The 72089-nt window shown below is 47.8% G+C and overlaps 1 protein-coding gene across 1 annotated transcript; it reads right to left on the reverse strand.

Annotated features, from left to right (window-relative positions):
* Nucleotides 1-17641: 17641 nt before the first annotated feature.
* Nucleotides 17642-52517, reverse strand: LOC142765636 (sodium-dependent dicarboxylate transporter SdcS-like). Its single transcript, XM_075866952.1, has 10 exons — nt 52460-52517; nt 51118-51184; nt 42446-42565; nt 40439-40555; nt 39694-39774; nt 38594-38701; nt 23075-23243; nt 19982-20143; nt 19182-19319; nt 17642-17809 (listed from the first exon to the last, which is right to left on the reverse strand). Exons 1-10 carry the CDS (start codon nt 52500-52502, stop codon nt 17645-17647), a joined length of 1170 nt encoding a protein of 389 aa, XP_075723067.1. The 5' UTR covers nt 52503-52517; the 3' UTR covers nt 17642-17644.
* Nucleotides 52518-72089: the final 19572 nt, after the last annotated feature.

Below are 72089 nucleotides of genomic sequence, written 5' to 3' on the forward strand. Positions count from 1 at the left end.
TAGCCTCCGCTGCTTGCTCGAGGCACACTGATTGATTTGATTTGTGGGGTTTAACGTCCCAAAACCACTATTTGATTATGAGAGACGCCGTAGTGGAGGGCTCCGGAAATTTTGACCCCCTGGGGTTCTTTAACGTGCACGCAAATCTGAGTACATGGGCCTACAACATTTCCGCCTCCATCGGAAATGCAGCCGCCACAGCCGGGATTTGATCCCGTGACCTGCGGGTCAGCAGCCGAGTACCTTAGCCACTGGACCACCGCGGCAAGACAGCTGGAGGCACTCTAACGCAGCACCTCCAGAAAACCATTCACAGATTTTCTCACGCAGAACATCAAATAAACGTTTTGTCCACTCTCTCCAGACGCAAGACTATCGTCTTTCGGCGACATTTACAGTGTAACACGCAGACATATGGGGCCAATTTGTTCTTGCATTTTCATATATATAAATACGTACACATATAGGGTGCATGATATCGACGCCGACCGCGAATTGCAGCTGAGAGTGTCCATATAATTGATATCGCAATAAAACGAAATCCATAAGGGAATTCGCCAGGCAACTCCGCCCTCGAAGATAAGATGTGGGCCGTCCAGCGGGCTGAGGATGCCGCCAGGATACAAAGACTTCTTGCCGTAACATGGACGAGGCCATTGGCCCGAACCACCAACTCGCCGGACTTTGAATAAGGTTATTCCCTCTTCCTAGTAGGGTTGAAAAAAAAAACATAATAAAGCCTATGCTTAACATTCTCTCCGTCTTGTTTTTTTTTTTTAAGGAAAGCGCATGCGGCTTCACAAACGTTTATGCAGTAAAACGCCTTTTCAGTTGCTCCAACTGAAAGTACCACCGGAAAAGATAAATCTATAGCTATCCTATGGAGAGGTTCTTCTAACAATAGTTTTCTTTGATTTGTATATATTACGCATAATAAAAGGAAATAAGGAAGAGAATAATTTTCGTTGTAGCGGATGCGTAAGGGTGACTGCAGCAAAAGAGACCTGTGCCGTTAAAAGTTCAGTGGGTGGAACTCGGCATCGTAGTTTGGTAACTGATATTTCTGCCGTTCTGGAAGGGCACCATCGATTTTTCTAAGGACAGTTGAGATAAAGAAAACAGATGTTGCCAACAAGACTCACCAAATTTATCAAATATGGCAATTTTTTTAAATCTTGCCGCAGAAAAAAATTCCAGCGTCGGCAATATAGAAAGTATGATACCATCAAGTTATGCCACTGCAAGCCTGCATAACTGAGAGTTAAAGTTCTGTCATCTGGTACCCACCCCTATCGAATGAGACATAAATACCTTGGGAGAGCACAAAACACTTAAGGCATTTGACATATTAGATGCAGTTAATGAACAGATAGACAGTCTGTCAGAATGACATATTCTGTTATTGCTAAGGGTATTTTGCGTAATATTAAAACAATTGCAAGCGATTCCGCTTGATAAATAGAGGCAAATGCAGGTAAACGAATTGAAAAATACCAATCCGAAACTGACGACGCAATTGCCACTACTGCCCTTTCTTCTGAAAAAGCAAGAGTTGGAACGAAAGGCAGTAGAATGACATCATCCTTTGTGGTCGCGCCTCGATCCTCCCCCATTGCAGCCCAGGATACGAAAGAACATGAAAGGGTGTACAGCAGCTCTGTCGAGCTTGGATCTGAAGACACCAAAAAGCCCTCGTGAAATGCGCTAAGACAGTGGCCCGCACCAATGAGATCCCTCACTCAGGACCCTACTCACCGATCTATTCTCGCAGAAAATCTAAAAAGCGTTTTATTCTCTCTCAACCCCTGGTCTGAACTCACGTCTAACGACGGCGTCGTCTGAATAAACTTTGTTAATTTTGAGGTCATTCATCTCCTCCAGGTAGATTGCTGGAGTGAAAACTATGCTCATGTGGCAATAAAATTCTTCACGACAACAGTCAAGCTGCTAAAAAAATTTCTTGGGGGTCAAGATGAAATGAAAGTGTCACAAAACAACACAGATTTAGACAAAAGTTTCACTATACCATAAACTGTAACAACTACAAAAAACAGGCAACACTGCTAATGTAGTTACTAGTTATTTGAGTTTATCATCTCCGAACGCTTCAGCAGTCAAGGCTTGCGGGTAAGATAAGTAGAATTTTTTTTCCTTACGATTCGGGTCGTTCAACTTTTGCGCATCGATAGGTTTAATATTTCAATCTTTCTCTCCAACGAGCACAGGTCTCACCCCATTTGGTAGGGTCTCGGACTAGGGAATTTGGTATAGTAGGCTCCAAACTCCGTGCCGCAAACAGTGACGACTAAATGTTGTTTTCGATTCAAATATTTATTCAACATAACAAACTTCATAAAATACGCAACCAAAACAAAGATACTAAAGCAAGATAATGTAACAAAAAAAGAATTAGCTGCGCGGAGAACTCTAGCTGCCTTTCCGGCCTTGAACAACTTGTGCTCCTTGGCACTGGATTTCCGCCGCCGGCCGCTTCGCACTCTGTACACGCCCCTGACCCGATGTGATGCATCGCTATCTTCACACTTTCAAGGGTGTCACCACCCACGCGAACAAGGCATACACGACGGCACATGGAAGCTTTTTGGAGGTGCGAGGCAAAGCAGTCCGCTGTTGATGGCAAGGCAAAGCAGACTCCAGAAGTTGATCGTCATCATCGTACCGTCGTAATCGCTGTAACTAAGCGAACCGCGGGTGTGCCACTTTCGCCTCCCGTGTTCGGACGACGACGGCGACGACACTCCCGTCTCGTGCGTCTAGTCAGAGCCGACGTCATCGCGCGCCGATGAACGCCCGTTACGCGACAACGCTATGACCGACACCGACGCGCGTCGGCGTCGACTTTGGGTGGGCGAGATGGACTCCTGTGAAGTGTGGCATCTGCGATCGGAGATCTTCGATGCCACACCAGAGGTCTCGGAGCCTCGTTGCATGTAGGGCTGCTAATGGGCGCGTTGGCAGCCGCGACGAGGGGATCGAACGACGCCTAGCGAGCACCCGCTTGCCAACTACGATTCCGAAGAGTCCACGTGGTCGCGAGACAAGTCCGTGGAAAGGAAAGCATCGTCCGATAGGACAACCATTTCCGAAGAGCGAAATCGAGTGCACTCGCAGAGCTCTGCGGCGTTCTTCTTCGGCGCCTTCTGTTACGAAAGCATCGAACCTCTGACGTGTCGTTTCTAGTGCATAGTTGATACTCCAGAAATCACTGGCGGCGCCGATGTAGTCGACGGAGTCGTACCAGGGAACGCTGTCGTGGTCGTAACTCGAGCAGCAGCGGATGGCGTTTGCTCGCTTGCTTGCTTTTTCCCCTGTTGTCGCTCTCAACGGCCGTTCCACGCCCGAGCAACGCTGCTCCTTTTCGTCGGTTTCGAAGCAGCGCTGAGCTGAAAAAGGAAACATGATGGCGCAGGTGTCTTCCGACTGCTTTCCCAGGGACTCGTCTTGCTCAACCTTCATCGCCAGATCCTCAAGATGGACCTAGACGGTATCTTTTTCGGTGCCCGCCGACTCGAATGGCGTACAGAACGACGTGGGCTTGCCTTAGGCCTCGTGAAGCCACGTTTTGCTCACGCTGCGTGCCTTCACGTGTAGAAGCGTCACGAGCGTTAACGTCTTCTTTGTATTCTCCACATTATGGTTGGGCCAAACACGATGCTGGAGATAAATGGTATTAAACATCTATTTACCACATTTCGTCGCACATTCGTAACAGCTTTGCTACGCTGCCTGCGATCGGAAGTGGCTGGCAGGCTGTCCATTGTGCTGTGTATTATGCTGCTATATACAAAGAGTTCTTAGTAGGTAAGCTCCGCTAATATACATACTCTGTTTCCTACTTCAGGTGCAAGTAAGGACGTTTTTAAAAAAATTCTGAATGAAAGCTTCCGCAATGCCCTACCAGCAAAAGTTAATTCCGCTTTTGCCCTCCAACGTTCTCGGAAACATGCTCTTTTCTGGTATAGTGCCCACTTATAAATCAAGTGGCTTTGATAAGTTAGTGTAAATGCTAAGGTAATTGACATGTCGCCTTAGAAGACGACATTAACGAAGTGCGCGCGGGGCACTGGCGCTGTGGCACGAGCGCGAGCCTGGCGTCGAACGCTGGCCAGGAGTGACTCCAACGCCTGGGCTACGCTTTTGAACTTGTTCACGTTTCCTGTCCTTTAATAAATCGTCTACAGTCACAAGCGGCTGTACAGACGTAACAGTTGGCGACGAGGAAGACTGGATCGACTCATCGGCACTCCACCGACGTCAAGGAAATAACATGGCGACGCCCGACTTCGGTCGGCTACCCGAATTCAGCGGCAGCCCCAGCTCCTGGAGATCCTGGTATGGGAGGCTACAGTTCTTCTTCGAGGCTAACGAGATTACGGACGCATCGAAGAAACGTGCTCATCTGCTAACGCTGTGCGGGGAACAGACTTATGACATCGTCTGCGCCCTCGTTCAACCCAAGCAGCCCAACCAAGTGAGCTACGAGGACATAGTCAAGATGCTCAAGGCTCACTTCGATCCACAACCGTCTGAGGTCTTCTGCAGGGCACGATTCCAGCGACGTGACCAAAAGCACGACGAAACGGTCAGTGATTACGTCACGGCGCTCAAGAAGCTAGCAGCAGATTGCAATTTCGGGACAAGCGCAGACACTGCAGCGAATCCGACAATGCTGCCTATGGACGTCATGCTGCGTGATCGTTTCGTTTGCGGTCTTCGGAACGAGCAGGTCCAGCAACGGCTCTTCGCAGAAAAGGACTTGACGTTCAAGAAAGCTTTCGACCTTGCACTGCGAGCTGAAAACGCCATCGAAGACCAGAAACGCGTGAAAACCGAATTTAAAGAGTTTCACGAATCCTGCATAAGCACATGCAAGATAGACAACCAAGGTCACTCTAGTGCCTCTGCCCAAAAGAAGAAACAACGCTGTTGGCGTTGTAACGCGCTACATAATCCGGACACTTGCAAGTTCCAGACAGTCTCCTGCAACTACTGCAAGAAACGCGGACACATTGAAAGAGCCTGTCTGAAAAAGCGGAAAGAAGCAAAAACGAGCAACAGCATCGAATATCCCCAACAAGGAACTTCGACAGCTGCCTCAGCACCAGTGTCGACTCAGCAGGACTCATCAGACGTGGCCCTTTACGAGCTCAACACCGTAACCAACGCGTTCAGCACACAGAAGGTCATGACTCGGCTACGCGTACATGGCAAGTTCTTGGATTTTGAAGTCGACTCGGGTGCAGCCTGCACACTCATCAGTGAGGTCACGTTCAAAGCTACGTGGACAGATGATCGACCACGGCTTCAGACCGACAACATGCTCCTACGCACATGGTCAGGACAGTCTCTTCGAGTTCTCGGATGTGCAACGGTGATTGTTACGCACGGAAACAAAACCATGACACTACCACTTGTTGTCATCAAGGGAGCAGGTTGTAACCTCCTTGGACGAAACTGGTTTCCTCACCTGGGTATACAGATCACGGGCATCAATGATGTATCCGGCGATGAACTTGTTTCGAAGCTTCTCGACAAGTACCAATCTGTATTCGACGAGGACATATCAGGACACATCGGTCCAGCGGTACAACTAGACCTCGTGGAAGGAGCGAAACCAAAGTTCCTAAAAGCACGGCCGGTTCCTTTCGCGCTCCGGTCAGCTGTAGAAGCAGAATTGGATCGACTGCAAAGTCAAGGCATAATCGAGCCAGCACAGCATTCGGATTGGGCAACGCCTCTCGTACTGGTTCGAAAGAAGAATGGCTCGTTGCGAATATGCGGCGACTACCGTTGCACAGTGAACCAGGCATCAAAGAAGGCAGACTACCCACTTCCCTCAACTGATGAAGTGCTCAGCCACTTGAGGGGAGGCAAGGTCTTCAGCACCCTGGATTTAGCACAAGCGTACCAGCAACTTCACGTGACGCCAGAGACAGCAGAGATATTGACCCTGAACACGCTGAAGGGACTATACAGGGTCAAGAGGTTGCCTTTCGGAATTTCTGCAGCCCCAGCCATTTTTCAACGTTTTATGGAGACAATGCTGTCAGGCATCACAGGCGTGTGCGCATACCTAGATGACGTGATCATCAGTGGGAAAGACGCCACGGAACACGCCGAGAGACTGGAAGAAGTGCTGAAGAGGCTACGAAACTACAATCTGCGCCTCGGAAAAAACAAGTGCTGCTTTGCGGTGCGACAAGTTTTCTTTCTGGGACACCGAATCGACGAGACAGGCGTCCACACAAACGAAGAGAAAGTTCGAGCCATAACGGACGCTCCAGCACCAAACTGCAAACAAGCGCTTCAATCATTTCTCGGAATGCTGGCTTTCTACGACAGATTCTTGAAGAACAGGGCAACAGTTGCCAGCTGCCTATACCAGCTTCTTCAGAAGGACGCCACGTGGAGATGGGAGACAAAGCATCAAGAAGCCTTTGACAAGCTTAAGGCATTGCTGCTCAGTCAGACCGTACTGGCACACTACGACGAACAGAAGGAGCTTCTTGTCTCTTGTGATGCTTCACCATATGGCATAGGAGCTGTTCTGTCTCAACGTGATGACCAGAATAGAGAGGCGCCAATCGCTTTTGCATCTCGGACGCTAGGGCCGGCAGAACGCAAATATGCTCAATTGGACAGAGAAGGCCTTGCTGTGGTGTTTGCAGCCCACAAGTTCCACAAGTATATTGCGGGAAGAAAGGTGACTTTCGTCACTGACCACCAACCACTGCTCGGCATACTGGGTCCACAAAAGCCAACGGCTCAAGTCCTTTCTCCACGGATGACCAGATGGTGCATCAAGTTATCGGCGTATGACTACAGCATAATCTACAGGCGTGGCAAGAACCATCAAAACGCGGATGCGTTGAGCCGTTTGCCATTACAAGAACGTCTCGATGAACCCTGGCCTCCAGGTGACGTACTATTGTTCGAAGCGTTATCGAGACCTCCGTTGACTGCTGCCGAGATAGCACGCCTGACACAACAAGACAGCATCATGCAGAGGTTGTACAAGGCAGTGCAGGATGGTACAGTGGAGAAACTCACTGGAGATGAGTTTGCTCCTTACCGACGACGAGCGACCGCACTAGCACTACAGCGCGAGTGCATCACATTTGGATCCCGAGTGATCATACCGAGCTCAGCACGATCCCGTGTTCTGGCACTTCTGCATGCGGGTCACAGAGGCATGGTAGCCATGAAGAAGTGCGCAAGGAGCTACGTATGGTGGCCCGGAATGGACAAGGTGATCGAGGAAACGGTGCGACAGTGCCGTGAATGCCAAGCAACGCAAAAGAGCCCACCCAAAGCTCCTATTCCTACGTGGGACCGTCCCCAGACAGCATGGAACACGGTGCACGTTGACTTCGCGGGGCCACTACTCGGACGCACCTACTTAGTTGTTGTGGACGCATACACAAAGTGGGTGGAAGTCCGGCACGTGACACAAGCAACATCCGCGGCTGTAATCGACGTGCTCCGAAGCCTCTTTGCAACGTTCGGCATTCCCCGAAAGGTCATCTCCGACAACGGAAAAGCATTCATCTCCAACGAGATCAAGCAGTTCTATGCGTCGAACGGCATACAGGCTGCAACCTCACCAGCATATCATCCGGCAACAAACGGCCAGGCAGAACGCTATGTGGCGGAGCTGAAAAGAGCGCTGTTGAAAGATGCAGACAAGTCCATACAGTGCCGACTTGCAAGATTTCTGTATCGGCAGCACACGACAATACACACTACCACAGGTATGACACCGGCGAGAGCGATGTTCGGACGAGAATTGCTCTGCCCTCTCGATCTTCTTAAGCGGGAGACGGATAAGCGAAGTCCTGAGAGCCAGGAGGCATTGCAAAAATCACGCCGCTTCGCTATAGGGGATAGAGTGCTTATCCGGCAGTTTTTGAAAAAGCCAGATTGGATTGAAGGCGAAATACTGCGCCGCGTCGGACCACGATCCTGGCTTGTAAAAAGCGACCAAGGAAAGGTTCGGCGTCACCTCAATCACATGAGGAAAACGAGTCAGACCAGACAAACAACCCAATCGCGGACAGATTGGAGCGCAGCTGACGATCTCTTGGACGCAACGCCAGAAGAGACGCCATCGAGCTCAGCTGCTCAACCGCCTGAATCGCCCGAGATGCAAGATCACACTCCCTCGCAACCGTCGACGTCACAGGCAGTGGCCACTCGGCAACTGCGACCACCAGAGGTTAGGCGACCTCCAGACCGCTATGGAGACTTCGTCTAAGGGAGGAAGAGTGACATGTCGCCTTAGAAGACGACATTAACGAAGTGCGCGCGGGGCACTGGCGCTGTGGCACGAGCGCGAGCCTGGCGTCGAACGCTGGCCAGGAGTGACTCCAACGCCTGGGCTACGCTTTTGAACTTGTTCACGTTTCCTGTCCTTTAATAAATCGTCTACAGTCACAAGCGGCTGTACAGACGTAACAGTAATATACATCAAAAGATAGCTCCCGACGAAATAAAAAGGAGAAACGAGTATAAGTGACTGAATCTCCAATGAACTTTGCCTCTAACCAGAGGCTTACCAAGAAAAACTAGTAACACTAAGACGCACTTGCAACACTTTGTGACCCAGAAAAGTTTTACATTCAACTCGTTAGGCGTTCGAAGATAGCGCTCTATTTTAAATCACAAAACATTGATAGTCCATCATGTCCTTAGTAAAACGGCAGCCACAGCCGCCATCTTAGCGTAGGCACCGCTTCATTCCTGGGCAAATATTTCCACTCGAGCAACATTGTTAAAAAAACTCTCCTTGGGCTGCAATGCTGTGAAAGAAGTTTGGTCAGCAATATGTGTGATTACGCGCGTCTCGTTCTTGGCTTTGATCGTTGTAAACAGTCATGCGAGACGAGCACAAACGCACAGCGTCGCGAAAGGCTTCACATAAAACATCAAGAAATCAGAAGAAAGATATGCTAAGTACGGTGCGAAGAGCTTCAATGATGCGAAGAATTGCCGGCGACACTGCAGGCCGCTATATGATTCATTTCTAATTATAGACAGCCGTAAAACGGGGCGTATTTATTTCCGAGACACCAAGCACCTTCATATATTACTTAGCTCCAAGAAGAAAAGAAGTCATGTCTCGGATGAAAAAAAAATTCGTGCTATCGCTTATTGCGAACGCATTCATTGCAAGAAGTCTGGCTGGCCTCCACAGCGTTTCACGTAACCTACGCAGACATCTTCGCTCGTTCTGCGCGAACAAAGACAGACAATGACGATGCAAGGCCCTGAATTGAGATTCTCGTATGTGTTCACGTCTAGAGTGCACTCTATCATGTCTCAGTTCTTAGTATCGATCGCATATCAATGATAGCGCTGTCTGAACGAACTGCGTAAATTTTCGAGTCTTTGACCTCTTTTGTTTTGTTTTTTTTGTGGAGGGGGGACGTCAAAAAGAATTACTGGAGAGGGAATTATTTTACGAATAACAGTTCAGACAACCCACTAGCCGCCACGAACGTTCTTCCCGGTGGGTGCATTTATCCCGCCTCATTTAGCGTGCACTAAGGGAATTGTACGAGGAGTCGACTCTACATTAACGGCCACTGGGACTCTGGAAAAGCTGTCTGATGCTGGGGTCATAGCTGTGTACCGATGCAGCCGATTATTTAACGGTGAGAAAGTCCCCACTGTGTCGGTTATTGCTACCTTTGCCGGCACTTCCTGTCCATCTGAGTTGAAAATATGGCCGCTCATTTTCAGAGTCGAACGTCTCGCTTCTGGTCCTCTCCAATGTCAAAAGTGTTGGCGTTTTGGTCAGTGAAGGGGGCTGTAAATCAAATTCACGTTGCCCCATCTATGGCGATACCCACCCATCGAAGGACTGCAACGCCGAAACCGAAAAGTGCTGCCTCTGTGCAGGAAATCACGCGGCCGATTATCTGAACTGCCCCGAAAAGTCTAATGAAACGCAACTTCTAGAAATCATGGACAGACGTAGCTGCTGGCGCAAGAAGCAATAACAGTTGTGAAGGATAGGGCCTTGGGATATGCCGGAGTCGCGTCGAGGCACGAACAACTAAGTGAGACAAAGATTCTTAATCTTATTGAGGCTGCAGTAGAAAAGGCGATGTTGAAAGTGCTGGAACACATAGTTACGAGCGTAAGTGAGTGCATCTCTCAAGCGTTTTGCTCACAGATGACACAGCTGGCTTCTGCAGTAGCAGTACCGATGGCCAAGTTGGCACCTTGTGCAGTGGAAGAGATACCGAATTTAGCCCCACAGCAGTAGTACCGAGAGGAGAAAACCCCAACTTTGTCCGTACCTTCTACGTCGACCCACGCGGAGGATAAGAATGAAATGGACGTATGCCAAGATTTCAGGCATCAGAAGGGCACTGGATCTCCTTTAAAATCTCTTTGGTCAAACACAAAACTCAAAAAGGGCAGCGAAAATGCCAGTGCACTTATTAAGGAGAGTATTTTAGAAGCTGCCGTTGCTGAAGTGTTTCGCTCGTCAACATAGATACCTTGAAAGTACTACAGTGGAATTGTAGGTATTTGATTTCTGCTTCTACTGACTTACTTTGCTTAATTACTCAGTTATATCCGGATATGATCTTATTACAAGAAACCTGGCTTAACCCTGTTAAGAATTATCATTAAAACAATTTTAGAGCATTTCGGTTAGACCGTCCGAAGGTGGTATAATTATACTAGTCACGAATAAATTTTGCCGCACAGCGAGCATAGCTTTTTAGCTTGTGTCCACAGGCTGTGAAATTTTGGAAATAGACCTGTGTCGGCCAGGGCACCACCCTTTTTCACTTATAAACGCATATATTCCAACGGGTTTGCATAATACTCAACAATTAGATACTGCCTTTGCAAGTTGCAAGAATGATTTCTTTCTGACTGGTGATTTCAACTGACATCATGTTTCATGGGGATTTCGAACAGACCCTTCTGGTACTCTTCTGTGGGATTGGATGATTAATAAAAACCTTACCTGCCTAAAGATAGAAAGCCTACATTTATTCGCGGACGGACACGATCGGTATTAGATCTCACGTTTTTCAGCCCAAGTGTTTCAATAAAGTCTTGGAAAACAATTGATTTCTCTTCGAACAGTGACCATTTTCCTGTATACTTTGAAATCTCATGTGCTGTGAAATCTATTGAAAGGACAAAGAAAACATTGATCAATTACAAAAAATTTAAAGACTGCTTCCGTTCCAACATTAGCGCAGCGTCCACTGGTCAAAATGAAGACCTCGGCAGAAATCTCTGTTCTGCTTTAAAAATCTCCAAGAACACTTCAGAATTTGTAATAGCTTCGTTGTCATCCAAAAGTGCCCAACCTAGTAGATGGTGGAATAATGAGTGCACACGAGATTATAGAAGAAGAAAAGCTGCATAAAAAACTTATATGTAATCAGAGTCCAAAAAATTGGAAGGATTATCAGTTCATTGCGGCAACATTTAAACGCACTGTATCGCGAGCGAAAGAGCAATATGACCAAGAACATTTCGAGTACCTGTCTAAATCAAATAACAAACGTGCTTTATTCAATTTCCTTCGTGGTACGAAGAAGACCCCTATACCAGGAAACGTTGACTCAGTAGTTCACACCTCACAGGAACTACAGGAATCATTGAATCAGTTGGCTAACGAATTAGAAAACAGGTTCTCAACGCATCTTCCGAATTCGGCTTACACAACAACCATCTATGACTACACAGAAATATCGACTTCCGAATTAAATCAACCTATGGAAAGATTGCCAAATGCAGCAACAGGCCCCGATGGAATAACAAATACAATGCTCAAAATACTTCACAGGGTATATCCGAACACGGACCCTATTTTTGACCAGTTAAATATCATACCATTAAAGGCAGTGTACAATACAATTTTGCAAAAACGGTTTTTAATAGAAAGAAAGAATAGCATGGGTTTTCTAGAGCAATTGTCAAGGCTCACATTAAATTCAAGCACGTTCAGTACACGTCACAAAGAAACCTGGCATGTTCCACATTGTAGAACAAATTATGGAAAACAAATGCTACGTCATGCCTTACCATCTTTGCTAAACTCTCTTCATTAACTGCCATATTTCCCCTCCCGAAGGATCTGGATGTGCCGATCATACATCTTATTCGCTATTGTGTTTTAAATGAACATGCATTTTATGTTAAAAGTACAAGGCGAAGCGTTTTTGAACTTTTGTATATTCATTAGTGCATACTTCTTATGCTCGTATGTTTACTATGCATTTTTGTGTATTTTTGTGTTGAAGGTGTATAGCGACGCGTTTAAAAATTTGTATATAAATTTGTTCATTGTTTTCGGATGCAAGTGCTTTAAATTATCTCTATTTCTTACTGTGCGTGTGTGTACATGAATCTGTTCTTGCATTGCATTTTTGATCTTGCCCGCCAACTGTTTGTTGCGAAAAAAAAAGGGGGGGCACAGACCTCGTCAAGCCGTAATGTGGCTTTTTGTCTGTGTTCCTGTTATCTGTACAATGTATAGATGCGAAAGAAAGTTCAAGTTCATGTTCATCTATTAGGTCTCGTCAATTATTCCCTTAGAAGAGCATGGATCCTTTCTGAATGGAAGATTGCGAAAATTATACCATTGCTTAAGAAACAAGGGGCAGGCTATAATTTAGACAACATATGACCGATAGCCTTAACATCTAATGTAGTAAAACTTATTTAAAGGGTACTTTATGGTCATATAATTAGGTTTATTAACGAGAAACAACTGTTGAGTTCTTCCCAAATTGGCTTTAGATCTGGATATTCCATGTCATGCACATGTAGATCTGGAAAGTCGTATTCATATTGCCCATCGCAAAAAGCACTTTGCGGCTTTAGTAACGTTAGACATATGTAAAGCATACGATAGCGTAGAGTATTCTATCTTGACTAATCAGTTATGGAGTCATGGACTTCCGGTTTATATAGTAGCATGGGTGACGGAATTTTTAAGTAGAAGAGAATTCTATTGTTATCAAGGCGGTTTCTTTTCCTGTAAGCACAAGCAAACCCGAAGTGTACCTCAGGGGTCAGTACTTTCCCCGGTTTTATTCAACATCTTGCTTAGTACCATCCCCGTTCATCCAGATGTGAAAACCTATGTTTATGCCGATGACATTGCTTTCTTTGCTATGGCACATAACTTCCACCGTCTCTACACTATCTTGCAAGCATATCTTAATGAAATAGAACATTGGCTGGATAGATTGACGTTGAACCTTAATACCGGTAAATGTGCTATTCTCGTTTTTCCTATCAAAGATCCCATGCACATATGAATTATTTACAAGCTTCAAGATATCCCACAAGTACAATCATTGAAATATCTTGGAGTTATGTATAATGAACATCTAAATTGGCGCCCTCACATTGAATACATCGCGACAAAAGCAGTACGCGCGATGGGCGTATTGCGGAGTTTGAGCAATTGTAGAGCAGGTATGAGAAGAAAGGCACTTTTGATTATATATAAAATGTATGTCCGACCTGTGTTGGAGTTTGGCTGCATTCTTTTTTTCTGGTGAGCCAGCCTACAAACTTCGGCCGCTCGTTCTGTTGGAAAGAGAGGCTTTACGGCTCTGCTTAGGACTTCCAAAGTATACTGCAAATGCAGCGTTATACCTTGAAGCACGAATACCAACCTTATTATGTCGCTTTAACATTCTTACTGTGCAGACCTTTTTACGACTATACAAAGCACCGTTTAATCCTGAACGAATTATTTTTATTTCCAATCCTGACCTATTCTTCTCCGTGCATTGGCCCAGATTTTACAAACCACAAATAGTATTTGTTCAATCGTTACTTGAGCCTCTAATTGTACAAGTTCGTGATCTGATTCCTTTAACTGAGCAACAAAATTCTCCAGAAATTGTTTACCATGATATCTTCCCAACTCACGCTAAGCTATTACCTACAGGCATTTTAAATGGTTTATTGCAGGACCATTTAAGCACTCTGCCAACAAATGTCATTTAGCAACGGACACATCTCAATCACATGAAAAATCAGGCGTTGGAATATATTGCCCCGTACATGACTGTTCATTTTCACTTCGCTTAACGAATTTTCTTCCTATCTTTCTGGCTGAATTCATGGCAATAATGTTAGCTTTGCAAAAGGTAAATATTTCCATTCCAGTCGTAGCAGTCATAACTGATTCATTATCAGTGTGCTCTTCCCTGTCCGCATCTGGTCGCTCACCCATACTGAAACTTTTTAAATCATTGGTTCCCTGTCATCTCCGAAGTATTCATTTAATCTGGACACCAGGGCACAAAGGTTTGTTGTTAAACGAAATAGCTGATTCTCTTGCAAAGGCATCGGTGTCGACACCAATTATTCCTATTTTCCCTCATACAATATACATTACTGTGGCGCGATTTCACACACTTAAAATCAGGCAAAATTTATCATACCCTGCACTGACGGCTTCTCCGGAGTACAAACACTTGTTATTTCCCTGGCGCAGTGAACTGTCTAATTCAAGAAAGATGGAAGTTGTCATCACGAAATTTCGTTGCCACGTTACCTCCCTCAATTTTTACTTGCATAATTCAGGTATATTGAATTCCCCTATGTGCATTTACTGTAATCAAGAGGAAACGATCAGTGATTTTTCATTGCATTGTCGCCGTTTCGATTTATTCAGGCAAACCATACTAGGACCACCTCTTCGAAGACTGGGCTTGCAATTATCACAACCTGATCTTCTTTCATTTGGAGCCTCTACACTTGGTTTCAGCCACAGTGATGTTTTAATCGCCGTTCAAGAATACATCACTGCGACAAAACGATTTTCTTCCTGAATTACGGTCTCACAATTTTTCTTCATTTTTTTTCCTGCAAACTTGATATCGGCATTTCAAATCAAAATTAAATTACAAAAGTTTTGTAGGAATGACGCAATGCTGAGAGTATAGGGCGAATTCTCCTTATAATCGGCCAATCCCCTTTTTTGGGTACGAGCCATTTGCACAGGGAAACAACAACAACAACAACAACGAAGGACAGGAGCGCTCGTGTCCTTGTCTCTGTGTCCTCGTTCCGTTCTCGCGATATCATCATGTCATACCAACAAGCCCAAGCTGTCACACTTCTCAATCTCAGCGTGACTTGAGGATGTACATGTGATAAGCAACACACACCACTTCTTGTTCTTTTAAATACATGTCACCGCTGGGTTGCACCTGCCGACACTGATGCCGGAATCTCTGCAAAGCGAGCTCTTAGTCGCGTTAATACGTGTGTACAAAACATTACCTGTGGCGCTAAAACTATATAAACAGCGTGTCGGTAGTTTTCCTTGGCGCCTAGTGCAAAAAACGCGGGCCATAACCCTTAACCTCGTACAGTTCAATGCTGCTGTCCGACGACGGCGGAAGAGCCCGCCGACCTGTGCTCGCGCACGAAATTAAACGACCTCTGCGCTCCTCCCTCTCTGCGGCGTCAAGGTGAAAATCCCGGTTGTCAGACAACGCTCGGACGCGATGCTGCGAGCTTATGCCAGTAATAGTGAAGGAACGTGATACTATTACCGGCACGTGATACCTCGTCGAATATGAAAAGACTTATAGATGACCCGCTTAAAAGTATATTGTTTTTATTTTTTCCGGTGTTTCTTTCCGTTAGGGCTACCGCGCTGGGTTTTAGCCACAAGATCGTTTGCGAGGCCGTATGCGATTTGCTACGTGAGACGAGATGAATCGAAGGCTAAGTTCATCGAAATCCAACATATTTTTCAAAAACATAGCCTATCATCTTCCTTTTATTCATTTCCAAGGTTATCAAAATCAACCATACTCATTGAAACATTTCCCTCTTTATTTTTTCCTAAACTTCTCGTGAATTTATCCAACAAGTGATTTCAAATATCTATTGCGTAACATTTTCACATTATGAACAAATTATTTTATATAGCAACGTACCGCTCGTTTCATGGTCTATAGATAAGAGGGGCAATAAATCAATCAATAAATGGTATCTCAAGCTTATATAAGCAAGCGCGTCGCAGTAAGCGTCAGGGACCACCAACATCAGCCCCTGAAACCTCTCTACATTAAATAAGGTTTGTTTTCTCTCTGACGAAAGTTAACCCAACAAACTCCGGGACAATGAAGAACGTAGGGTTGTCGGGGAGCTGTAGCGAAACGTCCTATAACGTCGCCATTGGAAAAAAAGTGCTTTTTCCATATATGGGTCATTTCTGAAGGCGATATAGACGTCGGGTTTTGAAAAAAAACACATCAATACTGATATCAACAACGTCTGAAATCTGGACGCCGATTCCGAGATACAGCTTTGGTTATACGGTGATCTTTGAACTCGGTGACCGCATGGCGCGCCTCGCAAAAGAAGAAAAGAAGTCTTATACCAGTTCAGTCTCTGTACCTTCCTGAAAGAAAATAACTGCGATAGACTAGAAAAATAATGACACCACTATTTAGCAAAGTCGCGGACCACGTGTTTCAGGCCCCTGTTGTTCCAATAAGCAAGGTACGCGCCAGCAAAAGTTTACGAATATCGCACCACCCGCCGCGGTGCACGGTCGGTGGTTGTGAGGTGCTCGAATGCTCACCTGCGGGTCGCAGGATTGCATCCAGATGAAGGCAAAAGTGCTCGTGGCCCGTGTACTAAAATTTAGATGCGCTGTTAAAGATCCCGATTCGATCGAACTTTCTGGAATCCTCCACTATACGGGGCTCTCTTATAAATATATCGTAGTTTTGGGGCGTTACAGCCAATCCCGTATTAGTTTTAATACCAACATCACCCGAGCGTTGAGCTCTCGACATTATCCACCTCAGTGGATCACCGGCTCGGGTATTCGGCTGCTCATCCGAAGGTAACGCGTTCGAACCCTACTGTGGTGGTAGCATTTTGACGAAGACGGAATCGTAGTGGTCCGTGTATATTGCGATGTTAGCACACGTCAAAAAACACCAGATGGTCAAAATTTCTGGAGCTCTTCACTGTACGTGGTCTATCTCGTAATTATATCGTGGGTTTGGGACGTAAAACCCCAAATATTGCTATCATTATGGGACATGCAACACGAACACAAGGAAGACATCAAGACACCATCGATGACTTCCTTCTCGTGTCCGTGTTTGCGTGACCTGTCCTTTAGGATGAATACACACCATGTAGTTCGCCTCACTGCTATTCTGAAACTTGACGTGCATGCGCAAGTTCGCAGGTGGTCGGCTAGGAAGGATAGAAAAAAAAAGGATATGAGACGGCACAAAAGCAGGAATAAGCGCTAAGTGGTGCCGCTAACAGAGGGCGCCCGTATCTGTGTTTTGCTTCGTTTGTGTGCCGTGTTTTTTTTTTTTGTGCCTTTCATAACGATTAGTGTGATAAAACATTATATTAGACGAAAAAACACAATCTCAGCTGAGAAAAAAAAAAGAAGAACGTCAAATACAAGGATCACAAAAGTAAAAACAGTCATTCTTGTGAAATATGTCCGCAAATTGTCGGAGGCTTTAGGGGTAGGCAAAAAGTTGCCGAGTCATGGTGACCGGCACTGTAGGCCCCGCCTGCCAGGTTCACTCCTATCGCTCTTGGGGCGACACGCAAAGGTTGCGGCGCGAGACCGCTAGGCAGCACTGCTGGCGTTGGCGAGTGCGCCCGTCATGATGCCGTTCTTGGCGACGGCCCAGGCGGGCAGGTCGCCGAGGGAGAACAGAGAGACGCCGACTGTGTTCACCGTGGCGAGCACGAGGAGAATGGAGCTCAGCTTCACGGCCAGGCCCGGGTACAGCTGCACGCGCGACAGACGGGCTGACTGAATTGAAACTGAACATGGCAGAGCTGAAGAACTGAAATAAACCGGGCCTCACTGAACGCACAAACTGAAATAAACTGAGCCTGATTGAACTGACGAAGCGAAGTGAACCTGACTGAACCCTATTTACTGGAGTGTGCTGACGAACAGAACAAATGAACGAACGAACTGAATTGAATCAGACTAGACTATACTAGACTTGACCGAACTGGACTGAACTGGAACGGCCTGTACTAGACTGGACTGATTGATTTGGAAGTTTTTCAATTATTTATTGAATGATTGATTTATCGGTGCAATTTTATGCCACAAAAGCATCAATCAACCTAATCGACCTACAGTGCTGTGCTTTTGTAAAACAAATGAATGGGGCGTGGGGGAATCTGCCACGTTGATTTGGGCTAAAGAGATCAGAGGCAAAGAAACGTTGATTCACTCTTGATTTATATTGATGCACCTGAGTCACTTGGGCTTACCTTTTGATTCAAAATTATGTCATCAGGTTCACTCTTTATTCACACTTGATTCACTTGATCTACTTCAATGTACGCTGAGTAGTTTTTTAAGTTTTGTTTATTTGTTTATGGTGCTGATGAGCAGCGAAAAACAAAGAAGTGTGGAAGTACACAACTGAGGAAGCGAAAGGGTTACTAATATGAGAGCTGTGTAGGGCTCGAACCAACGACCGTGAGATAAAGATTATCATGCTCAACAATCTGAGCGCTCCTTTTCACCCCACCTAATTCGCTTCTTCCTTCCTTGTTTGCCTGCAGTTTTGCACGTATCACCACTTCCTTTAAAAGCGAAGCTGCTTATGAACGAGGCCTGTGCTCTATCCCGTCGCAGCCGCTGCTGACAAAAGCGATGGTGCCGTTGATAAAAAGAAAAAGTGCCTTCCAGACTCCACTTTCTTCTCCCGTTATCACGGCTAAGCAGACGCAAGGTTCGGTCAACATACCAGTTATGACCAATAGGCATTGTATGCAGCTGTGTGTCACTCATTTACATGCATTAGTAATTAATGCCACGGGTGATTTGCGGTAACACCGAACTATTCTCCTGCTTCGCCCACTCATCATCATTCACATCGTGGATATGCCATGATATATTTAAATTTGTACTCTTAATAACTTGCAGTCATCACACGTGTTTAACGACACGAAAAATTTCAATACCGTTTGTGTCAAGGACGGCCCCAGGCTACAGTTTCCTTTTTATCCGGGAACGATACAGGGCTTTCTGCGTTGGGTATGGTCGGGGAGTTGTGTAAGAACGTTGGCTACATGACGTGACGCGTCCATCCCTCTAAAACATCTCTTCCTCTCCATATAGACAGCGAAGCACTCACGATGTCGACGATTTGGATGTCCATGCACGAGGTGACAACGGCGATGCTGGGAGCCGCCGTGGGCAGCACAGTGGGCGTGCATGACGCCATGGCCACGGGCAGGGCGTAGTACAGAGGGTGCACGTTGGTGAGCACGCCCTGCGGTGCATGCATGTGCGCCCTTAGTCGTGAATATGCGAATACTTCACGGGCTTGCCTGCTTCAGAAGCCGCATGACAAACGATACGTATGAAAGGGCCACCGGGGGCTATTGTTAAGAGGAAGTTTATAAGAAGTTGCATTACTGTGGAAGGCCTTTGTGTGCCCGTGCATTACTAGAGATTGCGAGAACAAAGCGAACCATTTAACGATGCCGACGCATCTTTGACGTCGTAGAAAGGTGTATATTACTATCGATAATTTTGATCTTCAGCAATACATATGCATCTTACTTTAGTAATAGTAGTTTGTATCAATGTCAGCAGCTATTGTGGTTCAAAACAACGAATATAGCGATACACTGTCACCACTCAACTGCCGTTTTAAGTTCTGTGTGTTCATCTGTACACCATTGTACGAATAAGGGTATATTTTTGTTCCAAGTGAAGGGCCTTCGTGTTCAGTTGTTTCTTCGCGTATTGCTACATTCGAACGTACTATCGTCTCTTGTCTTCCTCCGCAACAATTCATCGCCATATAATTGTTCCATTTTTTTAGGAACAAGCCCGATCATCTCGAGTATAGATCCGGCATGGCGTCACCGCAACTAACACGCATCACGTGATTTCTAGAGAGCACCGCTTGGAGATAGCGCCACTCACGATGTCCGAGGCGATCGGTATGAGGAGTCTGGCGATGACCACGTTGGTGTTGACCTCTGTGAGCACGGTGGTCAGCAGGATGAGCACCACCTGCGTCTGCAGCGGCGTCAGGAAGTCCAGGCTGCTCAGCTCCTCGGTGATGCGCCGGGACAGACCCGTCCACTGCGTCAACGCGATCGCGCTTCACGTCTCGAGTCCCGCGCAAATACGCGAAAGTCACGCTGGTAGCGTGGCCACAGAGGCACTAATAGCTGAAAGCTCTCTGTACCTGTGTGTTTGACACTAACAGCTAGCAAATAACATAACAATTACTCTGAAAAAAAAAGCAGGGTATGCAAACATGGACACGAGAAGGAAGTCAAGACGACATCACAAACGCTAGATGACTGAGGCAAGAAATGTAGACTATCTTACCCAAGAAACATGGGCGCCGCCATATAGGCCTGTTAATTGGATGTTTTTTTTTGTTTTCTTTATATTTCGACGTGAATTTATAAGGCCATGAATCATCGTATGCATCAAATCAACCGTTTGCATATCTCTGCATCTACCGTAACGATGTTTGTTTAGTTGTTAAAGGTGCAAACCACAAAGGTTAACAACCTAACATGGCAACACTGAAACCTCTCCATAAAGTAGTCTGAAGACAATAGCGGTACCATAAGCCAGAGTCAAAGGACGATTAACTTTATGTATATAGAATAAATCAGATGTCTTATTAGTTATCTTTCCCGTAGAAAGCCGCGCATGCCGGGTTGATAAGTTCGCATAGTGCGTGGACATGCGCAGATAATATACTTTCTTAGAGTGCAAGGAACGCTTCAGAAAGAAGACAGATAGAATAGAGGCATTCCAGATACAAAACAATGATACGATAGAGGCGTGCTCTCTATCCTGTCTTCTTTCTGATGCGCAAGTAAGTTTTCATATCTTCTTTCTGTTCCGCCGTTGGCCGCATCTTCAGTTGTTAGCAGGTGTTGGTGGTGTCCTGACTTTCTTCTTGGTCAGTCTTTGCACGCCTTTTTGTTTTTCAAAATAAGTACCAACTACTTCAGCTTTCTGTTATTCTATAAACATTAGAATTAGTTAGGATCAAGTTCCCAGTTCTTTCAACTGTCTTCTCACATTTCCCCTTTCGTTTCAAAGAATAAGTCGGCAATTGAAGAAACCTTGTGTGTAAAAAATAAGAATGAAAGTAGAACGTGTCTTGCCAAAACTCAGAGGAATTTCGCGCGCCAAATTCCGCTTATCTGCGGCAAGCAATGCAGATGGAAAACTGGCCACTTTAATGACCATTTATCAGAGCACACCTCGTCTGTCTGAAATGGGGCAAAAAACAAGATTTCATTTGCTACATCACTGCAAGAAACGCACTTGTGAAACATTGCCGGGGAGCGCGTGCATTTCGCTGAAAATTGTAGAAAACGTGGCTCGAATATTCGCTGATCAAATGTATGTAGAGTGTCAATTTTTATGAAAGGGAGCGCGTGGCCTGCACGTTCCGGCGGCTGCTGGCAGCGCGTTCAAGCGGGAGCGATAGCAACCGCAGTCTCCTCTCGCGTCATCTCGCGGCGAGCGAAACAAGCACTTGTTGTTGATAGGAACCAGCGGCAAGATTGCGACCCCCTCCCCCTTCAAGGCGATTACTCGCCTCTCGCTGGTGATCGCCTTGAAGGGGGTCGCAATATTGCCGCTGGTTCCACATTTGTATGCTTCCTTGCATGTGCCGTATGGGAGTGGAGTTGTGTTTATGCTGCGTACCGATTATGTTACCCTTCTCCCATTTTTGTGTGTAACCATGTGTGTGCCGCAACGTAAACACCCAGCGCTGCTAGGAGAGTGTAAAGGCCTGAATCCACGTAGCCGTTGAAGTGCGTCAGCGCGTGTCTTCTACACGCTGCGCCGAGCCCTATCCAATGTGGAGAGACAAAGCGCGCAGCTTCGCGTAGCCATGCGCCCTCTCTGTTCATGGGGAGAGGGCACGTGCAGCCTCAAGAAGCGACGCGCCGACGTGCTGCAATGGCTACATGGATTCAGACCTTAAAGAAGAGAGCGCTTGCAGCATTATATACGAGCGCACAGCGGTGGCAAATGATAAACGAAAGAGGATAAACGAAGCGGAAGGCAGCGCTCTATCACATCCTCCACCCCACATCCTTCCACTTCCTCGTGCTAGAGCGAGGAGAGGGCCCTGGGTGACCGTCCGCTCCCCCACTGCACATGCGCCAACTCTCCTTCCTCTCCTCGCGTGCAGCGTGAAGAGTAGGTCCTCCCACATCCTGGCGCTCACGCCGGGAGAAGGGGAAAGTTGGCGCATGAGCCGTAAGGGTTGTCATGCCACACAAAGGAATGAACTCCGCCATAAGCTGATCAAATCTAAAATAATAGTGGCGAGTACCTTCTGTTAAAAAGCGAAGTAGTATTTTAAGTGCAACGCCATCATAAACCGAAGACGAACGGTGCTCGAAGTCACGCAGTTTTCAACCTAAACAACCGCCGAGCTTCACCGTGATAGGTCGAAAGAAAACGCCACTGTACCATCATTCCAACGTCTCTGATGGTTTCGCCTCCAGCGTTCCTTCGCTGAAGCTATAGCAGAAGCCAATAGCGGTACTGTATATGGCGCCGTTGTAGCAAATAAGGTAACCCTAGCAGTAACAGGAAGGCGCTGTTTGTCGGGGAGTCTTTCGCGCCTTGGAGGCCGCTCTTGGGAGGCTCGCCAAGAGCAGTATGCGCGCTCACCTGAGAACATCTGTGCCGACGAAGAGAGCATCCCGCCTTAGTGACATACTTTTGCCGCGAAATATCCCACAGAGTAAATTAAGCAAATACCAACTATAGGCCAACCATCAGTCTTGATACATCCCGCCGTCAATGAACAACGACTACGTTGATTGCTCAACCCTACCGAAGAAAAACGAGGCACAGCAGTCAAAACAGAAGCGAAACCCCGGTATCGAGTGGATCTCGAGCTGCGGCCTTGAAAAAAAAAACGCTGCGAAAACAAACACAGGCCCGGGACGCGCATTGCGATTTCTCAGCATTCACTAAGAGTAGAGCTGCCCAATATTTTCCTGTTTGTTACTCTCTCACCTCGACGGCTCCGGCAAGCGAGAGACCACCACCCACGGACAGCAAGGCTCGCCAGGAGATGCGACCGGACACGTTCTTCCAGTCGAGCACCGATCTTTTCCGTCCACCGTGCGGCAGGAAAGACAGCAGCACCACGACAACCATCACGTTCACCGACTCGTGGGCATACCTGCGGCCATAGGATCAAAGAAATGTAACCATCGCATTTTATGCACTAAGTCTTGATCCGCAAGGGGCCAAAACGATCGTGTCATTTTGAAGGTCCGTTCGTGCACGCCGTCCTGCTGTCCATGATTCGGAGAGCAGGAAGTGTTCCTAAGGTCAGTAGGCATCCACGTTTCCGTACAGATCTCGGAAACGGCGTGTGCAGCAAGTTTACAGCGAGTGCGGTGAGCACGCGGACCCCCAAATTGGCAACCCTGATTATAGCGATCCTCGCGGATGACGTCATGCGCACACTCCATACCTCGACTCAGGCATGGTATTGTAAGAGATGGGAAGGAAGATGTTGCAGGTGATGGCATCCGGATGGAGGAACTGAATGCTAACAAGAGGATACGAGAAACATAACAGGGGTTTATGACATTATTTACACTTATTTACAGAAAAGAAGGGATAGTGGTTTCACAAACCACGAGCGTGGTGGTTGAACACTATATAGTTCAGAGCCCGATTCAGAGCGCTCTGCTGCGTCGTTTTATGCCCTGTCGGGCTCCTCCTTTCAGAGTCGAACACCAATCACGCACACACAGGTGAGGGAGGCGAGCATGCAAGGTCCACGTGAACACTGCACAATGGGTGGCGCTAGCAGGGCTCTCCCGCGTCGTGTGTGTGCCGCCACTCGAGAGTTCCCACGATCCTGGCAGCCTACTTCAAAGGGTCCGCCGATTTTGTTCGCTCAATTAGCGGGGTAATTTGCGGTGGCCGTTGGTCTCCTCCAGGAAGGTGCTGTCTCTGTTGGCCTCTCTCGAATGGTTAGCGGCGTCTTGGCGACATGACGTCTCGCCCTCCGGCTAGCACGTACAATGCCTGACGAGCATAGGCAGTCGACCGGTCGGCTTGGTGATTGGGGATCAAAAGGGAGCGCCGCTCCTCTGTCAGCTCCGGCGCCGGCCACGCCAGCCCTCCTGTCGCCCGACGAGTCGATGAGGCCATCAGTCACGCTGCTGCTCGAAGGGACGACCAAAGGGTCCGCACTTGAAGGACGGGACTCACCTCTGCCCGCCGCCTGGTCTGGATAATCACTCAAATACTTGACAGCGTCCGTCAGACTTGGCGCCGAAGGGATTGAGAGACGAATCCCCAGGCCAAACCTAACAGCTCCTCCGCCGCCCGGAAAATCTCGGCTGGCCAGCGCTCCCAACCGCTGGGCACGAAGAGAATGGGTGGTGACGAGGACGATGGCCTGGCTTTTCTCTCTCCAGCTGCGAACTCGAAACCAACTCCCAATCCAGCTCACAATGACTGACAACAGCAAGGCGAACCACACAACACAATACCATGCTGCAGTCAAGCACATTGGACCCGCTTACAGCCCTCCAGGCTTCTTGAAACACAAACAAAAGAGAAACCTGTACGCTAAAATTTTGAAACAATTTTGTGCCGCCAAAGTTACAACAATCATGGATGTGGAGATGCTTACTAAAGATGGAACAAATTGCCGTGTGAGAAAAGAACACAAAAGCAAACACAATTTGGCCCCATATAACCGTAGTTCCAATTTTACAAAACTAGCTTTCTCCTACCACCCGCACTACTAACTTGTAACTGACATTTAATTTGATGACTAACATCATGAAATACAACTACCTAAATTACACGCAAAGGCAGCCCGAACCTATAAAAGGTAACTGGGCGCATTTTCTATTCTCTAATACTTAACGTAGTCGTGAGTGCCTACTTGGGGGACACCCTGACACCAACGAAAACTCACTCACAACAGATCAAACTGCGTCTTATCAATCCTATAAAGGTATCTAATCTCAAAATTTGGTGAACGCAGTGCTTTCAACTCAAGTGATCATAAGATCCTAATAAACAATCACTAAACAAAACCTTGTGTGCTAACATGCTCATCCGCTGGATGTAGTTTCATGTCAGCCCATGTTTTTAAAGAACGCACATGACTTTGCTGTGCGCTCTAGCACGACATCATACTATCATCCAAAGAACGCTAGCATACCAACACACACTTAATCATAGGTCATATCGCTCTAACCTATAGCCACCACTCCTTCAAATTTAGCAAGCGTACCAAAACTTCATTTGCGTCATGCGTGCTCTTATCTTAAAAACTCCTTTCACGCAGTCGGTTGATTGAGGCGGGTAATTGCTTCCGCATACCGCTTAAGAACTTAACTAAAAATTTTGACAAACATTACACACAAACAAAATTTAGAGGAAAGAAAAAAAGTATCCAAGCAAACTAGCTGTGGAGATGACACAGGAACACCACTTTAAAACCAAATATAAACAAACAAATATGTTTCCAAAAAAAAACTCCTGTGTCCGACTCTCCAGCCTACAGCTGTCGCTCCCTCTTCAGTCGTACACGCGGGGGTCGAGGTCTTGGTGAATTTCGGGGACGCCCGGGTCCACAACGAGCACATGCTTCCAGCTGAACAGCAGCGTTACGCCTCATTTGCGATTTCGGCCGGATTTTGTCAATCTGGCGGAGGGAACCCGAGCAATCCAAGGGAAAGAGTGACGGTGTCCTATTTGGTCTAGCCGAGCGGTGTTTAGCTATTGTGGTCTTTCTTCCAGGACCACGTCGACACTCTTTTCCCCGAAAAGCTCTAAATCTCCCCCGCGCATACCGTCGCGAGGACTTGCCCCACGGTCTACCGTTTTGCCGCCTGAACCTGACTGTACGACACAAGGGCCTGTTCGTTGAACTGGCCGATGATCCACTCTTCCGTCGTTCGCCCGGCTGAGTGCTACCTCCTTCATCCCTTCGCTTTGTCACTCGCGTACGCTTCTTCCTTTTACGGCGGCGCTCGCGACCAACCGTTTCCCCACTACTAGGAAGTTCGCTTTGGGTGGCGTCTTTAGAGTTCAAGGGCGCTTCTACACGCGATTCTATTCTCGAAGAACGTGCTGTTCTTTTTCGTTTCGTCCGGTTGCTAGGACGCATGCAAACTGACTTAGGCTTCGATAAAAAGTGCCTAGTACTATTTGCCACACTCAAAGGTTTTTCGCCTTCTTTTAGACGCTTAGGGCTGCTTGTCTCACTCGTGGCTTTGCGACGTCTGTTTCGTCTGCGCCGCTTTTTGCGGCTCGTTGCCATGCCTTCCGCTTTCATCGCAAGCTCGTCAACACTCTCACATTCCTCAGCTGTCGAACTCGCGCAGTCTAAATTATTTTCAACGAAATCATCTCTTTCACATTCTAGACTGGCGGACAGCGTAATACACTGAAGAACAACGCCGCAGTTTCTCACCGAAGAATCTTGCTCGCCTTCATGGGAGCTGTCTACAACCGCATGGTTCTTATCATCTACTTTCGCTGCTTCTCCTGAGCTTTTTCCGGTGTTCTTGACTTCTTCAACCTCATTTGGAAGACCCACCGTCGCGACAAACACAGTTGAGGTCTGTACCAGCTTTTCTACAGCTATCCTAGCTGTTTCGCAAACAGTTGACTGGCACAGCACCTCGTCGCACTTGCTCTGGCCTTCGTCGGCCTCTCTAATCAGCACAGCATCTTTAGCAGCACTCAAGTTTGGTTCTTCATCGAACCTGCTGCTGTCTTTCAACGTGCTAGCCTTCTCTACAACTCTGGGCTGCACCTCGCACTTCTCGTGCGCTACACTTACGGATGGCTGCAACTTCCACCTCATTGCCTCGATTTTCTGTTCCAATTGATCGAGCCGCTCTTTTCTATCCCTTATTTTCTTTTCTTGTTTCTCAATTTCCTGTTTTTCTACAATTGCTACCGCGTTTTTAATATCCTCCTCACTGGCTTTTCGCGAGATCAGCATCCAAATCGCTGTCCTGCCCATTCCTTCCTCTACTTCAATGCCTAGATGCTTACTCACACACAAAAGCTCATCTCTTAGCATTGCCTTCCACGACATGATTGCCGTTGTACTTTGGTCCTGCATTTCACACATAATTAGGTGATCCCTACAACTCAAAACTCACAAAAGGTGATCTCCCTAATCCACTCACAATCCAGCTTCTAATAAACTCACACTCACAAAATGAAGCCTGGAAAGTTATAGCAAAGACCAAGCACTCACCACATCGCAGCACCATGTCGCGAGGTTGATATCACCGCTGCCAACCAGTTGTAGCGGTTGACGAAGGAAGGACGCTCGCTGGTGATGGCATCCGGATGGAGGAACTGAACGCCGACAAGAGGATACGAGAAACATAACAGAGGTTTATGACATTATTTACACATATATACAGAAAAGCAAGGGATAGTGGTTTCACCAACCACGAGCGTGGTGGTTGAACACTACATAGTTCAGAGCCCGATTCAGAGCGCTCTGCTGCGTCGTTTTATGCCCTGTCGGGCTCCTCCTCTCAGAGTCGAACACCAATCACGCACACACAGGTGAGGGAGGCGAGCATGCAAGATCCACGTGAACACTGCACAATGGGTGGCGCTAGCAGGGCTCTCCCGCGTCGTGTGTGTGCCGCCACTCGAGAGTTCCCACGATCCTGGCAGCCTACTTCAAAGGGTCCGCCGATTTTGTTCGCTCAATTAGCGGGGTAATTTGCGGTGGCTGTTGGTCTCCTCCAGGAAGGTGCTGTCTCTGTTGGTCTCTCTCGAATGGTTAGCGGCGTCTTGGCGACATGACGTCTCGCCCTCCGGCTAGCACGTACAATGCCTGACGAGCATAGGCAGTCGACCGGTCGGCTTGGTGATTGGGGATCAAAAGGGAGCGCCGCTCCTCTGTCAGCTCCGGCGCCGGCCACGCCAGCCCTCCTGTCGCCCGACGAGTCGATGAGGCCATCAGTCACGCTGCTGCTCGAAGGGACGACCAAAGGGTCCGCACTTGAAGAACGGGACTCGCCTCTGCCCGCAGCCTGGTCTGGATAATCACTCAAATACTTGACAGCGTCCGTCAGACTTGGCGCCGAAGGGATTGAGAGACGAATCCCCAGGCCAAACCTAACAGTATCCAGGATATTTTCGAGTGGGGAGGGCAGAGGGTGCAATACCTAATTGTTCAAAAGAAAGGTTTTTAAGAAAAAAAAGGTTGCCCGGGAATGTAGCCAACTGAACAAATTTCGTGGGTAGGGGAGAGGAATGGGCCTTCCCTTGCTTATGTGCGTGCCTAAACTCGAAGCTTGCTGACTGCTGTTCTGCGAAATCTTCACTCACTCAAGTGGAAGACATGCAAAACAAGTGCCACCACATCCACGAAGTGAATGATGAAGAGTGGGCGAAGTTCCGGAGGTAAACCTGGTCAACCATGAATCCTGCGTACATTTTGCCCACTCGATTTTATTGCAACGCTCCCCCTAGCGTACGTCGCCGCACAATATCGAATGATGACACGCTCCATATGTGGCATCATTCCTATTTTTATAACACCTCGCATCTTTCAAAATCAACTACACGTACCGCCGTCTAGTTTATAACAGCTTGCATCTTTTGGATGGATGGATGGATGGACGGACGAACGGACGGATGGACGGACGGACGGATGGATGGATGGATGGATGGATGGATGGATGGATGGATGGATGGATGGATGGATGGATGGATGGATGGATGGATGGATGGACGGACGGACGGACGGACGTATGGACGGATGGATATGGCTGTACACTTTAGATCGGGCGGTGGCTAGCGTAATACTTAATGCCGTCAGCTACAAGTACCGCCATCTAGTGAACACTGCAAGAACTGAACGAGAGGTGGCTACATACAAGGGACGCACAGCCCATGCCTTCAGGAGCTTCGCTCCTAATATAACAGTGCTTTTGTGGCACGAGACTGCGTGGTATGTTTGGGAACGTTTTGGCGAATGGGAGCCATACACACAGCGAGAATGATAATACCTTCACGGGTGTTACAAAGTCTGTTTTGGCTGTCTCACGATGAACAAGCCGTTTCATGGGGCATTATAGAACGAATAAATGCTACGAAGGAGTAAACGCGATCTTCTCATTGAATAACTTACGATCCCAAGTAGAATCCATTGTGTTAGTCAACGGACTGCCAGATTGGTTGCACAGCAAACTGTGCATTGGAGTCGGGACTTCGTACTACCCAATACTGCTCCAACAGGTAGCACTACGTGTATGCAAAACTCCAGAGTCTCACGTCTATGGGAAATCTAAAACTCTCACACTAACCCCCGTACTCAGAAAGGCTATATAATGTATACTTGACTTGAACTTGACTTGAAACCACCTTCAATACAGCACGTTCGCAACGCGTCTGGCATTTGTGCTGCCTTGGCACGGCATAAAGACAGAGCGTTCGAAACGCGTTTGTGCTGCATTGAAGTCGGTGGCAATTCTAGATCAAGTCATGCAGCGTTTCTGAATACGGGGGGGGGGGGGGGGTAAGTTTTTACAGCTTTTGCCGACGATTACACACTAAATGGTCAGAATCACAATTTTTTAGGGCGAAGCTTCTTATAGCGACACCCGTTCGTCCCTCGTAGCCGTTGTAGTAGTGGGTATCAAGTACAACATTTCGACCTCCAAGGTGGTGCCGGTGAGAGATTTCTTCTGTGCGTTGTTTAACAATAAAAGATAGGGCTCAATGTACATACCAATGGCTGCTAAGGGATACTAAGAGACAGGAGAATTCAGCTTTTAGTTAACGCGCGCGCTGCAATTTTTTATTGTTCAAAAACGCACAGAAGACAAGAAAGGGGTGCTACGTTATATTAGCTGGGCGTAACCTCCTAGGTTTTAGAAACGTTTTGCGAGCGTTGGGCCGCAGTGCCATGAATACAGTGAACTAGTATATACCATGAACTCGAGGTGGTTAAAGGTGGGAAGTATTCACGAAGCACAAGCCGTAAGAAAGTGGTGTGCCTCCTCTCGTTCAGTCCTTAGAATGTCCGCCGGATGGCGGTGCTTCTATATAAGAAATATATGATGAAAAGATGCGAGATGGTGGTACTTGGAGTGTTGAATAGGTGGACGAGCGGACATACAGACAGATGCAAGGACGGACGCACGGATGGCTGCACGGACGGATGGCCGCATGGACGGACGCAGGAGTGGATGCATGGACGAAAGCAGGGACGGACGCACAGATGATCGAATGTGCGGACGCACGAACAGACGCACGCTCAGACGGGCGGATGGACGCACGGGCGGCCACACAGACGCAAGCACGGATGGACGGAAGCCAGAACGAATGGACGGACGGATGCTTCGCCCCAGTATCCATCCTTCACTCCGTGGATATGATGCCAGTTTTTTTTTCATGATGTCTTTAGTCATCGAACGCGTATGGTTCAAGCTCTCTGCTCAATATTAAAATTTGCTCATAGCTATATTGATAAAAGATTTCACGGAGATGACGTGAAAGTGGCAGTGGCAGCTTTCATCAGTGAAAGCTGCCACTGTTGATAATTCCAAAAATCACAAATTGCTTGTTTCCTAGTTGGTGCCTTCTCTTTTCTTCCACGTTCGACCAATTTATGCGTTTGAAAGACCTGTTTAAGTTTCCCCATGCTACAAGCTTTGTAACTTGTACCAACTGCACATATATGCAGGTTCTCTGAGCGTCGCTTCAAGTAGCGACTGTGACATGGCTGCAGAAGCTGCACTGCAAGGTGCGGATGAGCTTCATACCCCTGTCACACGAGCACTTAAAAGTCTTTTAAGTAAGCGGTCTTTTTCCGAAAAGGAGTTCCTGACAGCAGACACACGGCACAGAGCGAACTCATTTTCAGAAGCGGTCTTTTTCGTAAACGGCGTTCGTCGATCTCTTTTACGGCTCTGAATGAGTAGCCTCGAAACCAGTGGGCGCCAGCAATTTTCGAGTGGTGGGAAAAAAAGAGCGAATGCTTATTTTTCTGTCAGCAAAACTCTTTGTAAAAACAAATTTCACATTCTGCAGAAGGTGTAATGAACTCTTGTAATAGTTATTTCCTTTTCTACTCTCGTAAGCAGCTACAACGCGTCGGCAATATCACGTGGTGACGCTCGGTCTTGCGCTGCTTTATCCTCTCCTTGGCGGCTTTTGCAGCGTCTGCCTCGCTTTCCAGAGCGAGAATGCAGGCCGTGAGGCTTGCGATCCTCGCTTTTTCTCCCGTACGGTCGCCATAACGTGTCGAGAGCAGTCGAGAGCAGCAAAAAACAAATATGGTAAATAAAAGCACAGTGGTGCCAGACGGACTTGTGCACGTCGCTAGTTATGGGAATGCTTCCTTAACTAGTGCAACAAACCTTGACATTGGTGTTTCTCCATCTCTTATTCTTAAATTTATTTGAAGAAACGAGCAGTGCAACAAGTCTTTAATTTGTACATCGTGATACATCATTTAATTTTCATTGCTTCTTTCTTAACTGCTAGCGCCACGCTTTCGCTAGCGTCTTCGAACGAAAACACTAAAAGGAGATCGTTGCTGCCGTGTGTCTGCGCCGCAAACACCTCTTTGTTAAAAGTCTTTCAACTTCGTAAAAGACCGCTTACTTAAAAGACTTTTTGCGCGCCCGTGTGACACAGGTATCAGTTTGTGTTATTTTAAGCCTCTTACTGATACATTGTCGTAATTTCATTTCTTCAGGACCTGCGGTAGAGGCTTCAAAAAGCGGCTCCCACACATTGAGGTGCCCCGATGAACAGGGTGCGTTCAGTGTCGCGATTTCTTTTTTTTTTTACCGAAATTGACTGTTGACCAAACCTTTGCAGGTGGCAGCTCCCTTGTAGCTGGTGAAAGAATTTCCGCTGACTTCGTCTTGCCGGAGAAAACCTTAACCAGTCATTCAGCTGTCACAAAAGGAACTTGTGTGACCGGTAAGTTGTATGTTCACTTCAACACCAGAGTGGATTGATATAGAGACTTCCGCAGGCCGCTCGCAAGATTGTTCCGACAGCATTGTCCGAGGCACTGAACAAGCTTCACAAAACCCTACAGAAGACGTCTCCGCCAACAGCTCCACGCCTGAGTGCCCTAGAAAAAATGGTGACTATGCTTTTATTGCAGCTGTTTTTAATGTGCTATTTTATGTTTAGGACATTCTGAGGAAACTATCCTCAAAAGGACACTACGTGTGCACTTACAAAATGTAAGGGTGGGCTGTCAGTGATTTTTATTTTTTTGTGCATTGTCAACATTGTGAATGGTTTGTTTTTAGGTTGTGGAATCGAAAACTTTGCACCACAGAAAGTTGTGCACCTCGGGTCTGAAAGAGCGAGGAAAGTGCTCGTATGGGATTAGTTGTTCTTCGCTTTTACATCCATATTTTTGCTTATTGCAGTGCGTTCCTGTGTGCCAGCGACAATGTCTCCCTCAATGAAGTACAAGCAAACCATTAAACATCTGCAAGCCAAAGTAGCAGCACAGCGGAAAACTATCAAAAGACTGCGCAGACAGCCTCACCAAGCACCGTCATTGACTTCAAAGGCCCTTGGAGTTATCCGACCGCACGTCACCGAGGAGGTTTTTAAACTTCTTTCCGTACATGTTCGCTTGAGGCCCAAACGCAAGGGCAAGCGGTTTCCCGTGTGGTTCAAGAAATTTGCTCCTCACTTAAATTTCCGAGGTCCGCGAGCATACCGATTTCTGGCTCCATATTTTTCTTTGCCCTCCCGGCGTTCATTAAGGAGGTGGCTAGCTAATGTAAAGATGACTCCAGGCATAATTCCAGGAATCCTTTCTTCCATTGCAACAAATACTCAAGCTTGGAATGAACGGGACCGAGTGTGCGCTTTAGCTTTCGACGAAATAGCACTCAAAAAGAATTTGTACTATGATGCTGCAAGAGACGTTGTCCAGGGTTTTACAGATGATGGCACTCATCGCACTTCAACCATCGCTGATCGAGCACTGGTTTTTCTTCTTGTTGGCGTTTCGAGAAAGTGGGTTCAACCGGTTGCTTTTACTATAGGGCACACATCAACACCATCATCTGTTATGCATAACTTGCTCGTGTCACTCATTTTGGAGCTTAGGAGCATTAATATTGCAGTGAAAGCAGTCATTTGTGACCGGGGCAGTTCAAATGTAAGTCTCGCTAACCAAGTAAGAGTGACTGTAGCAAAGCCTTTTTTTGAAGTTAATGGTGAGCGGGTATATTACATTTTTGGTGTTCTGCATTTAATTAAAACAACGCGCAATAATGTCCAAGCACACAAGTTATACATTGGGGATGACATCGTTAACTGGTCGCACATTGTAAGCCTTTACCAATACTCACATGAGTTGCGGTTGCGATTGGCTCCAAAGTGGACTGAACGGCACGTTCATCAGAAACCTTTTTCCAATATGAAGGTCAGCAGAGCAACTCAGGTCCTCAGTGCATCAGTTTCGATTGCTATCACGGCATTGGTGTATGCGAAGGTGCTGCCTGCCTCGGCCATCACTACAGCTCAATTTTGTGATCGTATGGACAGGATTTTCGATGCCTTGAACAGCTCGAGTAAAAAAAGAACTTCGCAAAAGCTGCGGCATGCAATCATGAAAAATGATTCAGAGCTGATTGACTTCCTCCGAGGCCAGCTTCCCTGGATTGCATCATGGCAGTTTGTGGGCAGACGTCAACCACAAACCATCGTAGGTTGGCAAATTACAATTCAGGCAATTTGTCAACTATGGGACGACCTCTCTAAAAATTACAATTTGAATACCTGTTAACACGCAGGCTTCAACAGGATCCTCTGGAGAACATATTTGGCCACATTAGGCAAAAACAGGGTTGCAACACCAACCCCAATGTAGCACAATTTATTTGTGGCCTGAAGCACATCTGTGTAAGAAAACTCTTCAAGCTGTCAGAATACGGAAATGTCGAGGATGATGAATGTGACCTCCTCCAGGAGCAGCTCTCGCCATTCTCCCTCACCAGTGCGTCTCTTGTGGATAATGAGGAGTGTGCACAGCCACAGCCTGACGACTTTCCCGCTCTAGACGATCTCTCTGAACTTGCGACAAACGTTCACTCCCATATTATCGATGACTCCGCTGCATATTATGTAGCTGGTTTTCTCATCAAACACTTCCTTCGGAATGCATGTGACGGTTGCAGTTGCCCACAGTTACTGAAAGACGACAGTGAGACGCTTAAGGGTACCCACCAGTATTTCACAATGCTCAAAGCATACCACGTCCCCAGAAAACTTTTTGGGAATCTCACTGTGCCATCAGAAGCAGCTTTTGCATACGTAAAACAACTTGAATCTCACTTTCTTGCCATAATTGAGGCCACTGCACATCACCTGAAAGTGTGCGATGTTTTGTATCACCATCTGTCAAGTGTTGGCGATTTTCATTTCTGCTCTGCTGGGTGTCGCGCGAAGTTTCTGAAAATGTTTTGCCGGGTTCGTTTATGTTGGCATGTGCATTTTGTGAACCGAAGCTTAGATAGGGTTAGGTTCCAGTCTTCAATCTCAGGCATACAGCTTGACAAGTTCAAAGGTTAGCAATTACCGGCGGGTTTACACTAAAGTATTCGAGTTGAGCCGAATCCTGCAATAGCTTTGTTATGTTATTACTTCGTTACAGCAGACTTCATTATGGTCTTATATGCTTATATTCAGCTCAACTGGACTAGCCACTCCTTCGTTGCATACATTGTTTAGGTTACCCGCTATGAGGAGTAGGGACACTGTGTATTCGCTCGAAGTGATTTGCATAACCTTAACAAGAATGTTGGGTATTTTGTCTGTATTTTTGTAGCGAATGCGGGCGAACTGTACACTTTACTGTGGCTCGCTTGGTCACTGTGTATGCTTTATCTCTCCAGCTCAAGTAATATATCGATAACAAAACCGCTTGTTGAAATGTCTTCGAGCGGGTAAGGAAGACAGTATGAAGTGGGCACGGTTCACGTTATCACGCTTTTCGTATTTTAGCTTCTTATCAACCTCCTCATCTCGCCCATCAAAATTTTCAAAAGAATACTCAAACTTGTAGCGTTTGATGGGGCTGCGGACGCTGCCATTTTATTTTTATATAGCTTTTGAGTGATAACGTACGATGTAGAGCCTTTGTGAAAAATAATCAGCCAAAGTGGTTTCCTTCTGCTATTTATTAGCCCTGTAATAACGCTCTCGTAGCATCAATTAAGGTCCACAATTCTGGATAAGTGATGACTATAATCTATTTTAGCTCGCAAGCGTCACAGCAACACCCAGACGCAAATCACTTGGGATCTTAAGATTTTGATGAAGGCAACGCATAACAAAAGCCACAAAACCAGCCAGTGTTGTAGCATAAAGTTTGTCTTTCACGTAGTGAGCAAGCTGCAAAGCCCTACCTTTCTGAGGACAAGCAGGCATCAAGTCTGCTTTTTTTCATTTTGGACTAGTTGTTCTTAAGCACAGCCAGCACACTGCACCTTTGCCTTTCTGCTATATTGTGTCGTGTGGTTTCTGTGTGCTCTTTTTTTATATGCATTATTTCGGTTAACCCCAGGCGTGCTTCGCGACTTCATTGCTGTGTATATGTCACTTCTTCCTTCTTCATCAGCATTGTGCGCTGTGTTTTTGCCATAGATCCTTACTTACCAACTGGCCCGGTGTGTCATATTTGACCAGCTTCTCGGCTTCTGCCAATTCTAGCGATGTGTGCGTTGTCTGTGTTCTCTCTGTATTTGTTACAATTTATTTGTGAGGCGAGATGCATTTGTTGTCTACCTTTGTCATATTGTGCTTTTTATATTCTCAGACTCTACCTTGCCTTTGAATAAAACATTACGGATACTCTGTCTCTTTGACTGATATATACATTGATCACTCGTTTCAAAAGAAAAACACAAGCGCGATGAATAAAACCGTAGTGAATTATCATTACCTGCATCTCTTTTTATTATAACTTAATCGAAATAAAAATTACGTCACGACCAATTCGCACGAACCACTGAACAAAACAAAACAGGGAATCGCTAAATAAAAACGACCTACAAAAACTATCCATTTGGGCGATGAATAGTGGTCTGAAATCATGAACTTTCGTCATAGCCAAACGTCGGTTATGCAAAGTAATTCAAAATTTGCGCCAGTGAAACCGAAACAGGAAGAGCACGCCACTTGCTCTCACCAACCACTAGGTGTGCTAGGGTCGATTGGGCCGCTGGGGTCTACGGGAGTGTCCACTCTTAACCTTTATTTCTCTATGCTTAGGTTCGAAGAGTAAGGTACCGCTAAAGATGCGTTTGGGTGAGGCCCATGGGACGGCACTTTGCTCTCCCACAGCAGAGTCCCAGGTACTTTAAATCGTTAACAAGTTTTTTCCAAACACAGCTTCCTGCTACAGTAAGAGTACATCCTACTCTTAATCGTCGAAAATGTGTTCATAACACAAGACCAGGCGGTTTTCTGCTCTTGCATATGAGCGCGAAGTACTTTTAAATCATTACTTTACTGAACATATGCGTGCGTGACATTCTATGAAGTTTGCACAAACCACTAGATTTCAATGTTTAACTTCTCCCACTGAGATAAAGAGCCCTCATTTGTAAAAAAAAAATGGCAGATCCAACGTACCGTGGGAATCGATGATATGCGAAGCACAAATGAGAAAGCTTTATATGTCACTTTAAAGTCAGCAGAACGTTACGAGTTGAAGATAAACGATGCCGTGCATGACCTCCTTGTCATGATTATCACGTTTGGATGTGTCGTTTACCTTCGTCATCTAGTCACGTCACGTGATATTAAACTTAACATATGTGGAGCCAGCGAAACGGTCGCGAGCGTAATATGTTGTCATGTTCTGGCATGACACGCGTGTCAAAATTATCATGTTTGCACCAGTCATATACTTTCGTCATCTATTGACGTGACATAGCATCAAATTTGGTATATGTGGAGCTAGCAAAATGGCCGCGAGTGCATCATTAAGGGCCAAGTATACTCCGATGTAGCGGTGACGCGCACACACAAAGGGCACAGCGACGCTACGTTAGCAAAACGCGAGCACTCTGACTCTAGGCGCGACCGGAGCGACTAGCGTCCGTCGGCGCGGCCCGACCGCAACCGGCGCGAAATACGACATGCTGCGTTTCGCGCCGATGCGTTACCCAGACAACAATGCATCTCCTTTTGTTTTTGATGGAGGGACGCGCTTGCGTCAAAGCAACGCAGCACGCCACGCGCCTGCGAGTATATGGCAGGATTGGCGCCTGGCGTGGCAACACAGGAGTGACGCGACGTAATGAACGCCGGCGAGCGCGCGCACCACGTCTCGTCGAAATGTATAGGCGCCTTGACTGTGACATGTAGACATGTTCTCACGTGACACGCATCTCATGATTATTATGTTTGCCCCAGTCACATACCTTCGTCATTCATTTAGGTCACGTAATACGGAATTTGGCATATGGGAATCTATAGCAAAACGGCCGCGAGCGCTTCATGAGTGTGGCATGTAGTCATTTTAAGTGTGAATACACTTTATAAGCGACCCCAAACCATCCACCGCCGTCGGCGGCGTCCGCAGTCTTCTCTCTATCTTTAAAAGAAAGAGGACTTGGCGGGCCGCAGCGCGACGCTCTACCGAATAAGCCACGGACGCGACGCTGATATCGGTGTCAGTGACGCGCCTTATACCCCCTTCCCTTCACTCGCTCCTCCGCTCTCCTCTCTCGCTGCAGCTGCGTGCGCACCCCTCTATCTCGCGCGCCCTCCTCCTCTCTCAGTCTCCCGTCGAGAGCGGGTCGTGAGGGGGAGTAAAGTTAAAATCTGTTGGCATTCGCCAGTGAGTTAACGTAAACTCCCCCGTGTGATCAAATTGCGATTCCCAGGAACCATTACACCATAAAGGCACCGTAGTGTGATTAATAAATATAATACTGCGAATTAATAAATACTCCTCATAGCATCACCCCGTGTATTCGCACTTAACCATGTTCAACCTCGGGGAAATTCTTGGGAGTTTTTGTTACACCACACGCATGTCGTCATAAGCATGTTTGGATATGTCATTTACCTAAGTCATCCGTTCGCGATGCGCAATACCGAGGTTGGTACCTGTGAAGCTAGCGAAACGGCCGTCAGCGCATCATGAGCATGACATGCAGTCATGGTAATGTATGACACGCATCACATGATTATCATGTTTGAACAAGTCACATACCTTTGTCATCCATTCAGGTAACGTAATAACGAATTTGTTATATGTGACGCTAGCGAAACGGCCGCGAGCGCATCGAGAGCATGACATGCAGTCACGTTGTTACACGACACGTATGTCAATTTTTATGTTAGGGTCTGTCGCTTGTATTCGCCATGCAATCATGTCTTACCATACCAGTTTTGCAACATGCCATGTGAACAAAACCACCACAAGAGATCTAGGACCATAAAATGTAAACCGTAACATTCATGACATACATGTCATGATTTTCACGTTATGGCTTTAGACATGCGACTCACTTGACTGACAGCTGCTCCTGGAGTCCGAACAGGCTGCTGATGCCGCTGATGGTGATGCAGCAAACAAACAGCAGGGCGAGTGCCGCCATAAGGATTCGTTCCTTACACCTGAGAAGGTTGTTTATTTTTTAAGTGTCTCTATTGTCCAGTTTTCAGTTTATTTGCGTATAAAGCACACGTGTTTACACATGCATACGTTTACATAAGAATGTTCCACAGAAATCAGCTAAGACGAACCTTCTGTCTATCAGACGACGTGGGTTGTACTACAGCAGATTAACCCCCGTATTCAGAAACGCTGCTTCACTTGAACTTAACTTGCAGCCGACTTCAATGCAGCACAAATGACTTTCAAACGACCTGTCCTTAGGCGGTGCCAAAGCAGCACAAGCGCACAGACGCGTTTCAAACACGCTGCGATGAAGGTGGTTTCAAGTCAATCTGAAGCCAAGGAGCGTTTCTGAATACGGGGGTAAAACAATGTCAACGACGTGGAAGAAGTTGTACAATGTAAATGTAGCACAAAGTGAAAATATTGAAAATAGCATCATTAAAATACAATAATGATGTGTCAGTTTAAAACCTAACAAGCGAAAAGATTCAGCGACGAGCAAAGACAACTTAAAGATGCTGCGAAGCCAAGCTCCGCTGTCTGTGTATACTAAGAGGGCACATTGGTTGTCCACGCATTACGCATTTCACTCCGTGCACCGGTGGGCAAGCACCCTTTGTATAGAAGCCGTAGAAGGCTAGGGCCAAGTCTAAAACTTCCTGCTGCTTCTAGAGAATGACCGATATTTTGTGACTTTTGGTCTTCACTGCTTGCCTCATAGCAATAAACACAATTAGACCACAGTCACATTTAGCACCACAAGGCGATGCAAGATAGACGACAAGGCACCGTGCCACCTTCAAGTGACGTGACGTCACTTCATTGCGTAACACATCTTTCATACGCAAAAAAGACGGTTAAGATCTTCTGTCGTCTTGTTGAGCCAAAAGTTACAGTGGATAAACATGAACGAGCTCGTGAAAACATGGTCTTACACAACAAAGAGCGTAGTTCTAGAAATTATACTCTAAGAGAGAAAGTTACTCACGTAAGCTTGCCCAAGAACTTTCGTTTCTTCTTGATGATTTCGGTGATGACGTTAAGGGTGTCTCTGTCTTCCTGGATATCGCTGCATGAACGAGGCACAAGGAGCGGCATGCTAATGTAATGTTCGTTTTAACGCTCTAAGATGAGGTAAGCCTAATTTTCCCCTTAATACCCCTATTAGATGGAAAACTTTAACTGCGGTTATGCTTAACCGTAGTTTGTAGGCTCAACCACAGTTAACAAAAACGTGGCTTGTAATTTCTCAACGGGCTTTGTTAAGCTATGGCCGGAGGCAGATATTTTTTCAGGAGGGGGGGGGGGGGGGGAGGCTTATGAAGTGTGGGTCAGGCAGGCAGATGTGGTTGAGTGTCATTTTGGGGGTATGTATGCCATGGCGAACGAAAAAAAAATTTAGGTTGAGCAAGGGACCATGGTATAAAGAGCGCAAAATGATCATTTCAAGGCGTGCTTTCCGCACCGAAATCAAAATGGTCCCTCCCCCGCCCACTAAAAAAAATTCACTTGGCTGCCTATAGTACTTGCACCGCTTTACTGCTGATACACTGGCAACTCTTCCGCCATCTCGTCAGGGCGAACACGGTTAGAACACTAACTGTGATTACATCCGTCGCGTATACCAACCTTGAGTTTAGTTAGCTTAACCGCGGTCAAGGCTGCCCGTGTGACAGGGACAAAAGCGTGGCGGAGAACGCGTGTAAAGTATCGTCCATGCCGGACACACTCACTAGGAGCGCAGGAAGAGGTAGTAGGTGATGAATGCGCACAGCATGACGGACATGGCGGCCACGGGAAGACCCAGCAGCGTCCACGACAGCGCAGTCACGGCGTCGTAGCCGTACGTGCTGCGGGGAAGCCAGGAATGAGAAAACTCACTCACAAACGCCCACTAATCCGCGCTTCTTCGGTAAGCCAGCAACAAGATAACGACTCGAAGTCACCCGATAATACCCGTTTTTTTTATGTCAGCAATAGAGAAACGACTCAAGAGCAATCACTAATTCACGCTTTTTGGCAAGCCAGCAATAAAAAAAAAAGATTCGGGAACACCAACTAGACAGACAGACAGACAGACAGACAGACAGACAGACAGACAGACAGACAGACAGACAGACAGACAGACAGACAGACAGACAGACAGATAGATAGATAGATAGATAGATAGATAGATAGATAGATAGATAGATAGATAGATAGATAGATAGATAGATAGATAGATAGATAGATATTAGACAGAAAGATAGATAGATAGATAGATAGATAGATAGATAGATAGATAGATAGATAGATAGATAGATAGATAGATAGATAGATAGTAGACAGATAGATGGATAGATAGATAGATAGATAGATAGATAGATAGATAGATAGATAGATAGATAGATAGATAGATAGATAGATAGATAGACAGACAGACAGATAGATAGATAGATAGATAGATAGATAGATAGATAGATAGATAGATAGATAGATAGATAGATAGATAGATAGATAGATAGATAGATAGATAGATACGGTCAAACTCGCCAAAGTTCAATGAGAAATGATTCGCGTTTAAAAAGGCGAAGTAAACACAAGCCGTGTAAAGCTAACGAAAGAACGAAGCTTGTTGGTATTAGTGTTTAACGTGGCCTTCTTGTCTGATGATATGTCTTTCCTCGGCGCAAACAAATTAACTATAGAACCGAAACACATGCCGACACATACCAGGCGAGAAAGTCCAGCGCCAAAGCTAACGTGCAAAGCTGGCTGTGGCATGCACGGTCGAAGCGCCGGCCTTTCGTCGCTGGTACTCGGCTCGCGCCAGACCGAGCAAACTAGGCGCGGCAGCTGCGTGGACTATCTCCGTCGGTAAATGCGGCTGATAAGCAACGGCGCGCGATAAGCAATAACGCGGAGAGAAGTGTCTTTTTTTTTTCGACACCTTTCGTTTCACCACGAGGTGAACATTTCATGAATAGTCACTACTCACAACTACATCTCTGCGTCCGCCTGAATGATGCGTCCTCTGCGTCCGTCTTTCCTGCGTGAAACTAGCCATACTTCATCTGCCTGCGAAAATCGACCGCGGCCTCGCCATTTTTCAAACCCTTAAATGACGATAGCTTCTCTGTATCAAGAAATTTCATTCCGCCTTCACACTCGATCGGCATACGGTTCGAGTTTAAGTATTTTTGTCAGTTATTTAGTACGACTCAGTAATATAATAGTTGGCGTTTTCCCTCAAATTGCGATATGATTACGGAAGACGTAGGCAGTGCTCGACGGCTGAGCCGAGATCGCGGGAAAAAATGCCGGCCGCGGTGACAGCATCTTAGGTGCAGGCGAAAACGCTCGGGGTCCATGTTCTTGGATAAGGGTGAACGTTAAAGAATCCCAGGTGGTTGAAATTTCCGGAGTAGTCTAGTGCATTGTCCTTCAAAATATCGTGGTTTTTCGACCGTTTAACCACCGCGATTATATAATAACAAATCATGGTCATTCTACGCATATCCGTGTGATAATCATAAATATGCAATTATTAATATTACAGTTGCCCTTACATCTAAATATTTTACGTGCGCTATAGCGGGCACGGCTATTCTTGACAAGAAGCGGCTCGACCGTGCCTCAATATAAAGTCTCTGCCGCTGTCGACAACTTGGACCATCCCATGAAAAATGCGCGAATTCGACATGATTTTAGGGCACGTCATCTGAGACATCCGTTATGTACGAAGCAGGGATGCGGCTCACAAGTGAAAGTAGTCCCGGAGGTAGAGGCCCGACGTGCTCCCCAGGATGGTGGCCATGCAACCGACGGTGCTGGTGTGCGCCACGTTGATCAGCAGGGCCTTCTTGATCTTGTGAAACCGGCTACAAAGATGAGCATTATGATGAGAGAAAATTCGCAATAAAAAGAGCTGACAAAATAAAAATGAAGATAAAAGCAAATATTGTGAATGTGATGGAAGACCAAAAGTAATTCAGTTATGATAGAAAAGAAGGGGACGCAAAAAGGAAAGTCGCGTACAACACACGCAGAAAAAGAAGAAAGGTGGGTGAAATAACAACAAAAGAAGTTGACGGCAGGTAAAAGCCAGAGGCCCGTGCGCTTTGTGATGTCAGCGCTCGTTTCAGAACACCAGATTGTCGAAATTTCCGAAGGCCTCCACGACGGTGTCGTTCATAATCATATCGTGATTTTGAGACGTAAAACTCAGATGATATTATTATTATTATTATTATTATTATTATTATTATTATTATTATTATTATTATTATTATTATTATTATTATTATTATTATACGTGGACGACGCACGTGAAACAAAAACTAATTTCGCAATACAATTATGAGATATACGCCTTAAGTGACTTTGCGCTCCGCCGCGTTAGTCTAGTGGCTAAGGTACTCGTCTGCTGACCCGCGGGTTGCGGGATCGAATCCCGGCTGTGGTGGCTCCTTTTTGGATGGAGGCGGAAATGCTGAAAAATGGGCGCGTCGCCGAATTCTTGCGATAACGCGCGGGAAAGACGCCGGGAGGTCAAAAAAAAAAAAAGAAAACAAACATCCAAGGCTCCCCGGGCGCGCGCTCTCCCCTCGGAAGCGTGGCTTCGCCGACGAACCTCCTCACCCCACATCGGCGGCCGAGCAAGCCCGCGAAATTTCTCGAACGAAAGAGGCGTGGTCACGCCGAGTTGAGTCATCCGACGCGCAGGGCATTTGAACCGTCTCGCCCTCTTCCCAGGCTTCGCTGCGTATCGCGCCGACGAAATGACGAGAACCTTCTGGAATCTCGCACGGAAGGTATTTAATCGAGCAGCCGAGACAAGAGTTGAGGAGAAGACGGAAGTTGGCGCCAGAGCGCGTAGGGATACCGCCGGGTAGTCGGCGAAGGTTTTGTCAGCAGAGACAAAGCAGGAGAAGAAGAAGAGGATTTCCACCTGAGGGGTGAAGGCTCGAGCTACAGGCAAGAGCGTGTGTCTACCGCTATCGACCGAGGACGCGTGGCAACAGCTGCGTGTGTGAAGCCGACGCGTTTCCGGCGAAGAAGTTTGAAGCTTGGAGAGTGGCCTATTGAAGACGTGAGGTTTCCTGGAAGAGAAACTTCGGCGAGGTTTCCTGGAAGAGGAACTTCGAGGGCAGCGGAACGACAACAACGCTGGACTTTGAGTGAGTGATTCTCGGAAGAGTATCATCTAGACTTTTGTTCTAAGAACTTTGGACTGAATAGATTTTCTATCTCTTTAGTCTTTAAGTGTCTTGGTTGTTCAATGCATGCGACTGCATTGTAGTGCGTACATTTGTCTGTGTCCGTTGTTTTGGGTGTGGCTGATTGTACTGTGTAGTACCTTGTTTGATTGGTGAAGTATTGTATGTAACTATTGTGGAGTGTGCATTCTTGTGTATTGTTTTCGATCTGCCATTTTTGAGAATATAATATTTGTTTTGTTTATCAACTCTCGGCTCTGACTTGTTCTTTGGGCCACAGCCGGCGTCCGCTGGCGCGCCAAAAAGGACCACTTCTAAATTGTCCACGCTTTCGCGGTGCGGTTTGGGGGGCCAATACTTCGGCCCTTGGAATTAGCCCGGTGATCGCCTCCCTAATTAACGGGACCTGTGGGTGACAACGTTAAGGAACCCAAGGTGGTCGAAATTTCCGGAGCCCTCCACCACGGCGTCTCTCAATATCATATGGTGGTTTTGGGGCTTAAAATACCACATATCGATCAATTAGGTTGAATTGCAAGAAGAAAGAACAAGAACATGATAGAACGAAATAAGTACACAACAAGAATTTAAAAGACTATAATGAAAGCATATGAAGCGAAAACCAAGACTTTCGAAGAACAAAATAAGGAATGACACACTTTAAAGGGTTACTGTAGTTCCGAAAAACTCTTGAAGCACATTGACGCACAAACTAAATCTTGTCCCTCTCCCTCCTTTTTTTTGGAATGGTTGTTTTTATTTCAGTTTCAGAATGCATACCCGCACGCATACAAATGCATATACTATTAAGGAATAAGTATATCAGAAACTCATCTGCTCCCCTTCCAAAAAAAAACAAAGAATAGAAAAATCTGGCTGCGCCTTCGAGAAGTGTTTCTTTACGTCTGTACGCCAGAGCGGTTCAAGATCTGCTCGAGTCTGACTGTCAACTGTGAAGCAAATAGTCTTACCTGACCTTTTGCTTAGCATCGAGTCAACTATTTTTTTTACATAAACGGGCAATAATTACGTCTCACTTCGTTAGTTTTGTCAACTACATATGGAAATGAGTTTTGCTGCGCAATCGTATGACTTGCCTCAGCACTGGCAGCGCTGAATGGTAGCGGCGAGATGGAATATTGGTTAAAGGGGCCCTGCAAGACTTTTTGAGCATGGTCAGAAAACACAGCCGATCAGCAGTAGAGGCTCCCGACAACACGCGAGCCAAATATTATAGCGCAGCACGCCGCCTGAAATTCACATTATATTGTCACGGCTAAAGGCCGGGCAAGAAGACAGAGGACAATGAAGTGATGAGCGTGGACAGCACCCATGGTTCCTCCGTGGAAGAAGAAGTCGAAGCGGCTGCTCGTTTGTTCTGTTAATACAGATCTCGTTTTTTTCTGATCGCACCGTCGTCCTGTATTCTGTTATTTTCGCCTAGCGACATTGGTGGAGGTGCTGGACTTCTCCAACTGATGCTTGGGACACCTCCGTGCCCTAGCACATCGAGTCCACCACCGCAATCCGTTCCTGCAGTGGATACTCCTGTCCACCGCTACAGTCGCTGACAGCGAGGCTTTAGTCCCGAGGCGATCCAGCTCGAACTTCTCCAGCAACACACCGTACCGGGAGAAATGGCTACCGGAGGGCATTCACATCTTACTTTTGATCAGCCTCGAATTCCTAAGACCTTCCACGGTGAGGTTTATGAAGACGTCGAGGACTGGTTAGCCCAGTATGAGCGAGTCGCCAAAGCCAACCGCTGGTCCACTGAACAAAACCTATCGCGCGTCTACTTTGCTTTGGCAGGCAGCGCTCGTACGTGGTACGAGAACCGCGAGTCAACGCTGTCTTCGTGGGAGGAATTTCGCCATCAAATTCTCGGGACATTCGCAAACACCGACCGCCGTGATTCTGCTTTGAAGCTCATCGAGGCACGCATACAGAAACCAAACGAGAGCGTCGCCAGGTTTGCGGAAGACATGACCCGCCTGTTTCAGCGGGCCGACCCCGAGATGCTTGAAGGTAAAAAACTACGACATTTGATGAGAGGCGTCAAGGAAGAGCTGTTTGCCGGTCTCCTACGCAACCCACCAACAAGCGTAGCCAAATTTGTCAAAGAGGCTACAACGATCGAGCGAGCACTGCAGCAACGGCGCCGATACCACAACCAACCAAACAACACATTTCCCAGCCACTCTGCTTTGACTGCGAGCAGTGAGTGTTCTCTGCGGGAGCTCATTCGTGAGGTCGTTCGTGAGGAGGTCCGAAACCTCCTGGTGACTCCGCAAGAAAGTACCGTGGCTTGCGTTGCAGAAGTTGTGCCGCAAGAACACCGCCAAGCATTTTCGTTGCCCGAATCGCCCTCAGACCAGCGGTCTGTGAGCTACGCATCAGCTGACCGTCGACACACTCCAGTGTCCTACAACTCGTCACCACTGGCTTATCGTGACGTGAGCCAAGGGCCTTACAACGAGCCGTGGGCCCCAGCTCCCAATCCGCCGCAGCCGTATCCACAGTCCAACGTGCCTATGCAAACGGCGCCAATGTACACTCCGCCGACATCTGCATCTTGGTCGCAAGGTATGCCCACTAGTCGACCATTCATCCGTAAGAAGGACTTGTGGCGCACCGTCGACCGTCGTCAACTTTGCTTTCATCGCGGAAAAGCCGGCCATATTTTCCGCAATTGCCCGTACCGTGACCGTAGACATCATAACTTTCTACAAACCTCCCCTCGAGCCTATTTCAATAACCACCGTGACAGCAGTGCAGGCCCGCAAGCACATCAACCCGAAGTGCCGTATCGTCCACCCCGCTCTCTTTCACCTGCACCGAACTCGCCGCCGCAGCGCAGTTACTCCGAGGTGGTCCGGGGCAGATCTCCTAGCCCTCGTCGGGGAAACTAACAGCTGCGACCTTTGGGGGGAAGGTTGCCGCCCGTCGAGATGCTATCACACCCCCCACATCTTCTCTACGACGTGATACGACGAATGATACCACGGATCGTACGACGCACGATACCAAGGACGATACGACGTCACCGACATCAACGGAAATCGTAAGCGTCAATCTAGACCTTTGTATAGACGGACGCCCAATAACAGCACTGGTAGATATTGGTGCGGACTTCTCTATTATGAGCCGTAAACTCACCGACTGCCTAAAGTAAGAACAATATGGACGGGCCCAAACATTAGAACCGCAGGGGGTCAATTGGTGACGCCGACAGGCAAATGTACAGCTCGAAATAATATCGGCAGTTCAGATTCCGTCGCTATACTTTCGTAATTTTACCGGAGTGCTGCAAAGACCTGATCTTGGGCATGGACTTCTTGCTTGAATACGGTGCCATTATCAACATTCCTGAGAGATCGGTTACGTTTTGGACGGCCCCAGATCAAGTTTCGGATGTGCCCTGTACAGACCAGCAACGTCAGCCTTTGCGTGTCTTCGAAGACGACGTGACCATCCTACCGCGGTCGAGTGCACTCGTGGCTGTGACATGTGACACGTCGAGCGATTCTGAAAACATTGCCGAGCAAATTCCAACACTGCTATTCAGCCATGGTTTATCTATCGCAGGAGGTGTCGTAAGCATAAAATGCGGACACACGCACGTCCTTGTTACGAACTTCAGCTCTGAACGCCGACATCTAACGAGGGGCATGGCAGTCGCGTACGTGGAAGAGCTCGCCGAGATGACAGACTGCCTAACCCTTGAAAAAGATAATTCAACTGATCTGACCCCTGCACCTCTATCTGTTGATATTGGCCCGAGTTTGCTGCCGGCGCAGAAGCAAAGTATCATGCAGCTCATTAACAAGTTTGAAGATTGTTTCTCTTCGATTTCCAGGGTCCGTCAAACGCCGCTGACGAAACATCGAATTATAACGGACGATATGACCAGACCCATCAGGCAAAACCCGTACCGGGTAGCTCCGCGAGAACGTGAAGCCATCGAAAAGCAGGTGCGACATATGCTTCAAGACGACGTTATTCAGTCGTCGAAAAGCCCTTGGGCTTCGCCGGTTGTATTAGTGAAGAAAAAAGACGGCACCTTACGTTTCTGCGTGGATTACCGCAAGCTGAATCACGTGACAAAAAAAGACGTCTACCCACTTCCACGTATCGACGATTCACTCGATCGACTACGGCACGCGCGTTATTTCTCGTCGATGGATCTAAAGAGTGGGTATTGGCAGATAGAAGTCGATGAAAGAGACCGGGAGAAAACAGCTTTCGTGACACCTGATGGCCTTTTTGAATTTAAGGTACTTCCATTTGACTTGTGCTCAGCCCCGGCAACGTTTCAGTGGCTAATGGATACCGTACTATCAGACCTCAAGTGCCAGACGTGCTTAGTGTATTTAGATGACGTCATCGTATTTTCTGCCACATTCGACGAACACGTCAGGTGACTGCACTCAGTATTTCAAGCTATCCGTTCCGCTGGACTAACACTTCAGCCGGAAAAATGCCCTTTCGGCTTCGAAGAGCTTCTGTTCCTAGGGCATCTTGTCAGTAGTGAAGGTGTGCGGCCTGACCCTGAAAAAATAGCTGCCGTTATGAATTTTCCAGCGCCAACTGACAAAAAGGCGGTCAGACGGTTTTTAGGACTGTGTGCTTACTACCGACGCTTAATGAGAACTTCTCGCGCATTGCCTCGCCGTTGACCCGCCTTACCAGAGAAGACGTCGCATTCATATGGAATAAAGAGCAGCAAAAATCATTCGACGAGCTGCGGCAACACCTTCAGAAGCCACCAGTCCTCGCACACTTTGATGATGACGCACCAACAGTGCATACCGACACTAACAATGTCGGCTTAGGAGCTGTACTCGTGCAGTGGCAGGATGGCGCCGAACGAGTAATTGCTTCGCGAGCAGAACTCTTTCACGTACGGAAGAAAATTATTCCACTACGGAAAAAGAGTGCCTTGCGGTGGTGTGGGCGGTTATAAAATTTCGCCCATACCTGTATGGTCGTCCTTTTAATGTTGTCAGCGACCATCACTCCCTCTGCTGGCTGACGAATTTAAGAGACCCTTTAGGACGGTTGGCGCGCTGGAGCCTGAAGCTTCAAGAATTTGACATGACGGTGGTCTACAGATCGGGGAAGCGACATTCAGACGCTGATTGCCTTTCTCGTGCGCCATACGAACCTGCGACGGCAGAAGATGACGATACAGCCTTTGTCGGAGTTCTAAACACGGCAACTGTCGCACAGCTGCAACGAGACGACCCCGAACTAGAACCCATAATACGTTTTTTAGAGGGTCGCACTTCAGCTGTACCTAGACGGTTTGCGAGAGGGCTTTCGTCATTTTGCTTGCGCAACGACGTCCTGTATAAGATGAACTTCATGCCAAACGGAAACGACTACTTACTCGTCGTCGCAACATCTCTAAGGAGCGAAGTATTACAGGCATGCCACGATGAACCAACATCCATCCACCTGGGTTACACGCGTACGTTGTGCAGAGTGAGGCAGAAATGCTACTGGCCAAGACTGACGGCGACCGTTCAACACTATGTTCGGACGTGCCTTGATTGCCAGCGCAGAAAAGTTCCACCCGTCCAACCAGCAGGCCTCCTCCATCCTATTGACGTGCCTGTTACTCCATTCCCTCAAGTCGGAATGGATCTTTTGAGCCCATTTCCAACCTCATCAGCAGGTCGCAGATGGATTATAGTAGCCACCGACTACCTCACTCGTTACGCCAAAACCAAGGCTTTGGAGAGGGGCACGGCAAGTGAAGCAGCCCGATTTTTCGTAGAGAATGTGGTGCTGAGGCATGGTGCTCCATCAGTGGTAATAACTGACAGGGGAACTGAATTCGCAGCCGAACTATTACAGACAGTTTTAAGACTTGGTGGCACATCCCACCGGCGAACAACGGCGTATCATCCGCAAGCGAATGGTCTTACGGAGCGTCTCAACAAGACACTAGCGGATATGCTCTGCATGTACGTCGATGTGGAGCATAAAAACTGGGATGAGATCTTGCCGTATGTCACGTTCGCCTATAACATGGCTTATTAAGAAACAACAAGAACAACGCCATTCCACCTTTTTCATGGTCGTGAAGTCACCACTATGCTGGATGCTATGCTGCCGCACGAGTGCGAAGACGCTGAAACGGATGCTGATTATATCACTCAGCTGGCCGAAGAAGCCCGACAACTTGCACGCCTACGTATTAGTCGCCAGGAGGACTACGATTCAAGACGGTACAACTTTCGTCACCGACCAGTCTCCTACGAGCCAGGAGAGAAAGTTTGGATATGGACACCTATTCGGCGCCGTGGCCTCTCAGAAAAACTGTTAAGACGGTACTTCGGTCCCTATAAAGTTCTGCGACGTCTCAGTGACATTAATTATGAGGTTGTTCCTGATACTGCGCACTCTTCAAGGCGTCGAAGGTATGCTCCCGAAGTTGTGCACGTGGTACGCATGAAGCCTTATTTCTCCGAATGAACCCATGCGTTTCCAACGAGTACAAACCGCTTTGATTATAAAGCATCGGGACGATGCTTTCTTGAATCGGAGGCTAATGTCACGGCTAAAGGCCGGGCAAGAAAACAGAGGACGATGAAGTGATGAGCGTGGACAGCACCCATGGTTCCTCCGTGGACGAAGAAGTCGAAGCGGCTGCTCGTTTGTTCTGTAAATACAGACCTCGTTTTTTCTGTACGCACCGTCGTCCTGTATTCTGTTATTTTCCCTAGCGACAATATTATTAAAGTCAGCTAGAGGTAGCTTTCTTTTTTCTCAACAAATCACGGAAAATAACCCCAGTAAGCCCATCTGTCAGCCATTGACTGATTTGAACAAGGCGTGCTCAGTTGTTACAAAGGTCACCGCGAGAGGCTGCCACTTGTCCACGCGTGCGCACGCGATCGCACTAAAGAAGCCGCGTATTCAAAGAAAAAAAGATGCTCGAGGTCACGAGGCGCGAGTTGCGTTTTTGTTTGCCCCTCCCATCCCTCCCTGCTCAACTTCAAGCGCTTTCGTCGGGACGACAAGAGAGAATGTGATTGCAGCGTGTGACAAATCTTTGTAACTCCGCTGGTACAGGAAAGATTCTTGAAATTTTTGCAGCGTTCAATATGTGAGGTAATACGCTTTTCCAGTGAATTAATTTCATGGTTACTCCAAAAAATGTTTCATGGCCTCTTTAAGTGAATGAGCATCGATAAGGCACTCACTGCGCTTCCAGAAGGAATACCTTGGCCGTGTTTCGGTGCCTCAGTATGGGGCTCTTCTTCGGCGCATCTGCAGAAGCGAGAAGATCGAATTACATGAACAACGACGGCAGCACGTATACAAGTCGGCATCCAACAATAGACACCATACACTGTTCGTCAGTGCAACATGCAGTGGCACTCTCTAAAGCAAGTTTACCTGTTGCGTAGTGCATTTTTTTTTCTTCGACAAGAAGACCGAATACAGCATTCGAATAATTTAACACGATTTTACTGCCTGACCCCATGTACGTAATGCAGAGTGTAAGCGAGTGGCTTTATGATAGAGTGCCTCGATGTGCTCGTTCACCTCTCACTCTACTTCATGACGCGACGCCACGCCCTCTTTCTACGGAGAGGAAGAGGCACGCAGGTTAGCGTAGCTGGGCGCCCTCTATCTCTCCACAGGGAGAGGGCACGGAGCCGCATCATACAGCCACTCGCCGACACGCTGTGCCACGTCCGTGTGGTCAGGCTCTTGTGCACTCCGCCTTTACATTCGGGCAAAGTTCTGCGTGCAACACACACACACACACACACACACACACACACACACACACACACACACACACACACACATATATATATATATATATATATATATATATATATATATATATATATATATATATATATATATATATATATATATAGTTCGTCACATGAGCCCATAAAAGCGGCTGCATTGAATCATACCTACTTACTCTGACGAAGGCCGTGCCACGGCCAAAACGTTAGCAAAGACAATTTCCTTTTCAAATGTGCTATCTGCAAGTTCATTCAATATATATATCAAGCGAGTGTCTTCTGTGGATCCAGTGATAAATATAAATTGGCTTGAGAAGACAAACGTACGAAAACATTTATTAATCCTACGTTTCGGTTGGGGTCCGGCCTTCGTCAGGGACATTTTACGTGACGAGTTTTCCCTGACGAAGGCCGGACCCCGGCCGAAACGTAGGAATGATAAAAGCTTTCGTACGTTTGTCCTACTCCGAGCCAATTTCTCTCTCTCTCTCTCTCTTTCTCTCTCTCTCTCTCTCTCTCTCTATATATATATATATATATATATATATATATATATATATATATATATATATATATATATATATATATATATATATATATAAAACCTCAACCACCGTACAACATTCTGCAAAAAGAATTTTGCTTCTGATTGTTTGAGGTAACTTTTACTCTTCGAACGCCGTTACCGCAAGCAGACATATCTCCTCATACGTTTCTATATATGGTAACGAAACAATCAGACTGGTCGATACGAAAAAAAATGGCACATGCGACTTACTGGGATCCTCATTTTCCTCAATCTCTGGTATGACAGCGTCCATGCTAACGATGTATCTCGTATCTACGTCAAACCAGAAGAGAAAAAAAAATAGGAGAATGACAGTTAGATAGTTACAACACACAAAACGCTGGAGCTCGATTTGTTGTCAGGTTGCGCGGAATTCTAAAGGTAATTATCAGCCACCGGTGACAATGCCGAACAGCAGCAACACACCATGCATCGCGCACAAAATGCGCATTGAGCACAAAATTACGACCTCCTTTCAATGAATGGTTAATGAATTATTTTCCTCGATTAACCATCAATCGTTCGGCACATTAACTACTAGCCAGCGAGTCGTTATGGATGATAGCATTTTTTTTGTCGCTTAACCCGCATAATTTGTTGAACGCGCATTAAAAGGTGGTTTTTAATTTGTAAAGTTTTGCGTGCCGAGACAACGACATCGCACCAAGGCGTGCCTTCCTGTAGGTCTGCAGAAACTTCGACAACCTGGAGTTCTGCAGCGAAGGATGTTGCAGAATGGCTTGAACAGTTTACACTCGTATGCAGTTTATGCAGTTTCACCTTCCAAAGAAATAAATAGAGCCCGGGATGATTCTCTTTGTACGAAAGATAGAAAACGCAACAGCGTAAAGTTTTACAAACCACCTCTGCCCGAGTAAATAGTTAATACAGTTGGTGCTAATAGCGATAGACAACGTATCATGTTAAGCGAAACACTAGGTGGTGGCAGTAACGGAGCCTGGGAGTGCCACACAACTCGTGCCCCCGCCCCCTTTCACCAAAATTTGTTTTCCCATAACATACAGGGCACCAAATGACCATTGGCCTGCCCGGCCCCCACTTCAGATAAATGAGCTTTTTTTTAGGGGCGAAGCTTCTTAAAGCGGCACACGTTCGTCCATCGTAGTACGTAACATGTCTTACGCTTGGACCTCCAAGGGGGTGCCGGTGGGAGATTTCTCCTGTGCGTTGTTGAACAATAAAAAAATCGCAGCGTTTGCGTTAACTAAAAGCCAAATTCTTCTCTCTGTCATTCCGCATAAGCAGCAATTGGCATGTACATTAGGCACTATCTGACAAGAAAAAGTTGCTACGTTGTACTTGCTGGACGTAAACTCCTTTGTTCCAGAAAGGTTTAGCGAGCGTTGGGCCGCAGTGCCATGAATACAGTGAACTAGTATATACCATGAACTCGAGGTGGTTAAAGGTGGGAAGTAGACACGAAGCGCCAGTCGTAAGAAAGTGTGCGTGTGCCACGTCTCGTTTAGTCCTTGGAATGTCTGCTGGATGGCGGTGCTTCTATATGCGGAATATATAATGAATAGATGCGAGAGTGTTGTACTTGGAGTGTTGACTAGATGGACGAATGGACACACAGACAGATGCATGGATGGACGCATGAATGGACGCAGGGGCGGATGCATGAATGAGCGCATGGACAAATGCATGGATGGACGTGCGGACGCACGTACAGACGCACGCACGGACTGGCGGTTGGACGCATGGGTGGACGCATGGATGGACGCATGGACGGACGGAAGCAAGACCGAATACACGGAAGGATGCTTCGCCCAACTCTCCATCATCCACCCCGTGGATATGCTGCCATTTTTTTATTCATTCGTAGGTATACCATTACTACTTCTTGTCGATATTCTTGCTTGGGGACGAATTCATGGCAGACATTTAAAAAAGCAAAATTCTAAAATCGAGTTTTACTTGCAGCCGCTTGATTCAAAAATGAAATGCAGATCAACTAAGTATTCTTGCTGTACGTTTTGCTGTGAAGGTTACAAGTAAACCTATCTTTCATAGGAGCCTAATCCTCATATGTAGCCAGATCTAACATGGAGGTTTTTCGAGATGATTCAAGTTAAGTGTGACGTTTCATATAAGCATCAACATACAGTACCTGTCAGTGAGGTTTTCGTGTCGTGTTAGGGACGGTCCACTACTTTCTCATAGTTGAGAACTAAATACTCAAAATTGGTAAACACATTTGCCCCAAGTTCCTTGTCTGGTTTACAGTTACAGGAGGTAACTTCGTGTCACACATAGTGTCCTGACTTGGGAATCCGGGGCAGCTTTTCGCTCTCCATAAGTACAGTACCTGTTACTCTAGATCGTTAGACATGTAGGGGCGAAGCTCCTTAAGGTGTGGGACGTCCGTCTGCTGTATGTAGTAGCCACCTCTACTTTTAGTTCTTGGAATGTCCGCCGTATGGTGGCACTTGATTATGACGAATATATGATGAAAAGATTTCATTTCATTTTATTTTATTACCTTAAAGACCCCATTGAAGGGGTATTACATAAGGGGTGGGTACATAAATGAAAACGTGAAAGCCATTTTTTTTTACAATGCAAGGTAGTTTGTTACGGTGTTCAAAAAGGTGGTAGGACAGGTTATGGCGGTGATTTCGTTAGAAAGGCCGTTCCAGTCCGTAGCTGCACGAAAAAAGAATGAGGACAAAAAAGTGACGGCGCGCGTACGCGGCCGCTCAACTTGTTGCGGGTGACCAGTGCGATGGGAGATGCGTGCCGGAGGAAGAATGTATGGTGGCCTGCCGAGCGAGCTGTAAAAAAACTTGTGAAAAAGGGAAAGACTAGAAATGCAGCGACGAGATGCAAGCAATGATAGGCCAGATTCTGTTTTCAGTGCTGATATGCTGACGTCGTAAGAGTACGTAGAATGAATAAATCGTGTGGCTCGATTTTGAAGTGACTCGAGTTGATTGATGAGATATGCTTGATGCGGGCTCCAAATGGCTGATTCGTATTCTATCTTCGTCCTAACGAGGGATTGATAAGCTAGTAATTTGACATTATTAGGAGCGTGACGCAAATGGCGTTTTAAAAACCCGAGTGTTTTGTTAGCAGATGCAATGATGTTCGTAATATGCGTTGCCCAGGTTAAATCGCTACAAAGGGTTACTCCGAGATATTTATAGGAAGGAACTAATTCGAGGTTTGTGTCAGCAATTTGGTACGGGAATACTATCGGATTTCGACAGCGGTGAAAGGAAACAGTTTTACATTTGTTAGGGTTGAGTTCCATTAGCCAAAGGTTACACCAACCCTGTAAGCTTAGTAAGTCAGTTTGAAGAGACGTGTTATCCGAAACGTTGTTTATTTTACGATAAATAACGCAGTCGTCTGCAAACATGCGTATGTTAGAAGATACATGTAATGGTAGGTCATTAATGTAAATCAAAAACAGAAGCGGGCCTAGGACAGACCCTTGAGGGACACCTGAGGTTACCGGGGTAGTGTTAGACATTTGATTGTTGACGGAAACTGATTGCGAACGATTAGTTAAGATGCGAGATGGCGGTACTTAGAGTGTTCACTAGCTGGACTGACAGACGAATGGACGTACTGACATACAGACAAACGGACATGTGGACAGACGAACGGACATGCGGACAGACGGGCTGACAGACCGACATACATACAGACAGACGGACGAATGAACGCGGCCAGCATATTCACGGTTCGCCGATAAAACTTTGCGAAGCTACGCCCTACTAATCATTCGCCCCACTCCGTGAATATGGTGTAATTTTTTTTTCTAAAGACACAACGTTGTAGTGAATCTTTGATGGGACAGGCCAGTGACAACCGACCACTGACCCGCCTGCGACAATCCACCCGACAAGCGGCGCAGGAGGGCATCGTCACTACCACCGAGAACTCACTAGCGGTATACGTAGACGCAGCTACCGATAATTGCGTTCTGCACACCAGTCTCGTATGCCCCGCGCAACCTGAAATCCAACATATCTGCTCTTACGTAACAGAGGCACCGTTCCCATCCGTATTAGCGGAGCTCACTGCTATACGGGACGGGTTAACAGTTATGATATCCAAAATGGATTCTTTGTCACACGATAAATTGCTTGTATATACGGACTCCACGCAGGCAGTTCGAGAGCTGCGAAAAGTGACCAGCTCCATCGATATAGCCTCCGATATACACCGACTGATCCACTCATGTGCCTGTCCTGTCCGCGTTCTGTGGACCCGCCGGTCTGCACCGGCTCAAGTGGAAGCAGATGCCGCTTGCCATCGAGCGACTGTTCAACACCCGCTGCCTCTACTTCGTTTGTCCCCGAAGGACAGCTTGCTTGTGCACAAAGAAACCCTCCGGCGCTCCACGCGTGCTCTCATTCCTCCGCGTGGATCTGACCTTCCCGGCGGCTTAACTCGCCGAGAGGAGGTTGCGCTCAGGAGGATTCGTGTGGGCGCCGCCTTGACTCCTGCAATCCGGGCTACATGGACATCTGGTGCACAGCCTCCCCCAACGACGTGCCCATTCTGCGTTGCCCCAGCCACAGAGGCAACGCTTGATCACCTATTGGGAACCTGCCCGGGCCTTCACCAGGCTCGCACTCGCCACCTACGCGGCCTTCACCACCACCCCGGCCGACCACCTGACTTGACGCGCTGGACACACGGTCCACTGCATCGACAACTCCTGGCCTTCATACAGGAAACAAAACTTTTCCTTTTTATTTAACTGATGCCGTAGGGCATACTAGCGCCAATAAAAAAAAAAAAAAAAGAATCCGTGACTCGAGGAGACGCTGTGCGATTTCTCGTCTTTCAGTGCTCGCGAATGTGTCGAGGAACTTCTGCCGGAACTCGTCCCAAGATGACCACACGCGATTTGTGAACCATGTTCGGGCTCCGTCTTGAAGCGGAAAATAAACGTAGCCCAATTTTTGTGTGGTGTTCCAACCGTTAACATTCGCTGTGTGCTCGAATTCCTCGAGCCAGTCATGTGCATCCTCATATGCGTTTCCGTGGAAGTCAACCGGAAGTCGAGGATTCAAAACAGTCACCTGTGTCGTGCTTGGGCTGGACATGTTGGGGCCAGTGCTTCCAGGCGCCGTCATGCTTTCTGGCACAGTCACGCTTTCCGGCAATGGACCAAACTCCGGGCTGAGGCCTAACAGGCGCCGGCTGCTGCGGTGAACGGGGGTGTCGATGCGCGGAAGTCTTTCTTGACCAGATGCGGGGCTGTTGTCAGGCGTCCCGAACATGTACCCAGCTCCTCCACCAGTGTCACAATGCAGAAACACCAGCAGTCGAATCCAGGAAACTCACTTTAATTGTACCAGAACGCTGGCAAACTGATCGGAAGAGAACCTCGTCTTCTTCTCTCGCTGCGCGTGTTCTTCGTTGTTCTCTTGGCGCCGCTTATTCAATGTGGCAATATTTTCTCAACCGGTTTTATTAGGGAAATCGGGGCACCATTGGCGCAGAGCCACACCGGTGCTTAGGACTTGGTGGCAAATTTTCCTTAGGTTTGATGCCGGGAAAGCAACCACATTATTAAGACTTACAAAGCGTTTTGAAACAGTGAAAGAACAACCAGCCGTCGCACAATGCGAATAGCGTAACGAGTCGCAGACGACCCACCTGGCAATAGATGTGACGCCCCACTACTAACCCTGAAGTCGCTGTATAGATTACCTGCCACGGCGGAGGAGCCTTTGACGGAGGCTAAAATGTTCGACGCACATGTCTTTCAATTTAGCCCCAGACGGCCGCAGTTTCCGGAGCCCTCCACTACGGCGTTCCTCATATTCATATTGGGGTTGCGAGTCGTAAAATCTCAGCAATTATTGAAAGTACAGAATGTGTTTCAGACACATATCTCTCCCCCCAATAAAAACAATAGTTTCACTTTTGCATGTCTGCGTACACACGCACTCGAGCCCATACATGGATACGAACATGTCATCAAACATGGCTACCCCCTCCCACGCACTCCTGCGTGAGGAACTTAGTCAACGCCCAAAGTCGTCATGCGTACGCACCGTCAGGCACACTGCCGTGCAGCTGGTAGTAAGCGCCCGGATTCCGGGCGTCGAAGGGAGTCATGGACGGCACCAGAACGCGAGGTCTCATGTCGTCTTCGTCGTCCTCGCTACTCTCGTCCATCTCGCCGAAGTCGTCCTCGTCGTCGTCGAGAGAGGTGCCACTGGAGGGCGTCTTGCGCGGCGAGATGATCATCACGTGAACGGGTGTCATCACCACGTCTCCGCCCACGGTGGTGCGCACCTGCGTCCGAGGATGTCGACAGCATTGCGTAAACTTTTTAGGGCGAAGCTTTTACTTTCCGAGACGAGTAGCGCCGTCGTCGGCATCCTAGCCGGCAAAGTGAACGACGGTACACTTGTGCAGATGTATGTATGAATACATGAGTGTATTGTACGAGTGTGTGAATATGTCATACAATGCTGTGAGTGTGTGTCTTAAATTTATTTGTATACAATGTGAAGAGCAATGTCGTCTGATTTTGTACGTAGCCTATTTGTGAATATTTATGCTATTGTGCTCTGTTATTTTTTGCTGCTTCTTTTACTTTGATAACTATTGCAAAATGTAGCACTGCTTTCTGGACGTTTTGGCATTAAGCGTAGCGAAGCCACGTCAGGCCGAATGGCCTTTAGCTTCACTTCGTCTTCCTGTGTCTTTTCAGAAATAAAATATGTTCATTCATTCATTCATTCATTCATTCATTCATATAAGGTGGAGAATAAAAGGCGGTGATATCGAGGAGAGCACGAGGAAGAAGGAACGACCGTAACGAGACGACAGGTTCTGCTGCAGTCACCCATGGCGCCACCGTAGCGCGCATCGTCGTGCGGTCGCCGATGACGTCATTACTATGGTATACGGAGCAGGCATCCAGCGATACCATATGTGGCAAGGTTCCCAAACTCGGAAGCACAATGCGCTAACCTCAACAGTTTTACTTCCAGTTTTACTTTTCACAATGTTCTCGAGTTTTGTTTACTATCACGCCCGAAAAAATGACAATGCTAAAAAACTGAAACTCATCTCAGCCAGCTGGCCTTAGTCACGTAATTTACAAGGGCCACTCACTACAGTGAAGAATGTACGAGCGGGAGGGAGTAGGAGTAGCTGTAGTTTGTACATAGTGTCAGCAAACGTATACGTTACCTTTCGTTAAAAAATCACCTTTCCACATCTCCTGTACGGACCATTTCTAAAAGAGATATGAGACAGTGGGATTGGGCGTGTTGGTATAACATCATAAAGGACATAACATCATAAAGGACATAACATCATAAAGCTCCGTCTCGTCTCTTCTCCTGTCCTCTCATGTCCTGTCGTTTGCGCTGGTAAGCAACCTTTATGAGATATGAGGCACAGTATTCCAACATAGACTTCAACGACAGATCGGTACCGATCGCCACAATGACTAAAATCTGGACACATATTCTGAAATGATGTTTTTGTTCCACGGTTATGTTTCAACGAATGGTGCCTCACGAGAACTGTAGTTGAGGCGAGTCAAGCCTGTATAGCTCATGAACATACTTAAAAAAATAACGGGGGGATCAAGACAGTCACGTGCGGGCCTCGGGGAGCAAGTCACGAGTTTCGCTGGCCGCGTATCGGAGATTCCTGATAGGTAGAAATAAAGCGCTGTGTGGATGGATCCCCGTCTGTGGCGGCTGCTGTGGAACGCGCCCACATGCGGCCTTCTGTGGTCTCCAGGCTGGCGAAGAAGTCGTTCTATACACTCACTCTAAACAGGCTGCACGAAAGAGTCCGCGCATGTCACACTACTCGCGGCGCTCTTAATGTAAACCGTGCGACTACACGCACACGCCTCTCTCAAACTGTTCGCCTAAACTTATTGCAAAACCTAAACACCTTAGCAGCACGCGCTCAGGATTTGCATCAGGCAGTAAGTATAGTAATCGTCAGCGAAATTTTCGCAGAAAAAAGTAGAAGGGATACCTTGACTTCGAGCGCAAACTTGCATCATTATATAGCATTACGGTATTACAGCAGCCATGAACGTGGGTGGCTGGATAGGTGGTGCGCCATCTCGCAGCGTAGAGGTGAACTAGGCAAGCACATAACTTTTACTGCAGAAACTGCAGTGATGAGTATTCTATTTCAATACTGCCGTATCACTACAGAATATAATAACCACCGGAGTTTCACGAGCCAAAACAACGATATGGTCGTGGGAACGCCATACGGGGTGTAAACGATGGTTCCACCGTCCATGGCATACGTAAATATCTCCGCCTTGTTACGTTACCAACACGCAACGTACGTTTCGCCGCTTGCCGTGCGCGATGGTTGCCGCGATGATGTCGTGCTGCAGCTCGAACATGGTGGCCTCGACGACGGCGCACATGAGCAGCGTGGCGGAGCCGCCCATCAGAAGCTGCGCCGACAAGAAGGTGACGCCCGTGATGCCCAGCAGGATGCCGCGCAGGCGCAGACCGAACGCCTCGATCACGTACAGCGCCACTCGCGAGCACAGCGCCGTCTCCTCGCCCACGGCCACCAGAACGTTCATGCCGAGCAGCAGGATCAACAGGCTGTCCTGGTGATTTGTACGGGAGAACGAAAAAGTGGGACATCTACGCACTGCTGGGGGAACAGCATAGTTGGTAGCGGCCTCCATCATTTTCTTCCTCCGCACCCTCACTTCCGGTTGTGGTGCTCTTTACGCCCTCCCCACCTCCTCTTCGCCTTCGCACACCTTACATCACTCCTCACCCACTATTCCATTCACCCCCCGTTTACCACTCAACTTATGTAGCTTCTTATTGGGCCCTCACTAATCTCGATAGCAGTGTTTTCACACAATAGCCCAGACAGTTTGTCCTGGGCTCTTTTCCGCCATGGCTAACTCTCTCTCCTACTGCCCTCCTCTCACCAATCCCTCATTGCGTGGAAGCCTCTCAAATCTGTCTCGGTTCAGCTCTACGGCTAACATTACGATACTTTTTTGATGCATCTACACGAACAGGTCACGTCCTGGCCACGTAACGCAACTCACCTCCATGAACATGTGGGAGAGGTCCGAGAGGGAGGTGATGCCCACCAGGGGAAGGACGAAGAAGGGAAGCAGCCAGGCGAGCGGCACCGGCACGGTGCCCAGCAGGGTCCAAATGACTATGAGCAGACACAGCGACAGGCACCACATCATCTGTAGGGAACCAAAAAAGCAAGAATAACACGTGATCGAGAACTTCCGCACTGCTGTCCAAGTGTATATGAGCGCGTAATAAAAATTGTTACACGACGTCAGTCTTAAGTATGTTCAACGCGGATAGCCGGGGGTCAATGCTATAATCGAACTCGCAAGGAAAACGTCTTTGAGCGTTTTCTTGACACATTTTCGTATACTAAGATTATAAATGCGATTGCAACTTTTTACCGTTTATAAACCTTCTACCTTCTAAAAAGAGATACCATTGGAAGTCTGTTCTTCTTGTGTGCGCGTTTACAATATTTCCAACGATTTGACGTCGCGCAGCTTAAACATGCCTTCAAAGTCAACGTGCCTTAGTCTCGTCTGACGCCAATAGTACATTGGCTTTGGCATACCCGAGAGCGCTTCGTACGCGCCGATCAGTGCGGCTCGTTGGCAGCACTGCACTCAGCTGAGGGCAAAATCGACGTGGAACACGGGCGGTGGTGTGTACTCACGTCGCTGTTGACGACAGCCGCCGGCGTCAGGAGTAGGGGTGCCGCGTAGCCCAGCAACAGGCGGACGCTGCACCCCTTTCGACTCGACTGCTTCCAGTCGACTTTCTTGCCGCTCTGCTTCTTGGAGGAAGGCATCACCCCGACCTGTTTGCGCCTGTGTTCGCAAAAAAAATGGTCACGTGACCCTTGAAACATTGAGGCACCCGGCAATACTCGAAACTGAACGTACAGCTCATCATGCCTCCTGCGGGCCTGATACTGTACTTTGAGAAACAGGAAGATGAAGTCAGCGGAAAGCCACACGAAGACAGAGAAGAACAACCACACAGGACAAGCGCTGAACTTAACTCTGAATGTTTATTGAAGAATCAGACACACACCCCAACGCAAGAATCAGCAGCGCATGCGTAAAAAGACCGTCTGAGCCATCTCAAACTCACGTGCTTGATTGTATATAGAGCATGAAACGTGTAAAACAACAATAAAACTAAACGTGAAGCTTACCAGCTATCTAGAAACGCAAATTCTTTTTCTGTGAGAAAAACCAAATGTTATCTCACGCATGACATTTTGCCCTGCTTCTCGATTTTAAAGGCCTGCCACTAAAGCTGCTTGCCACTCGTAATTATAAGGTTGTGCTAAGCACAAACGGTTTTATAATGAATAAAATGTGCGCTCACTACGCACTGAACAATGAAATTGAATAAAGGGTAGGTAATTCAAACGACGAAAACCGTAAATCAATAACGCAATAAGCCAGGCGGCTCGATGAAGGCTGCATTAGTGCCCTGTGATCACCTATACTTGTATATACAGAGACCTGGAAAACTGGGGCAGTTTGTTGGCGTTCGAAGTTTAATGGAGAAGCAGATAAACGGCTTGCCATACTTGCATTTCTCCTTCCGAGCGGCTTAGGCCATGACATCTGTGCAGATACTCCAACGCAACGTTCAAGCCACCTTCGCACGGGTCTCAACATCGTGTGCAGAGTGGAGAGAGTGTTTTTGAGAAGCTTTGCACTCTCTGGAGGCGCGTCTTGTCCCTGAACAATAATTGTCTCCTGCATTGCTCATACACGTTTCCTTTCCTGAACATTATGTGCACGTTACCGTCCTTTGAAGAGTGCTACTTCCCCCTGCATGCTAACTAGTCCGCCGCTCGTTACTTGGAAGCATCGAACGATCAGTGTTTTAAGGAAGAATCGAATGGCACGCAGGCGAGATTTGGACAGTTCAAAGGGGCTTTGGAACACTTTTTGAGCATGGTCAGCAAACGCTCTCGATGGGCCATCGAGGATCCCGGAAACGCGCGAGCCAAGTCATTATCAATGGCGCAGCATGCGTACTCGGATTTTGATTGAATTATCAAACCAGCTATGAATCAATTACTCTCCTCTACAAGTGACGTCATATATACAAATTACTGCGTCATACAAACAAGTGCGCGGCGATTGGCTGACTTGAGCTTCACGAGCAACGTTGTCACGCGGCCGTCGCAGGGTGCCTCCACATGCGCACACGCGCGCGCGCGATCACGAAAACATCAATGTGCTCAAGGTCATGAGGCGCGCTGACGAAGGGACTCATCATCTTATCCCATTACGTGGATGTCAGCAGGACATAGCCTTAATTGGGGTGGTGAATAACGGTGTTGCACCATGGCTGAGCGCTGGTGTATAGCTGGGGTGAGGAAAACGCTAGTGTAGCTTGAAGGAGCAAGTGCCCATTTTGCACCCCCTTGCCAACGTGTAACTCGTGCAATCCCATCGTGAATAAGAACCGACGGCAAAGCTCGGTCCAATATAAGGTTGATAATTTCTACATGAAAGTCACGAACTATCGTAAATGGTTTGTACTTGTTGGACTTTTCTGTTGTTCCGTCCGAAATAATAATGATAATAGGCTATTGTTAAACATTTTGTTTTTGTCCCACACATGTCACCCGACTCCATTGACATCCCCTTCTTGCGCAGCTTCCGGCGAACCAGCTGGCGCGAAAGGAGAGAGCGCTCAAAGCGTGCGACTACTCCTCGAAACTCATCTAGTATTCGAGGCATTCTCAAAACCTTTACGGCGTGCGATTTCATGAAGCGTCATGCGCTAATAGCAAGACAATTTCATAACAATTCGGTAAGTGTTGCAGGGTTCCTTGAAGATCAGAAATAGGCGCCGAATGCTTAACTGTCTTATTGGTATCGCAATTATGTGAACAGCCCCGACGCGTTCAGCCGTCGCCGTCGGCGGTGCCGTTGGGTCCTGTTGTGTTCTAGGTTTTCAGTATCGGAATGACATGTGAGGATACCAGGGGGCGCCACTCTGGCATCCAGGATTTCAAGGCGACTGCAAAATAAAACCAATGTGTGTTGGGTAACCGTGGAGTGCGGTTGTTTTTCTTTTCTTCGGCGCTTCGCGTCAACCCACTTGTCCGGGCTGGTCGGTGTCCCCGCCAGCCGCGTTCGTCTCCGTTGGCTGTCTTTTTCTTCTGCTTCGTCGGGACCTGCCAGCGCCCAACACAGCAATGGCGACGAGGATAGGATTTGCCCAATCAAATGGGCAAATCGAGCGCTTTAATCGCGTTTTGAAGGAACATATCCAGATCGCCCAATTAGAGCACCGTCCCCTCAAGCAAGTCTTGACTAAATGTTTAGCTTCGTACAGGTTCACACCACAAGGCACCACTGGAGTGTCTCCTGCTCAACTTCTCCGCGGTAGGCAACCGCGAGTTGCTCTCGACATAGTCTCTTCGCCTCGTAACATAGCAGTGTCTTCTCCTGATCAAATCCGTACCAGGGTTTTTTCTCATCAACAAGCAACGAAAAAGTATGTCAACAACCGTCGAGGTGCAAAGCAGTCCAAATTTCGCACTGGCGATCTAGTCAAGGTTCGTGTGCCAGGCAAGCACCCCAAGTATCGGGGTCCTTCAAAGTCTTGGGCCAGGTTGGCCCCACTTCTTTTCGCTTAAGTAATGGTAACATCTGTAATGCTTCGCGCCTTGTTATTTTTTATACGGATTCGCCTTCAACACCTAAAAGTCTTCCCCATCACGTTCCGTCCGCGCCTTTCAACTATCCATCAGATTATTACATGTGGCCTCCATGTACAGGCATTTCTTCAAGGGGGGGGGGGGGGGGGAGGAGTTACCAGTCAGTGTCGCTGGTTCAAGTACACCAAGTTTTACGGTTCACTTCGAACCTTCAAATACGGCTGAGACCGTTGAACCGGACTCCAGTCCACAAAATTCTTCCGAAGCTCAAGCTGCGAGCTCCGATGAGACCGCAAATTTTAACGCTCGTTCAGTGCCTTCACAATCTTCTACTGCTCTTGATGTGTCACATCAGAGCACAAGTGACCAAAGTGCAGAGACACCTGATTCTACACCCAAAAGGGCCCGCCCTAAGCGGAAGCGGCAGAAGCCGCGTCGGTTCGAAGACTACGTGATGTAAAACTCTCGTTGATTAGTGTTCGTGAATAATATTGTTCTGTGCAAAGGTCCAATGCATCCAAATCTATATTGTACTGTGTTGTATACAATTTTTAGTGCATTTTCAGGACTGCTATTGTACAAATTTCAGTGCATTTTCACGACTCATAATGTGTGAGATCGGTGTGCCATGCTCTGAATTTTCATGTGTTCTAATGTACATACCTTGTAAAATTTGTTGGTATCAATCATGTATGAATATAAACAGTGTATAGGTGAACTTTTTTCAAAGAGGGGATGATTGTTGTGTTCTCGGTTTTCGGTATCGGAATGACATGTGAGGATGCCAGGAGGTGCCGCTCTGTCATCCAGAATTTCAAGGCGACTGTAAAATAAAACCAGTGTGTGTTAGGTAACCGTGGAGTGCGGTTGTTGTTCTTTTCTCCGCCGCTTCGCGCCAACCCACGTGTCCGGGCTGGTCGGTGTCCCCGCCGGCCGCGTTCGTCTCTGTCGGCCGTCTTCTTCTTCTGCTTCGTCGGGAACTGCCAGCCCCCAACACAGCAGGTCCCTTGTAATGTACAAATCGTTAACTTCTACCCGCGCGTCGTTTGTTAATTGTGTGAGTGAAAGCGTGCGAACGTAGCCGATTATCATGCCTGAAGGGTAGCTACTACACCGCGGGAAAGACCCGTGGGGCGGGGTTGCATGGCTTAGGTGGAAACTTTGCTCAGTCGTGATCTGAATTTGGGAATGTTTGCACGTAGCGCTATCTCTTGTCGGTGAGAGTGGTGGCATGCCGTAACTAAATGGTAAATGGGCGAAAATATTATACCTGAAGGGAAAAGATAGTTATGGAAAACGACTCCCCGTTTCTGCACAGCAGACTTGATAAAACATTCTGTAATGTTACAGTGTCGCACCACAAACCGCGTGGCTTCCCAGAGTGTTTGAATTTTTTCAAATAGGCCCCATGTATTTCCAACGGGAGGTGTTCAATTGTCTCGGGAAGCCAGACATCGTGTAGTACGATACTGAAAATTAGCCAGATTGTTGCACTAAGTCTCTGCTATAGTCGTTTTCAATAATTAGCTTAATTATATCCGAACATACAATTTTATCACCTATTTACCATTCAGTAATGCCAGGACACCGTTGCTGCCGCTGAGAGATGGCGCCAAGTACACGTTCCTAAATCCTGGGAATGATTAAACGTAAATATCGGCGTAGCGTTCGCGATAGACGCGTCGCTCAGATAAAAGGTCCACGGCTATACCTCATACTTACCTCCGCCGTAAAAGCTCTCGTTGTGCCAAGCTGCGGCGCCTTCGCAGTCCCGATGACCTCCGGAGCCCCGGACACGTTCCAGAGGTGGGAAGTGCTTGAGGGCCGAACGCTGCCGTACCACGAAGCCCTACTTGAAGAGATCGACCTTCACAGGCTGCCACGATTCTTCTTCGCCGTTCTCGGTGCGCGTTGCACGAGGTTGTTGCTTCCTCATCTTCTTTTCCACGTGATGCACGACGGACGATCGACGACGAAGCCTTTATTTTCAGAAAGTGGGCGGAGTTGTACATTTTGAAAAAGTAAAACGTTTTGTACATTAAAGAAAAAAAAAACTTGGAGGACGCTTGAGCTACACCTTCAAGAATAAATGTCGTTTCGATTGAGGCGGAGGTGTGCGAGGCCCTTGAACTACATGGTACTAATGTTAGAAACCGTTCACTACGCGTTTTTAACAATCACATCGCGGTTTCGGGACGTTAAACACCAGATAATATTATAATAACAACAGAGGGCGATAGCGTTCATTCAGGCTTTGTGGGTATCGCCACCTAAATTGCAAACCCTGTTGCGAACAAGTCGCAAGCGCCAGTGTGGCTCAATGATAGAATAGGGGGCTGGTACACAGCGGACCCCGGTTCGAGCGCCCTGCGTTTTTGGTACCAGTTTTTTTTTATTTCGAGCAAAGTTACATAGCAAATTAACGAAGAAGCAGTCAGTTGCATTGAGACAACTCCAAACAGACACTTTTCCAAATCCAGTGATCTTTCGCCTCTGTTACCCTGACCTGTATTCGACAGACACATGCAAAGCATGCGATTCCCGGGCAACCGTGGGGCATATGTTATGGGAGTGCTCGAGTCTCAATGACGCAGTCAGCACTACAAACATGGAGGCAGTCTCGAACCGCAGCTCGCGCTGGGAGGTGGCTCTGCTCAGCTCCGCAAGTATGAGCCGTCCAGCGAGCCCAGGAAGCCACCCGAGCACAAGGGCTCGCGGCCAATGCCTAGTCCGGGGTTCAAGCTGCTGCTGAAAAACATTTATTTACAGATGTTATTTACAGGGAGGGTGGGAACGGTCCTTAAGGGGCCGCCCCGTACAAACACTAGGTGGGCTCCCTCTTACGGGAGCCCATTGGCGTTGGCCGCGGCCCGGGCACGCTCGACCAGGGCCCGTTGGGCCGTCAGGTCAGAGCAGCCGAGCAGGGCTGCCTCCCAGTCCTCCCGCGAAGGGTTGGGTAGTGGGGTAAGGTTTGGGGTTTTTCGGCATGCCCACACCATGTGGAAAATGTCAGAGGAACTTTCCTCACAATGCGGGCACTTCCCCGTGCAAGCGGGGTCAAAGTGTTTTATGATTGCCGGGCACAATAGAGTTTTAGTATAAAGGCGAAGGAGGATTCGCTCCTCCGCCTTCGTGAGGCCCTTGCAGGGTTTCGGATAGACGTTATGGCCGGATTGATAAAACTGTGTGATCTCCTTAAAGGTGTAGGCAGGATTGGGTTCGAGTTCCGGATCGGTAGGGGACGAGGATGGTGCCCGGAGAGTGAGCGCGCGGGCAGTGGCATCGGCCGTCTCATTACCATCGAGGCCCGTGTGAGCCGGAGCCCATATGATCGTTCGGTGCGCGGGGGCACCTAGGTAGCTGCTGTTCTGCAAAATTTTGTAAGCACGGTACGGAATGTATCCCTGTTCAATATTGCGACAGGCACCCCTTGAGTCGGTGATGATGACCCTCGAGTCCTGATCTGCGGCGGCTAGTGCGATAGCGATCTCCTCCGCGTGCGTAATGTTATGTGCACGGAATGTGAGTCCGTTTACAACGGTGTTTTGGTGGACGACCGCAGCCGTGTACCAACCACCGTGGTGTGGGCCGGAGGCGTACACGTAGAATACTCCGAATTTGTGGCCGTAGTGTCGAGCCAAGGCTTCCGCCCGCGCGAGGCGTCGGCCACTGTAGTAGTCTCGGGTCATGTTAGCCGGAAGAGAGCGCACGTGCAAGGAGTATCGCCAAACTTCTGGAATCCGTAAGCGCTCTTCCGTGTGTATTGAATGATTGATGTGTAGCCGGGCAAGGAGGCGGCGACCCGACGGTGTTTTAGAGAGTCTAGTATATTGGTTTGTCAAGTGCGCCTCTCTCAGCTCCTTCAAGATGTTCACCATTCCCAAGCCCAAAAAGCGCTGGTTAGAGGCGCTGACAGGAAGGTCGAGGGCGCGCTTGTAGATTTTGCGCAGAATGACTTCGAGTGCACTCTCGTCGAATTTGCGTAGGTGGAGGTATGGAGCCGAGTACAGGACACGGCTGGTTACGAATGCATGTGCCAGCCGCAAGGCATCTTTGCATCGTAACCCCCCGCGCTTGTTGGAAACCCGGCGGACCATCCGGCCCACCTGGTCCCCCACCTTACGCAATTTGGCCAATGTTGTGTCTGCTCTGCGATTTTTGTGTATAAAAAGCCCCAGTACTCTAATCTCATCGCGTTCGGGTATTGGTCTGCTGTGAAGGGAGAGGTCGATCTTTGCGGTGCATTTTGGTGAGGGGCGTATGTGCACGAATTTCGATTTGGACGGGGAGCACTGAAGGCCGCAGCGACGGGCATAGTCATCCACGATGTCCGCCGCTTGCTGCAGGCTTGCCTCCATGTCTCCTGCCGAGCCGTGTGACGCCCATATGGTGATGTCGTCGGCGTACAGCGCATGCTGTATGCCTTCGACTTTCACCAGCTGAGCGGGGAGTCTCATCATTGCCACATTGAATAGGAGGGGCGAGAGCACCGCTCCCTGCGGAGTCCCTCTCGTGCCTAATCGGTAAAGGCCGTGTTCAATGTCCTGAATCCGAATGTATGATTGTCGGTCAGTGAGAAATTGTTTAATATAGTTGAAAGTGTTTTGACCGCAATCCACCTGTGAGAGATGTGTTAGAATAATTTCGTGGGTCACGTTATCAAAGGCCCCCTTCAGATCCAAAGCGAGCGCAACTTTGTCATTCAGGGGATACTCGACTGGATCGAGGATCTCATGGTCGAGCTGAAGCAAGACATCTTGCGCGGACCGGTGTGGGCGGAACACGAACATGGTGTCTGCAAATACATTTTTGCTCTCCAGGAACGCGGACAAACTGTCGCGCACCATCGTCTCCATTAATTTTCCCACACAAGAAGTAAGGGAGATGTGGCGGCGGTTGTCCGTTTTAATGGCTTTGCCCGCTTTGGGTATGAAGGTAACCAGGGCGGTCTTCCACTCAATTGGTAGGCTTGTTTTCCCGATCCAAATGGAATTGATGTAGGCAAGGAGCATGGTGTAGGCCGAGTCAGGAAGATTGGCAAGTAATTTCACGGTAATTTTATCCCTTCCCGGCGCCGTTCCTCGCCTCATTTTTGCTAGGGCTGCCTTCAGGTCGTGTAACTGGAACAGTTGATCCAGCTCCGCGTTCTCGGTACCTGCATACGAGTACGCCGGCCCTTGGGAGTCCTGCTGAGTTCATAGATATTGGTCTCGGAATTTACATGCCAATTTGGCTGTGTCTCCGTCGAAGCTGTGAAATGCTCGTTGCCGATGCTTTTGTGTCTCTGTTCGAGTTTGGGTCGGATCAATCAAGGCGCGGAAGAGGCGCCAGGTACTCTGGCTGGACATTTGTCGAGCGGCCGTGTTGCAACGGTCCACCCATTTAGAGTCAGCGAGCTGGGCCGCGTACTCTGCTGCTCGCTGGGTGAGCTCAGCGATGCGAATTTTGAGCTTTCGGTTGTGTTTTTGCCGGCGCCATCGGCGGACGAGGCTGCGCCGGGCCTCCCAGAGGTTAAGGAGATGGTTATCCACTGCCGGAGTCGCCTCGGAGAGTTTAATTTGTGTTTCTGTGGAGCGTAATGAGGAAACCAGTTGCTGGGACCAAGCATGGTATCCTTGCTCCTCAATGGGTGTCGAATTGGCGTATATTTGCCGAAACTTCGTGTAATCGGGTAATTTTGCCTCTCCGTAGGGTCTTGCCAAAGGGTAGGTGCGAATGGTGGTGTTGAGTATGCAGTGGTCGCTGCCTAGGGTCTCTTCAGTGTTGACCCAATCCGCATACTGAATGTTTTTTGTGAGGGTAAGGTCCGGACATGTGTCCTGGGTCACGGAGTTACCCACGCGAGTTGGGTAGGCAGGGTCGGTGTGAAGAGTTAGGCCCAGCGTGGACATAAGTTCCGCCAATTTACGTCCACGTTTCTCTTCACGTGCATACCCCCAGAGTGTGCTGGGGGCATTAAAATCACCCACAATCACCAGAGGGTCCCTGCCCGCAGCCTTTAAAGCGCGGCTAAAAAGGTCTGCGAATGTAATGTTGCTTAGTTTCGGTGAGCAGTAAATGTTTAGCACGTGCAGTGGCGGGTCCTGTTTACGCAGCGGAAGGAGTGTCACCATCACATACGAGAAAGCTGGCTTGAGGTCGAGATCAACTAGGTTGGCCGTATAATTTTTGTGCACGCAGATGCAAGATAAAGGGTCCTGCTGAAACGTAGTATAGTTTGTGAGTGTGGCAGCACTCCCTGGCTCCTGGAGGGCTACCACATCAGGAAGGTTTTGAAATGCTGCGAGGAAAAGCCGGAGGTTGGCGCGCTTAGTGTGAGCCTTAAAGCCCCGACAATTCCACTGGGTGATTTAGATGGGAGTGGCCGTATTGGATCGTCGGGACTTTCGAATTCTAAGGGTGCCCGCCATGGTCAGTGGAGTTAACGAGCGATTGCGGTGGCGGTGCTCCCGAGCCAGCACTCGCGGGGAGGGGTGTGTCCTCAATTCCGGAGGCGGAGCAGCCCTCATCATCCTCAAATTCGATCTGTCGTCGAAGCGTTTTAAGGTACCGGCCAGACACGTCCTTAATTGGGCCGGCTCGTTTGGTGAAACGCGCAACTTGTTGGGCTATCAGGGTAGGGATGGTTTCTGTCATTTTAGCAATGGCGGCATTTACAGCCGCTGAGATTTGGGTTTCGAGGACAGTTATACAGCTGTCCATACGGACCTCAAGGGTGTTCACACGAGCCTCGAGTGCGGCAACCGCGTCTGCCGCCCCCGCCCCGGTCTCACTCTCCATTACCTCTAATGCGAGGGGAGGAGGAGGGGAGACTAGTTGGGTCTGTTTGGCCTCGGCTTCCGCTAGTCTTTTCTGTAACGCTTCGATTTGTGCCTGAAGTTTGGCAATAATATTTTGGTCGGCGTGACGCGATGAAGAGGGGATGATAGGGGGGGATGGCAGCTCTACCCGTACCACCCACCTGCTTTCCGTTTTTGACGGCGTTGGCCCATGGCCCGGCTTCGCCACATGGTTGCGCCGTCGGCTGCTTTTCGGTTCCTCCAGTAGGGGAAGCGGGCTTGTCTGTCTTGGCGACTTCCCGGCGTGGTGGCTCACTGGGAGTCTGATCTTTGCGTCGTTTCTTGGACGCCCTTTTGGACTTTCT

The sequence above is a fragment of the Rhipicephalus microplus genome, chromosome 6 (assembly GCF_043290135.1).
Source record: "Rhipicephalus microplus isolate Deutch F79 chromosome 6, USDA_Rmic, whole genome shotgun sequence".
NCBI classification, from domain to species: Eukaryota; Metazoa; Arthropoda; class Arachnida; order Ixodida; family Ixodidae; genus Rhipicephalus; species Rhipicephalus microplus.

Excerpts from the sequence above, each read along its gene's own strand:
- LOC142765636 (XM_075866952.1), bottom strand. The coding sequence starts at position 52,502 with ATGGACGCTGTCATACCAGAGATTGAGGAAAATGAGGATCCCA. Across the intron at positions 38,702-39,693 it reads AAGTTCTTGGGCAAGCTTAC|GTGTAAGGAACGAATCCTTA; the intron begins GTGAGTAACTTT and ends CAACCTTCTCAG. Across the intron at positions 17,810-19,181 it reads ACATCCAAATCGTCGACATC|CTGTACCCGGGCCTGGCCGT; the intron begins GTGAGTGCTTCG and ends TCGCGCGTGCAG.